The following is a 55,776-nucleotide window of genomic DNA, read 5'->3' on the forward strand; positions in this document are numbered from 1 at the left end:
CGCGATAAGCAATTCATTGACTTATCGTACAATACATAAAAATGAACTCGATAACTTTTCTGACCTCGATAAATTGCCATTTACATGAGGATGTGACTAGCAGTTTGAAAGGATGTACTTGAATTATTATTATCATGATGTCAGTGGTCTAAAATGGTCAAACAACGGCGCCGACAATATTATTGTTTATCGCAATCATTTCCGGGAAAATGTATCCAACAAAATTAATTATCGTGTGAGGCTTATACATGAAACACACAGACACAAACTAATCTACAGACTTACTCCAAACTGCCAAATATATTAATTAACGCGCTCTCACTCTCATATACTCTTTGACCCTATTTTGGCTAGAGTCTGAGTACCAAGGACCTCATATTATGTCAGTCATTAATGTTACCCATTATAACAGTTTTCTTTCCTTTTTTCTCTTCTAACTGTAAAGTCCTTTTCCAGCACCATTTTAAGGCTTCAAAACAGGCATTTTTACTACATGTGTACAGAGTAGCATAAACTGGAAATACTTTGAGAATAAATGTTCTCAAAGCCCATAGGTGTCTTTACCCCTTTGTCTGCACTGATGAGTTGTTGACAACATTTCCTCTCTATACGTGGCCAACAATGGTTACAAAATAGCTTATCCAACAGGTTTAATCAACATAAAACTGGTTTACTCTCAGCAGTGTAAAATGTGTTGTTTTTCAATGTTATGTGATTTATACACGCCTATAGGCCTATGGTTCCACCAATAAAAAAACACTCGCGGACCAGCTAACTCCACAAATATAAAAAAACACATCGTTTTTCTAGAACAGATTACAAATCGCCTGAACATTTTACAAACAAGTGGCAGCATGTGTGATGAAGGTGTTGCGCTGGGCTATATCATGCAATCGAAAGTGAAACTTAACCTCGCTCCATTGCGGAGATATTCCCGCGAGAGTGTGGAAAACTGAAATGTATTTATTTATTTCAAATGTGAAATGTTACCAATATACTCACGGACCACTAGGGGGAATTCCTCTGTGGAGCTGAAAGTCCTGCTACACTTTAGAACAGTGCTTCTCAAAGTGTGGTCCGCGGACCACTGGTGCTCCGTGAGGGCCCCCTAGTGGTGTGTGAGTATATTGGTAAAAATTCACATTTGAAATAAATAAATACATTTAAGTTTTCCGCACTCTCGCGGGAATATCTCCGCAATGGGGCAAGCAGAAGTTTCATTTCGATTGCATGATATAGCCCAGCGCAACACCTTCGTCACACATGTTGCCACCTGTTTGTACCATTTTCAGGCGATTTGTAATATGTTCTAGAAAAACGATGTGTTTTGGGATATTTGTGGAGTTAGGTGGTCCGCGAGTGTTTTATTGGATAAGTGGTCCTTGGTATGAAAAAGTTTGAGAAACACTGCTTTAGAAGCTTCATTAAGACTGTACAACTGAATGATACTCTGAGCTACTTCAGGGTTAAAATGTCCCGTACTGCAGAGATGAAATGAGGTTAAACCAGTTTACGGAGGGCTGATGAGGAGTTGCTGGTGTTTGTGGTGAACAGAGAGACTAACCAGGAAACGCTTTCTTTTTCTCCCTCACTGCAGAGAGACAGACGGACTGAGAATAAGACGATCAGACGGACTGTACTTCCTGTCTGCTGTGTTTCAGCTTCAGTCAGAGACAACATGGCTTCCAGGTTAGAGGAAGATCTCTGCTGTCCGATCTGTCGGGAAGTCTTTAGAGATCCTGTTTGTCTGTCCTGTAGCCACAGCTTCTGTAAAGCCTGTCTGCAGACCTGGTGGACGGGGAAAGAAGTAAAGGCGTGTCCAGTTTGTAAGACAAGGTCATTGATGGATCCTCCCCCCTGCAACCTGGCATTGAAGAACCTGTGTGAGACCTTCTTACTGGAGAGAGATCAAAGTCCTCCAGAGGCTCTCTGCAGTCTGCACTCTGAGAAACTCAGACTCTTCTGTCTGGACCATCAGCAGCCAGTGTGTCTCGTCTGCAGAGATTCAAGAACACACACCAACCACAGCTTCAGACCCACGGATGAAGCTGCTCAGGATCTCAAGAAGGAGCTCCAGAAAGCTCTGCAGCGCTTTCAGGAGAAACGGGAGCTCTCTGAAGAAGTTAAAGTGAAGTTTGATCAAACAGCAGGACACCTGAAGGTCCAGGCTCAACGCACAGAGACGCAGATTAAGGAGCAGTTTAAGAAGCTTCACCATTTTCTAGAAGAGGAAGAGGAGGCCAGGGTGGCTGCACTGAGGGAGGAAGAGGAGGGTGATGATGGAGGAGAAGATGGAGGCTGTGAGCAGAGAGATAGCACACACAGTCAGAGCCACAGAGGAGGAGCTGAGAGCTGAAGACGTCTCCTTCCTGCACAACTACAAGGCTGCAGTGGAGAGGCTGCAGCGCCCCCTGCTGGAGGATACACAGCTGCCCTCAGGAGCTCTGATAGACCAGGCCAAACACCTGGGCAACCTCAGCTTCAACATCTGGAGCAAGATGAAGGACATGGTGACCTACTCTCCTCTCATCCTGGACCCAAACACTGCTGATCAAAGACTCATCCTGTCTGAAGGTCTGACCAGTGTGAGAGGAGAGGAGGAGGAAGGAGAGAAGCTTCCTGATAACCCAGAGAGGTTTGATTATGAATGGACTGTCCTGAGCTCTGAGGGCTTTAACTCCGGGACTCACAGCTGGGATGTCCAGGTCACAGGCAGTGCATTCTGGTATCTGGGCGTGTTAGCAGAGTCTGTCCGGAGGAAGGGAAGCATAGGCTCTGGGTTATGGGGAATAAGTCTCTTTGACGGTAAATACTCTGCAGAGCCTTCATTACATCCAGACACTCCTCTCAGCCTGAAGAAGAAGCTCCAGAGGGTCAGAGTGGATCTGGACTGGAACAGAGGAAAGTTGTCGTTCTCTGATCCTGACACTAACACACACATACACACCTTCACACACACTTTCACTGAGAGGGTGTTTCCGTACTTTAACACTGAGGGGGAAGTGAAGATATTACCACTGAAGGTGTGTGTGACAGTGGTTCAGAGCACGTAGAGATAGAGAGGAACCATAACTCCATATTTCTTATCTCTTAAAGGGGAAATGAATTGCATGTAACCTCTGCAGCTGCACCTCCTGCTGTCTCATTATAACCAGTGTTGTGCTAGTTACTGAAACCAGTAACTCGTTACCATTACTAGTTGCATGCCCACAGCCCGTCTCCGCATGTGACACAGGAAGTATCTAAGTACATTTACTCATCTCTGTTCGCCTGGCTGTTGACTATATAAAAAAACTAACGCAGTAACGCACCATGTAGTAACGGTAACTGAGTTACTGAATTTAAAAAGTAATGCGTTAGAGCAGTGTTGTAGTCAAGTCACCAATTCACGAGTCTAAGTCACCCTTGAGTCACCACTCTTCGAGTCCGAGTCCAAGTCCGAATCACCAAGGGAGAGTCATAGTCGAGTCCGAGTCCAAGTCCGAGTCACCCAAGGAGTGTCCAAGTCGAGTCCGAGTCATCATTACCTGTGTTCGAGTCCGAGTCCAATTCCGAGTCACTTAAGAAGAGTCCAAGTCAAGTCCGAGTCACAAGTCTTCATGTATTAATCTTCGTGGATATATGTTTTGAAATGTAGCTGCTCCTCTACATTGCTGTTATCCTGTCTATTGAACTGCTGTGAAGCGAGTTTGGCTACAATTCTTGTAATAGGTGCTATACAAATATAAAGCTTATTTCTAATATTCATATTATTATTATATATAAATAAACTATATTTAAAATGAGTTACCTTTTAGAGAAGTGATTATATTTGTATGCCAATATTTTCCTATGGTAAAGTTTTCGTTTTGCACTTTTATTTTGATAGTAATAAGATTGGGACTCTTATTTTGAAGGAACCTTTACGGGTTAAATCAGTTTACTGATAAAGATTTAGCCCCAGAAAGCACATGGCTACTTAGCATGCAAAATGATGTCATTATGCATGTTAAGTAGCCATGTGCTTTCGTGTTATCGGCTGAATCTTTATTTATTGATTAGATCACGTTACTCTGATGATCGTGTTCAAGACAGCCTATATGTCTGAACTCGATCCTTAGAGTAATGTGTTACGGAGCCTTCTCTTCTATATTGTTTCCACATAACGAGCATTTTGCGCTGCTCTTTTCCAATGTGGAAGCAGAATGTGTGAAAGCATACAGCACGATGCGGGGTGTGTCTCTAGACATCTCTAGACTGGAACAGCGGGGCCCAGTACGTGAACTCGCCATACAGGATAGAGGACATCAGACTCCAGAGAAAATGTGCTCGAGTCCAAGTCGGAGCGTCAATGTACGAGTCGAGTCCGAGTCATCGTGGGGGGGGAATTCACGAGTCCGAGTCCGAGTCCAAGTCATCCTGTCCGAGTCGCGTCAATCAGTGCGCGAGTCCGAGTCAAGTCACGAGTCCCGAAAATCGGCACTCAAGTCCGACTCGAGTCCGAGTCCAGGACTCGAGTACTCCATCTCTGCGTTAGAGTACTAGTTAGTCCCAACACTGATTATAACAAACACGTGTTTATTTTTGGTGCACTGGTTATTTTAATATCATGTTTTCCGATAGTGCAAATAAACTTTTCTGAAGCTTTTTTGTTAGTTTAACTTTTATTGGTTCTTCCTACAAATGATATGCTTTGAAAAGGTGATCCAGACAGAATCAGAACTTTCCATCAAGCCACTTTTAGTGACATCTCTAACTCATTATCTTCTCATTGACTTGTTGTGATGACTTGTTTGGCTTCTGTTGATGTTGTGAGACTTGTGTTTAACCAATATAAAATGAAAAGCTTTCTACATGTTGTGGTGGACATTCTTGAAATAAACTAGTCAAAGAGTTGTCCTGAGTCTTTAATCATGTTTTTCAAAAGAGGCGCACAGCATACAGAGAGAAATGTCTCCACAGCCGAGTACAACTACTCAGACTGAAGAGAGGGCTTTCATGCCGTTACAAGGAATACGCTTATTCATGAGATACCTGACCCCTGACCCTATCAACGTGCAATAGAGCCATGATCACTGGTCACCCCCTGTGTGGTCACATGTTACGACCCGCCTCCCTACTCAATAGTAGTGGCTCGTGAGGCAGTCCGCAACATAAAACAAAAGTACACAACACGTAGGCACTAAACCAGGGGTATTCAACTCAAATTCAACGAGGTCCAGTTAGAGACAATCTCCCCATGCATAGGTCCGGAACATCAAAATGTCTAAGTTGCTTTATGAATTAGTGTGATATATATTGAAGTAGCTGCAGCTTTATCAACGTATGCATGTAAACAACAACTGACTGCCAATCAAATAACGAAAGTACAATTCATAAACAACTATTTATTGTCATTAACATTGAACTACACAGAAATACAGTAAATACTGTGGATATGTGTAATGTTCCTCTCGGGCTGCATTTAAAAATAAAATAGAGAAAATAAATGAAATAGCTTTTGAAAATATGTGCATCTTAAAAGTGCTTAATCTGAGATAAATAAAATAAAGTGCAGCAGCAGCTTGAGTTTCCCTTTTTCTTTGTTAACCGTTTCACATCATGACTTAACAGTTCCAGACGATTATAGAACAATATCAATCTTTACATCATAACAACTGAACAGTTTTAAAGTTTCTCTTTCTTTCCCTCTTATATTGCAGTCCCTCACTCACTTTTTTAAAATGCAGAGCGAGAATTGAGCTGGAGCTTATTGTCCTGCCAGGAGTTTAAATCTGGGCTGAAATGGTGTCAGGGCCATTCTCACACACACGCAGGTGCTCATTGGTTACAGTGATGCAAACACAGGTATGGTGAAAAAAAGAGAACTATTCGAAGCAGAAAAAAAACAGCGTAATATACCATCTGACAAAGGCCTGTGCTATAATGCTTCAATTAACTGGCTATTCTTTATAATATACTCAGATCAATAGGAGACAGAGATGTTAAGTTAAAAATCAAGGGTTTTTATTATTATTTACAACAGGGGGGGGAACCTTTTTCCTTTCAATTTTTACAACATCCTCAGAGGGTCGTACAAATGATTGAACTCAACCTCTGCTTAAAAAAACTAAAATCACAGCCCATTCATTTGGCCTTTCTTTCATTCTGTGCAAAAAAAAAGCAACCTCTTAATCCAGATATCTCACCATGACTCACGTATGCATGCACGTGCACGGTGTGGCGTGACAACCAAAACAGAAAGATATGGACACAAGATGTGTGCAAATGTATTTAGTATCCTATCCATGTGAACATGATTTAACTGGGGGGGGGGACCTATCCTCCTATAGGGGGGTCCGGGGGCATGTTCCCCCGGGAAGATTTTTTTTAAATATTGATGTTAAAAGCATCAATCTGGTGCACTTTGAGAGCAACATGAAGAGATCTATGCATACATTTCAACACCCATATGAAACAGAACTGTAAACAGATTTTTATTTTTGGATATTTTACAAATCACTCTCCTTTTAAACTCTATTCTTGTTGTTTTTAACAACTTTTTTGTTACTGTCATATAGTATTTTATACCTGTTTTTCATTTAGTCTCATTAATAACTATGGAAAAAGACCAGAGAACCAGCGTCAGGCCCAAACTCACTGAAAAATAAACATGAATCTGTCAGTGATTCAAGCCTAAGTATTGAAAATAAACCATTCAGCTGCTCAGTCTGTAAGAAAGCTTTTTCACAGAGTAGGAATGTAAAGGCACACATAAGAATCCACACAGGAGAGAAACCATTGAGCTGCTCAGTTTGTGAGAAAGCTTTTTCACAGAGTAGGAATGAAAAGGCACACATAAGAATCCACACAGGAGAGAAACCATTCAGCTGCTCAGTCTGTAAGAAAGCTTTTTCACAGAGTAGGAATGTAAAGGCACACATAAGAATCCACACAGGAGAGAAACCACACAGCTGCTCAGTCTGTAAGAAAGCTTTTTCACAGAATACAGATTTAAAGAGACACATGAGAGTCCACACAGGAGAGAAAATATACAGCTGCAATGTTTGTAACAAAAGATTTAAATGGCCTAATGATTTCAAAAGACACAAGTGTGTTGGTCGTCAGTCCTCCAGCCTTTTCATCTTGCTTCTTAGGTACCAAAGTTGCTGAGGGGTTGAGCAAGAGGCTACAGATGTGCTTGCAGGTTGTACGAACATTTCAAGGTTAACTTTGGTTGTGTCTATTGTGTTTGGTGGTTGTGTTTTTGTGCCTCAGGTTGGAGGATCCTAGTGGGTCCTCCATTTTAAGGGAGGGGGTTTGACGATCCCTCCCCCCTTCTGCCTGGCTGTGCTCCCTGCCTTGCTGTCCTCTGGCAGGTACTGGGAGTGTCGTCCTGTTTGTGCCCGCCCATCTAGAGGCGGAGCCACAAGAAGGTATAAAGGTTGCCCAGCTGCAAGGATCACTCTCTGATTCAGATCCTGGCATGCTGCAGCAACCTCAGCCTACAGCCTGTGCTAGGTTTGATGCACCCTCCAACATGCTACAACACCCTTCCACACACTCACACACTGCTCACACTACTGACAGTCTAATTCTTACATACATTATTCATCAGAGGTGTTCTTCTATAACCTGTTAAATAAACATATATTTGGCATTTAACTCTGTGTGGCCTCCCTGTTTGTTCCAGCCTTTGGAAGGTTGTAACAGCGGAGCTATCAGAATAAGTGTGTGGCGTTGCTCTCTCACTCTGGCCAGAGTTGGGGGTAACAGAGCCAGGGGTGGGAACGCGTACAGAAGGCCCAGGGGCCAATCGTGCGCGAGTGCATCCACGCCTAACGGTGCATTTAGATCGCGCATCGAAAAGAACAGCTGACACTGAGCGTTGTCTTTCGATGCGAACAGATCCACCGCGGCTCTGCCGTAACGCACCCACAGCTGGCTCACAATCCTAGGATGTAGAGTCCAGTCTGCATAAAGTGGTGAACCTCTGGACAGTAGATCTGCCCCGAGGTTCATCACTCCCGGTACGTACGTCGCTCTCAGAGAGAGGAGACGTCTACCGCTCCATAGGAACAGTTTGCGCGCCAGTGTGTGTAACTGGAGAGAGCGCAGACCCCCTTGGCGGTTAATATACGATATTGTGGTCGTATTGTCTGTCCTCACGAGGACGTGATGTCCCCTGAGGAAAGGCAGAAAGCGTTTTAGGGTGAGAAACACCGCTAAAAGCTCCAGGTAATTTATGTGCGCCCGCTGGAGGTCTCTGCTCCAGAGACCCCTCACCGGGCGACCTTCATAAATACCTCCCCAACCTGTCAGACATGCGTCCGTGGTGACCACCTTCCGTGAAAGGACAGCACCCATGGGCACACCTCGTACTAGAAAAGTCGGGTGCAGCCAGTGGCGCAGTGCCATTACGCATTTCACAGTAACCATCACTCTCATGTGTAAGCGTCCCAGTCGTACGACCAGGATGGCTGACGCCATGAGCCCCAGTAACCGCAGGCATGATCTGAAGAGAACATGCAGAGCAAGACAAGCTCTGAAAGCTTTCACTCTTTCCGCTGACAAGCGGGCTGTAAAGGGCACCGAGTTCAGGCGTAAACCCAGGAAGAGTACAGTCTGCGCGGGGCACAACATGCTCTTCTCTGTGTTTATTATGAAACCCAGGTTGAGCAGGTGCTTTACGAGGACATTTGTCTGCGTAACAGCCTCCTGCTCCGACTGTGCGAGAAGCAGCCAGTTGGTAGGTCGCCAGGCGAATAACATGTTGTCTTAACGGGGCTATCGTGGCTTCCGTACAAACAGCCTTGGACTGAGAGACAGACCGAAGGGGAGTACTCTGTATTCATAACAGATCCCCTGAAATGCGAATCTCAGATATTTCCTGTGTGGGTAATATACTGGGATGTGAAAATACGCATCTTTCAGGTCGACTAATGTAAACCAGTCGTTTTGTCTCACGAGCCGCAGCAGAGATGTGAGTGAGCATTCTGAACTTATATCTTTTTAGATATTTGTTCAGAGCCCTCAAATCAAGTATTGGCCGAATTCCGTTCCCTCCCCGTTTGGGAACGAGGAAGTACTTGGAATAGAAGCCGCCCTGACTCTGCTCGGCGGGTACAATAGATATAGTCCTCTTTTCTAGGAGTGAGAGAATATCTCTCTCCAGAATGTGGGCTGACTCTCCTCGGGCCTGCGAATGCAGAATGCCCGAGAAGCGAGGGGGGGTGACAGCGAATTGGAGTCTGTAGCCCTGTGTTACTGTCTTGAAAACCCAAGCAGATGATGTGAGCATCTTCCACTGCATGCTCCTCAGAGCCAGTGGAGATGTCACATCTCTTCCCCTCTGAGTCTCTATTTGTTGTGTTATGGGGCCCTCTAGTGTCTGAACACAGTGGTGCCCCTTTTCGACAATCCCCAGCCGGCACTGCGCATGTGCGTGACTAGTGCTGCGTACCGGTACGCCGAACCGGTACTGGACTTGTAAAAAGTTTCGGTTCAAGTCCGGTTAAAACCGGAACGTCAGGAACCGGTACTTGGACTCGCAAAAAAACTAGCACTTACGTATATTCTGGTGTCTGTGGTTATTTAAACATTCCCTGATAAACGTTATTCAGCGTCAATAAATGAGTGCTAATCCCAGTGTGCTCAGTGTACAACATCACATGTCATTTCACCTTCGATTCGCCGTTTGAAAACGTAGCATTTCGCCACATGCTAATGCTAACCGGAAGTGAAGAATTTTCAGAATAAAAGTATTAAGTAAATAGTGTGAACTTCCGTTTTTTTCAGAATAAAACTGATTTAAATTAAATAGTGTATTTAATTCAAAATTACGCCATATCAACATTAATTTTAATTTCTAACAGTATGTATGTACATCACTATGTATGTAGTATGTACTGTATAATGTACACATGTAGAGTTGTAGAAAATACATGGTGTACAGACAGTACAGTACACTCTGACTGTACAGTCACTACAGTTTAGCCTATACTGTATAGTAGGTGTGTAACAGTGTAATGCGTATAGTCTACTCTACACTCTACCTTTCAGCAACGCTTTAGGGATTTAGGCTCAGTCAGCTCAGGGACCGTTTGGTTACTTTAGTTTGGTAAATGAAATACATGTTTGAACTTTGTAGTAGTTCACTGTAGTTGCTCTCATAAGTCATTTGTAGACTAAGTGGCAAAAAATGTTTTTTTTTTACATTTGTACTTTGTAGAGAAATGTAGACACAAGTTGGAAGGGAGCGCAATAAACCTGACGAGTTTGAATTTGAGTTGATTATGAGTTAATTTTCAATGAATAATTAGCTCACAATAAGTTCACTTTAGTCACACAACTTGACACAAGCCATGGGTTCAGGTCCGGACTTATAAGTCCGGACCTGAACCTGAACCTCTGGACTTGAGTCCGGACCTGAACCTGAATGTGAGTCCAGGTACGCAGCACTACGCGTGGCGGTGGTGCCTTCACAGACTCGTCTGTAATCCGCCTTTTGAGAGATGCCGTAGCTGCTCTCAGAAGGGGAACAGTTGACGGGCTGTTTATTGGTTCTATTGTTTTTCTTTTAATTTTTTTTACCCTTCGAGGGAAGCAGAGGTGGAGGGCCTCGTCCTTTTTTTTCTCGACTCACACCTCCTTTGCATGGAGGCGAGAGCGGAGCCGAAAATTCCCCCGGGAACGATGGGCATATCCAGCACATCCTCCTTTTCCCGGTCTGGGAGGTTGGTGAGGTTGAGCCATCTCGCTCTTTCCTGCACCACCATGATCCCCATTGCCTTGCCCGTGGCCTGGACGGCGCAGCGTTGGACACGGAGACAAATGTCCGTGACCGCTGCCATCTCGTCCAGAGTGGCTGCCCCGGGTTACCCGACAGGTCCTCGCAGAGCTCCGCTTGTTAAGCGGTTAGCAGCGAGGACACATTCAGGGCCCTGGCGGACAACGCTGCAGCTTTGTAGGACCGTTCAGTCATTGTCGACTGAAAACGGTCCGACTTTGCTGGCAGCGTGGGGTTCCTGCTTGGTGACGGGCCCATCCTCGGTAGGAGGTGGGCCGCTACCAGCGGTTCCATGGGCGGTATGCGGAGCAGGCCGAGCTTCTCCATTCCGTCACAGTCTAGGGAGGAGGCACCCTGGATTGGGACCTTGTTGCTGAAGGGACGGTCTCTCCACGAGACCGACACCTCATCCAACATCTCCGGGAAGACCGGAAGGAGTTGCCTCTTCGTCCGCGCTGCTTGGGGAAAATGTTTCCCTTCGTAGCGGGACCTGGAGGTCTCCTTGGCCATTTCAGGCCACGGGATGTCGAGTCTGGCCGCAGCGCGTTTACACACGGCCTGCAGGTCCATGCTCAGACAGGGCGAAGCTGGTGTGCTATCGCCCGGGAGAGCAGCCCTCGCTCCAGGCTTTGCAGCCTGAGCCGATGACATGAAGGTGTCCTCTTCCTGTTCATCCGACTCGGACAGGAGGAACGCCAAGGCGTCCTCTTCGTCCTTATCGTAGTCCAGCTCGAGGACGTCCTCCGCGGGTGAGACCATGGTGAGGTCTAACCGGGAGCCCCAGCTCGGTAAAGCGTGGGGTTCCGTTCCCGCGTGTCTTGCCGTCACCGAGTCCCGGCCTGCCAGGGCGCGGGATTCCGGTTTTGTGGCCATTGCAGATAATGAGCCCTAGATCGACACGGAGAGGGGTTCACTCTCTGCGGCGGACGCCCCGTGTCTTGACTGCCGGCCGGCGGGTCAGTGGACATGGGGGGGTCCTGTTCCGACAGGCTAGCTTGGCGTGCTAGCCGTCGGCGGTGGCTCTTCATGGTAAAGCGGACACAATGTCCGCACGAGCCGGGGTTGTCGATAGCGCCTCGGGCGTGTTCCAGCCCGAGGCAGGACGAGCAGACCTGGTGTGTCTGCGCCCGAGATCTTCAACCCGCAGCCGCAGAGTCGAGCCACCGAGTCCCTGACTCCTCTGGTGTGAGGGAGAGGGGCGTCCATCTTGTTCGCCTCGTGGCGTGGAGAGGACCCGCTCTCAACAGGTAAGATGGGAGAAAAAATATGTTACCACCCTGTCCTTAATCCGGAGAAAAGGACGGTGTGGGTCTTTTATTCCCGGAGAATACTGACTGGTGTGACAGTATGCTCCTATAATCCTTTCTTGCTCCGTGGAGAAGAGAAAAGAAAAAACTTCATCGCTACCGTGATGTCGATAGCAACAGGTGTGTTGCTAGCTTAAAAAAAAAATCAGACCTACCTTACTTTCCGGGGAAGAGAAGGGCGAGGTCGATTTTAATACTAACTGGTGTTAGTATTACCGTCTTCCTGCAAAGCAGAAGGAGTAGCCGGCGAGCGCCCGTCGACCGAAATGGATATTTGGGTTCAGTCTGTGGACCGTTAAGCTTGTCCGGCTACTATAGAGATGTGCTCTGAAGCGAGAAGAGGTGTTTGAATGGCGCATGCATCGTGGCGCAAGCTACTTATAGGGGGTGAATTCCCTGGCGCTGACGTCAAGATCACCAGCCAATCAGGATTGGCGTAATGAGATTGATGCTTCTGTTTGCTCCGCGATGAGGCGCATCCCATAGTGAGACATCGAACGGAGTGTTATGAATGAGAACAGGAAATACGAGAAGCGTTTTATTTTGAAAGTCAAAGAAACGTTCCTCTCATAGGCGGCGCGTGAGGCTCAGGTTTGGGAAGGCTAAATCACTTTTTTTTTACCTGACGCTGCCCGCCTCCGGCGTCTATAGAAAAGAGATCAACTCAGTGAAAGCACCGCCTGCTGAAAAATCAGAGCTCAGTGTGCGGAGTTTAAATCTCTCAAGTCATATTACAGGATAAAGGAAATACAGTTTAAACTGCTGTATGCAGAGAAGACGCCGACGTGTCGCACTTATCATTCATATCACATTCAATCAGATCATCGATCATATAATATCATAGCCTATATTATCTCCTTATCTGAGTCAGCTGAGCCGTATCGTGCAACACTCACAGTGTCACATACTCAGTGGCGACTGGTCATTAGGGGCACAGCCCCACCTAGTGTCAGCAGAAAGTATTAAAAATAATGATTACAAAATAATGCAAAAAATGTATTAAAAAATATATTAAATATATGTTAAGATCATGTTTAATCATCTGATTCGTCTGTACATTGCTGTTTTAGTCTGTGTTGTTCTAATTAGTGTCTACAGTGTGTGCCTGTTGAGCTGTTTAGAGCCATGTGGGACAAAACCCGATCATGCCCCTCCCTCTTACTGTCTAAGTCAATGGTGACTGTAAAAACTACACTGCGCATGCTCAGAATATTTTCCTATTTAATGTGTGTGGCAAAAAAATAATGACCCTAGCGGCAAAGTGCTGCCATCCCCACCATACGTCATCTCACATCATTCAGAGCTGATTGGCTGTAAGTACGTGTGCCGCGAAAAGTGTGGTGTGTGAAGAGGAGACGAGAGAGCTGCAGTGACGCGTCCTAAAACCAGGAAGTAAGCTGCGCATGGCTTCCCTCGACAAAAAAGCAATGAGATTTCTCCATAGGATTTTAGAAAATAGCTCCAAATAAGATCTGTGGGAAACAAACCTGTTAGATAAATGAACGTTTTGTTCAACCGGATAATATCCACATGTCTACCCTACTTTTATAATTTTCGAATCATAAATCTATTGATTAGATTAGATTTATGATATACTTTTGAAACTACAAGAACATAAGGAGGACTTTTACAAAAAAGTAATAGAGATTTTTGTCCAGAAGGATAGGCAAATGGACCTAATCTTCAAGTCAAGGTAAGACCGCAATTTGATTGAAAATGGGATCTTACTAAGAGAAAACAATTCAATATTTAAATGATAAAATCACATTTTTTGGGTATCCTTTTGTTGAACTGTCTGTTTAAAATTAATTGAAGCATCAGACAAAAAAAGCTTTTGAAAATAATATTATATTTTGATTTAGGTCAAAATATAATATTTGTAAACCTGAAGAGTCAGTGCCAGTGCGTCACTGCAGAAGCTTATATATAGACATCTACGTGTTTTGTGCCCCACCACTTTTGTACATATAGAAACGCCACTGCAGATACTGTATGCAGAAGTATTATTTTAAGCAACACATTAGGTTGACGAAACACTCAACTCAAATGTAATTAAAGTCAGATCCACTCGTGTCTTAGTGATATCATAAAACTGTTACGCTTTCAAACACTGTTTATTTATTTTGTAACCAGTTCTGTATTCACCTTGCAGGTGGCTTGTATCCTGGATTATTATGTTTAAGTCATGGATGACTATTAGACAAATATGAACTTTAAAGTTCATATTTGTCTAATATTAGTTTACTTTTCATTAATGAAGTATGACGCTGCGCTGTCAGGACACTTGTCCCTGTTTGTGATTGGTCAAATGTTGCTAACCCCACCCCTTTCACGTGAACACGCTCTCAGCTGGTGAGAGAAGCCCTGGCTTGATTTACCGAGTTGATATTAACCAGCGTCGAGATCTCGTTTGTTAGGGTTAGTTTAGATAACTCAAACATATCCAGGGTTTGAACTGGCTTCGTAGTACAGGGCACAGGTGGCTGCATAGCAGTGCTAATGTCAAAGACACAAACATTATACATTATATTTTTATTTTACCAGGATGCAGTGACACAAATATTTGGGAAGGCTTAGCCTTCGCTAGCCTACAGCACCCGCCGCCCCTGGTTCCTCTGTTTCCTTCGGGTCTACTGGTCTGAATTGTGAGCATTATTTATTTAAAGCTAAATGTGAAACCTCCTGTTAAAAACTGCGGTCAAGCCAGCCTCCACTTGGGAAAACACAGTCAAGCCAGCCCGCACGTGATATTGGGGTGCGCGAATATTAGAAGCATTACGGTAAAATCCCAGCGCTTACTCGGTCAATAACAAAAGCACCTATAAAATCAAACCAAACATATTAAATTAAGAAATATGTACTATATAATGTGATCAATAATTATTTAAAACAAACTACGTATAACTACCACGAGTAAATGTAAAATGTAAGGAGTTTCAAAATAAAAGTCCTTTGAAATCTCATATTGAAATCTCATATATGAGCTATCAGCCCTGTGTTTAGATAAGAATAAAACGAAATCTCTCCCTGATGCAAGACTCATCTCACTGCAGGGTGATAGAAGGACAGCCCATCTACTCACCCAGAAAAAATCAGGACATTCTGATGTGGAGTTTCAAAATAAAAGACCTTTGAAATCCCATATATGAGCTATCAGCCCTGTGTTTAGATAAGAATAAAACGAAATCTCTCCCTGATCCAAGACTCATCTCACTGCAGGGTGATAGAAGGACACCCCATCTACTCACCCAGAAAAAATCAGGACATTCTGATGTGGATTTTCAAAATAAAAGACCTTTGAAATCCCATATATGAGCTATCAGCCCTGTGTTTAGATAAGAATAAAACGAAATCTCTCCCTGATGCAAGACTCATCTCACTGCAGGGTGATAGAAGGACAGCCCATCTACTCACCCAGAAAAAATCAGGACATTCTGATGTGGAGTTTCAAAATAAAAGACCTTTGAAATCCCATATATGAGCTATCAGCCCTGTGTTTAGATAAGAATAAAACGAAATCTCTCCCTGATCCAAGACTCATCTCACTGCAGGGTGATAGAAGGACACCCCATCTACTCACCCAGAAAAAATCAGGACATTCTGATGTGGATTTTCAAAATAAAAGACCTTGAAATCCCATATATGAGCTATCAGCCCTGTGTTTAGATAAGAATAAAACGAAATATCTCCCTGATGCAAGACTCATCTCACTGCAGGGTGATAGAAGGAAACCCCATCTACTCACCCAGAAAAAATCAGGACATTCTGATGTGGAGTTTCAAAATAAAAGACCTTTGAAATCCCATATATGAGCTATCAGCCCTGTGTTTAGATAAGAATAAAACGAAATCTCTCCCTGATGCAAGACTCATCTCACTGCAGGGTGATAGAAGGACAGCCCATCTACTCACCCAGAAAAAATCAGGACATTCTGATATATAGTTTCAAAATAAAAGACCTTTGAAATCCCATATATGAGCTATCAGCCCTAATAGAATGTCCTGATTTTTTCTGGGTGAGTAGATGGGCTGTCCTTCTATCACCCTGCAGTGAGATGAGTCTTGCATCCGGGAGAGATTTCGTTTTATTCTTATCTAAACACAGGGCTGATAGCTCATATATGGGATTTCAAAGGTCTTTTATTTTGAAACTCCACATCAGAATGTCCTGATTTTTTCTGGGTGAGGAGATGGGGTGTCCTTCTATCACCCTGCAGTGAGATGAGTCTTGGATCAGGGAGAGATTTGTTTTATTCTTATCTAAATAAAGGGCTGATAGCTCATATATGGGATTTCAAAGGTCTTTTATTTTGAAACTCCACATCAGAATGTCCTGATTTTTTCTGGGTGAGTAGATGGGGTGTCCTTCTATCATATTTCTTAATTTAATATGTTTGTTTTGTTTTTATAGGTGCTTTTGTTATTGACCGAGTAAGCGGTGGGATTTTACCGTAATGCTTCTAATATTCGCGCGCCCCAATATCACGTGCGGGCTGGCTTGACTGTGTTTTCCCAAGTGGAGGCTGGCTTGACCGCGGCGCAGTTGTTAAAATAATGACAGTAATTGTGCATTGTGTGCATGTGTAGTACATTTGAAATGAAGGCACGTGTGCACACCGAAAAAGACACAGCTACATTCAACCAAAACGAGGTAAACATTTAACTTTATATAATATGTATAACAATGCATCAAATACTGAGGTGGTACTCAGATCTTGTACTTGAGTAAAAGTAGAAGTACTCAGATCTCGTACTTGAGTAAAAGTACTCAGATCTTGTACTAGAGTAAAAGTAGAAGTACCAGAGTGTAGGAATACTCTGTTACAGTAAAAGTAGAAAAGTATTATCATCAACATATCGTTAAAGTAGCGACAGTAAAAGTAGTGATTGTGCAGACTGGTCCATTTCAGAATAATATATATGATATGTTTTATAATGATTGATCATTAAAGTGTTCTCAAAGCTGGTAAAGGGGCAGCTAGTTTGAATGGCTTTGTATACTGCAGGGTAGCATGTGAATTTACGCCAGGTGGAACTAAAGTCTGATTTAAGACTTGATGATATTTCACATCATTCATCCAGATCTGCAAAGTAACTAAAGGTATTAATACATGTAGTGGAGTAAAAGTACACCATTTACCTCTGAACTGTAGAGGAGTAAAATTACAGAGTAGCTTAAACTGGAAATACTCAAGTGAAGTACAAGTACCTACGAATTGTACTTAGGTAGAGTACCCGAGTACATTCAATTTCACCTAAATCAGGTTTCACTTGAAACCAATCACAGCCCTGATTTGATCTACATATGCAAATAACAATATACATATAAAAGAGTCTTCACACGCTTCTTTAAAGGTGCCATGTTCTCAAAGCCCATGAGTGTCTTTACCCCTTTGTCTGCACTGATGAGTTGTTGACAACATTTCCTCTCTATACGTGGACAACAATGGTTACAAAATAGCTTATCCGACAGGTTTAATCAACATAAAACTGGTTTACTCTCAGCAGTGTAAAATGTGTTGTTTTTCAATGTTATGTGATTTATACACGCCTATATGGTTCCAGAATTGGCCGTTCTGACGAATGGGTTTTGTACTTCTATACTATTTCTACTGTGGTGGAATTTAACCAATAGAAACTAACAAATACCAATAAAATGGTGAGGAACGGGGACCGTATTGTTATGTTTGGAAGTTATAACGGGAATTTTTTACCATTTGAGGAACTTGTCAGTAAATACGATATCCCTCGTAAACATTTTTTAAAATATCTGCAACTCAGGAGCTTTGTTGGAGCGAACCAGGATCGACTCATGCTGTCCCCTGCCCTGTCTATATTGGAGAACGTTTTAATGAAAAACCCCTTTGGGAAGGGCATCATATCTGAATTCTATGATCTCCTGCTGGCGAGAGACGGCTGAGCTGACCGCAGTGCAGAATCGCTGTATAGTTGAAATCTCCTAACAATGTTGTCCATTTCAGACATAGGTCTATTATATTCACAGCCCTTAATAACATTCATTTTCTGTGCTCAATATGTGTCGTCCATTTTCGTTGTGAAAACAAATGGACCGTCCTCATCTGCGCTCTTAATTTGTAAGGTAACTTCCGGTAGCAGAATATGATTTTTTTTGTTTCTGTTTTCTAGTGATTTTATTTTTTGTTTTGAGAAGTAGAAAATTAAAATCATCCCGTTTTTTAACTTGAGTAAATCCCTTTTTGACCATGATAAAGAAAAACGCCAAATATCCAGTCGTTTTTTGATTTTGAATATCCATTTGTGAAAAGAAAATCCAAAAACCAAAACATACACTGACCAAGGAGCTTTAATGGCATCACCATATCAAACAACTTCTTCAGAATCAAGATGAAATAAGAGTTTGAAGAAGAATGAATTTATGAATAAATAAACAACAAGAAAATAAATACCAGTGTTCCTGAATTCAGCACACAGAACGAGATTTGATCACGTGAACACACCGTTTCCACGAGATTTGAAGGAGGAGATTTGAAGGAGGAGGAGCACAGGTATATATACTTCCCACACACAGCCGGAGCAGGAGCACAGAAGGCGGAGTGGAGGAGGACAGCAAGACCCCGGAGAAGCAGCATCAGCAGCCTCGGACTCTCAGGTGAGTGTAAAACCCATGTGTTCAACGCTTCATCCGGGGACAAAGACCTTTAAAACTAAACTAAAAACACGAGGAGAGGAAACAGGAAATACGAGAAGCATTTTATTTTGAAAGTCAAGGAAACGTTCCTCTGTTTCCTTCGGGTCTACTGGTCTGAATTGTGAGCATTATTTATTTAAAGTTAAATGTGAAACCTTCTTTAAAAATAATGACAGTAATTGTGCACGTGTAGTACATTTGAAATGAAGGCACGTGTGCACACCGAAAAAGACACAGCTACATTCAACCAAAACGAGGTAAACATTTAACTTTATATAATATTTATAACAATGCATCAAATACTGAGGTGGTACTCAGATCTTGTACTTGAGTAAAAGTAGAAGTACTCAGATATTGTACTTGAGTAAAAGTAGAAGTACTCAGATATTGTACTTGAGTAAAAGTAGAAGTACTCAGATCTTGTACTTGAGTAAAAGTAGAAGTACCAGAGTGTAGGAATACTCTGTTACAGTAAAAGTGTGAAATGTTACCAATATACTCACGGACCACTAGGGGGAATTCCTCTGTGGAGCTGAAAGTCCTGCTACACTTTAGAACAGTGCTTCTCAAAGTGTGGTCCGCGGACCACTGGTGGTCCGTGAGGGCCCCCTAGTGGTTTGTGAGTATATTGGTAAAAATTCACATTTTAAATAAATAAATACATTTAAGTTTTCGGCACTCTCGCAGGAATATCTCCGCAATGGAGCAAGCAGAGGTTTCATTTCGATTGCATGATATAGCCCAGCACAACACCTTCGTCACACATGTTGCCACCTGTTTGTACCATTTTCAGGCGATTTGTAATATGTTCTAGAAAAACGATGTGTTTTGGGATATTTGTGGAGTTAGGTGGTCCGCGAGTGTTTTTTTATTGGGTAAGTGGTCCTTGGTATGAAAAAGTTTGAGAAACACTGCTTTAGAAGCTTCATTAAGACTGTACAGCTGAATGATACTCTGAGCTACTTCAGGGTTAACATGTCCCGTACTGCAGAGATGAAATGAGGTTAAACCAGTTTACGGAGGGCTGATGAGGAGTTGCTGGTGTTTGTGGTGAACAGAGAGACTAACCAGGAAACACTTTCTTTTTCTCCCTCACTGCAGAGAGACAGACGGACTGAGAATAAGACGATCAGACGGACTGTACTTCCTGTCTGCTGTGTTTCAGCTTCACTCAGAGACAACATGGCTTCCAGGTTAGAGGAAGATCTCTGCTGTCCGATCTGTCGGGAAGTCTTTAGAGATCCTGTTTGTCTGTCCTGTAGCCACAGCTTCTGTAAAGCCTGTCTGCAGACCTGGTGGACGGGGAAAGAAGTAAAGGAGTGTCCAGTTTGTAAGACAAGGTCATTGATGGATCCTCCCCCCTGCAACCTGGCATTGAAGAACCTGTGTGAGACCTTCTTACTGGAGAGAGATCAAAGTCCTCCAGAGGCTCTCTGCAGTCTGCACTCTGAGAAACTCAGACTCTTCTGTCTGGACCATCAGCAGCCAGTGTGTCTCGTCTGCAGAGATTCAAGAACACACACCAACCACAGCTTCAGACCCACGGATGAAGCTGCTCAGGATCTCAAGAAGGAGCTCCAGAAAGCTCTGCAGCGCTTTCAGGAGAAACGGGAGCTCTCTGAAGAAGTTAAAGTGAAGTTTGATCAAACAGCAGGACACCTGAAGGTCCAGGCTCAACGCACAGAGACGCAGATTAAGGAGCAGTTTAAGAAGCTTCACCATTTTCTAGAAGAGGAAGAGGAGGCCAGGGTGGCTGCACTGAGGGAGGAAGAGGAGCAGAAGAGGAGGGTGATGATGGAGGAGAAGATGGAGGCTGTGAGCAGAGAGATAGCACACACAGTCAGAGCCACAGAGGAGGAGCTGAGAGCTGAAGACGTCTCCTTCCTGCACAACTACAAGGCTGCAGTGGAGAGGCTGCAGCGCCCCCTGCTGGAGGATACACAGCTGCCCTCAGGAGCTCTGATAGACCAGGCCAAACACCTGGGCAACCTCAGCTTCAACATCTGGAGCAAGATGAAGGACATGGTGACCTACTCTCCTCTCATCCTGGACCCAAACACTGCTGATCAAAGACTCATCCTGTCTGAAGGTCTGACCAGTGTGAGAGGAGAGGAGGAGGAAGGAGAGAAGCTTCCTGATAACCCAGAGAGGTTTGATTATGAATGGACTGTCCTGAGCTCTGAGGGCTTTAACTCCGGAACTCACAGCTGGGATGTCCAGGTCACAGGCAGTGCATTCTGGTATCTGGGCGTGTTAGCAGAGTCTGTCCGGAGGAAGGGAAGCATAGGCTCTGGATTATGGGGAATAAGTCTCTTTGACGGTAAATACTCTGCAGAGCCTTCATTACATCCAGACACTCCTCTCAGCCTGAAGAAGAAGCTCCAGAGGGTCAGAGTGGATCTGGACTGGAACAGAGGAAAGTTGTCGTTCTCTGATCCTGACACTAACACACACATACACACCTTCACACACACTTTCACTGAGAGGGTGTTTCCGTACTTTAACACTGAGGGGGAAGTGAAGATATTACCACTGAAGGTGTGTGTGACAGTGGTTCAGAGCACGTAGAGATGGAGAGGATCATTAACTCCATATTTCTTATCTCTTAAAGGGGAAATGAATTGCATGTAACCTCTGCAGCTGCACCTCCTGCTGTCTCATTAGAACCAGTGTTGTGCTAGTTACTGAAAACCAGTAACTAGTTACCATTACTAGTTACTTCATTTCAAAAGTAACTCAGTTACTTTACTGATTACTTACACCAAAAAGTAATGCGTTACTGTGAAAGTAACGTTTTAGTTACTTAAAAAAGGGCTCCCATTATATTAATGCCCTTATAGCCTTCATTTCAGTGCTGTTATTGCATTGGAGAATAATACAATCTGTTGATCAACTTGACATGCATTATATGCAATCTGGATAGCATCGATATTAGCTGGCTTTACATTTTTGTATATTCTTTCTCCAGGTAGTTGGAAAAAGTGTTCCGTCCCATATGCCGTGTGCCGCCCGGACATGCTATCATGCTAACTAGCTCCCTGAAAGCGGGTGACTCCACTGTAGCAATAGCCTGCATGTGTTCTACAACATACCGTTCAATGGCTTTATCGACTTTTCCCTGGCTAGCAGTCCCTTGGTTAAAATCCAGCCGGTGTTGCTGAGGTGCAGGTGGAGGTGGAGTGGCGTCGGCTGAGTCTCTGTGGTCTTAGCTACTAGCGTCGTCCCAGCATGTTGTTTCTGCAGATGTTTTAAGAGATGTGAATGACTGGTTTGGGCAGTAGATAGGCTCTTTGACCCGCCAGGACACAACTTACATTTAACTAAAACGTTCTTTTCTTTGTGCTCGACAAAAGTGAAATAGTGAGAATATCTCCAGGTGGAGAAACTAGACTTGAGCTCCGCCGCCGCCATGATAGTCTTGTTAGTAAACAACACAAACACGCCCACAGCCCGTCTCCGCATGTGACACAGGAAGTATCTAAGTACATTTACTCAAGTACTTAAGTACAGTTCTCATCTCTGTTCGCCTGGCTGTTGACTATATAAAAATACTAACGCAGTAACGCACCATGTAGTAACGGTAACTGAGTTACTGAATTTAAAAAGTAATGCGTTAGAGTACTAGTTAGTCCCAACACTGATTATAACAAACATGTGTTTATTTTTGGTGCACTGGTTATTTTAATATCATGTTTTCCGATAGTGCAAATAAACTTTTCTGAAGCTTTTTTGTTAGTTTAACTTTTATTGGTTCTTCCTACAAATGATATGCTTTGAAAAGGTGATCCAGACAGAATCAGAACTTTCCATCAAGCCACTTTTAGTGACATCTCTAACTCATTATCTTCTCATTGACTTGTTGTGATGACTTGTTTGGCTTCTGTTGATGTTGTGAGACTCGTGTTTAACCAATATAAAATGAAAAGCTTTCTACATGTTGTGGTGGAAATTCTTGAAATAAACTAGTCAAAGAGTTGTCCTGAGTCTTTAATCATGTTTTTCAAAAGAGGCGCACAGAGAGCAATGTCTCCACAGCCGAGTACAACTACTCTATTATTTATGTTATTACATTACATTACATTTAGCTGACGCTTTTATCCAAAGCGACTTACAATAAGTGCATTCGACCAGGAAGACACAACCTTGAAGAAAACAGAATCATATAAGAACATCAGGTTTCAAAGAGCCAATCGTTTCAAGTGCTACTCAACTGGCTTTAGATAAGCCAGTCCTTTATTAGTATATAAGTGCTCTGTTAGCAGTTCTTTGTTAGTCATTCTATCGCTTGAAGTGGATTTGAAAGAGATGAGTTTTCAATCTGCGCCGGAAGGTGTGTAAGCTTTCTGCGGTCCTGATTTCAATGGGGAGCTCATTCCACCATTTTGGAGCCAGGATAGCAAACCCACGTGTTTTTGCTGATGGGAACTTGGGTCCCCCTCGCAGCGAGGGTGCAGCGAGCCGTTTGGCTGATGCAGAGCGTAGAGCACGTGCTGGGGTGTACAGTTTAACCATGTCCTGGATGTAGGAAGGGCCAGATGCCTGGCGCATGCATGGATGTATAATAGAGTGGCGAAGTCCCGCCCATCTACTTCCGCCCCATGGGACCTTATTTCTGAAAGATTATGCATTGAAGTCAATGGGGAGAGAAAGATTATCTTTCCATCCTGTTTGAATTGTGCCACGAATTACACACATGATGTTTGTCAATCTTAACAAATAATTTCCATGTTGAGACTTTTCAACTTTAATTACCGCTGTTGCGCCGCCAGTCATTTTGTTCTGGAACCGGGCCTGCTTAGCCTGACCCTGGTGGTGGTGAATGGATAGTTGGGTCCATCGATATATATAAACAGTGTTTATATATATATATTAGGGCTGTCAGTCGATTAAAATATTTAATCGTGATTAATCGCATGATTGTCCATAGTTAATCGCAAATTAATCGCACATTTTGTATCTGTTCTAAATGTACCTTAGAGGAATATTTTTATTTTTCAAGTTTTTAATACTCTTATCAACATATGACTGGACAAATATGCTTTATGCTATTGTTTATTATCATTTGAACAATGAGAAATATTCTCATGAATATTAAGCACAACAACCTCTGAACATTACAAATATTCGCCTCAATTCAACCTGGAACCTCTCTCATACAATACAAATGGTGTGTGTGTGTGTGTGTGTGTGTGTGTGGGATCGTTGGAGCTATGTGCAACTCAAGGCATATGCTCGAACGGGAGCTGCCTGGACGCTGCAATCATGAGTGACTTCTACAATGTCCCGCTGTCTGCTTCCTGCATCAAGTCAAGTGCTCGGCACAGTTGTGTGGATAGATCGCTCCTCTGTTTTCATTTAAACAGCTCCTTATATCCGTTAGCGGAGCTAGCTAGCACCCGATGCTAACAACAACAATGCACGTAAGGTCTCTCTCTCGCTCGCTCGGACCACACACACACACACCCTCCCGGTCCTCCCAATAGCCAGTCGGTGCCTGCCGGTGAGCGTGGAAGTGTGGTCTGCCACAAGCAGGCGGTAGGAGCGGGGCTGTCAGCATCAGTTTGTAGATGGTATTTTAAACTCGATGCGCTCTGAAAACTACGGGGCGACCGAGGAAAAAAAAATACACATGCGTTTAATCCTGTTAAAATAATTAGTGGCGTTAATTTTTTTTTTGCGTTAACGCGTTATTAACGCGTTAACTTGACAGCCCTAATATATATATATTATATAATATATATATTAGGGCCGACCCAACCATAGATATATATATATAATATATATATCTATGGTTGGGTCGGTCTGAAGAGGAGGGGCTTAGCTTGACCCTGGATTCAGAGGGACAGGAGGTGAACAAGGGGTCGAGGAGGGTTGCGTTGAGTCACCTGAAATGACAGCTGTCAGAGGGGAGAGCAGGGCTGAAGTCGAATAGGCCATTTAGCTTAGGAACCTTCCTAACGGAGTGAAATGACCCGGAAGTCCCTCAGTGGCAGCCATGATAAGTGCAGCTTTTCCCAAACTCAGGGACCCGTTTTGATTGGGTCGCCATGTTACACACACACAGCTTGCAAATACAATTTTTTTATAATTTTTGTATTTGATTTTTTATTTTGAAAATGAAATTATGCAAATATAGCATTGTATATTGAATGATTTAATTTTCTAAATACAAATAAACTAAAAATAAAAGATTGTATTTGTATCAACTCTGACGTGTCCCCCGCGAAAGTTTTCGCGCCGTCTGTTTATTGTTTATTGTCTGTTGATTAATCCCGATCGTACATGATGGCAAAAAGACGAGTCTCGAACAGTGCTTCTCAAAGTGTGGTCCGTGAGTGCCCCCTAGTGGTCCGTGAGTATATTGGTAACATTTCACATTTGAAATAAATAAATACATTTAAGTTTTCTGCACTCTCGCGGGAATATCTCCGCAATGGAGCGAGCTTAAGTTTCACTTTTGATTGCATGATATAGCCCAGATAAACACCTTCATCACACATGCTGCCACTTGTTTGTACCATTTTCAGGCGATTTGTAAAAAACGATGTGTTTTTGGAAATGTGTGGAGTTAGGTGGTCCGCGAGTGTTTTTTTATTGGTTAAGTGGTCTTTGGTGTGAAAAAGTTTGAGAAACACTGCTCTAGAATGATGAGAATGATAGGAAAGGAGGTTTCAACCTTCCTTTTTAACCTCCTTTAGCTTAGGAACCACTGGACCTCCCTAACCGACAGGAGAAGCGAAAATGCTGCCCCACAATGCCTTGCAGCCGCAGCATTTGCCGTCACTCAACAGTCGGCCGTTCACGGAAACAACCGATTATGACCGAGAAATGATATCATGAAAGTTACGGTGCTTATTAAGCATTTTAAAACGTAGGTGGTAAGTTGCCAAAGTGCTTTGTTTTGAACGTTCATCAGTATTATAATCAAAAAGAGAAATATGAACGTTAGTTTTTACTGAAATTATCAAATAAAGTCAACATCTCACAGTCTTTACTGAGCTGTGTGGAGTTTGTTCAACTTTTAAAAGATGTTTGAATGGTGATATACACAGTGATAGATGTTAAGGACTAACGTTTATAATAAATACATTTGTATTGATTTTAAGATCTTTAGTTCAATCATACGTATTGGGATCATTGGTATTAATGTGGACCGGAGGGAGAGGGTGACGAGCATAAGTTTCACTTTTCCATCCATGTTGTAGTCCGCTGTATAGAAAACTGTGGTTTCCATAGTTCCCCCACAGCAGCAGACGCACATTCATGACGTCCGCTGGCGCATCATAAACACGTCGGAAAGTGAAAGTGCAGTCGGATTCTCTAAAGTACCGCAGTCTCTTCTCCTAAGTCCTTTTGAATCCTCCTATCCACTATCCCTTAACCCCGTGACCTTTGACTCAGAGGTCAAGGAATAGACGATAGGGTTAGAACTTAGGAGCTGATCTTTGGACTATTCGACTGCAGCCCAGATTTAAAAGGGTTAGCAGAGCGCTATGATAGGCTTGTGAGAATAGAGCGAAGTGATTGGTTAAGATGGGCAGTGACGCCCCCGATCACTTATTGAGGAGAGAGAGTAGTAACATGGAAATAGTGAATGAATGAGTAAAGACGGTCTTCCTGGTTGAACTTGCGCTGAGCTTCATTTAGTCTCAGATCACTTCCACATGTTCTCCATCAGCTTCGTACGGCACCTCGGACACAAGAACAACATCCTGTTTTGTTTTTGAATGACAAACCTTTATTAATGATCTCAACATTTAATTTGATCACACATCCCATCAGTAAAGTGTGTTCAATGATTTCATGATCAGTTTCTCTTTCTCCACCATACATGTGTTTCATCTCAGCTGTTTCAAACAGAGTCAGACATGATTTCCTTATTGATTATTATCATAAGTTATGTTCTATAAAACATCAGAGTACCCACTTTCTATTTGGACAACAACAACAACAACAACAACACCAATTAGTCTGCAAAACAATAACATTTTATTTCCCGAGCAAAGACTCGAAGCTATTTACAGGAGAATAATAAATGTTGTACTTATTGATTATGATCATGACAGGAAGTAATATCATTTTAAATAAACATGTGATGATGAAATAAGTGTGATAGCCATCTGGGAACTCATGTGTAGTTAATTTGGGCAACAATAACATTTAATCCGTCAAAAAGAATACATGTCTCTATTGTTTTAGAAAGTGGAATAAAATAAAACAACAAGAATCAAAAGAAATATCCAGCACATATTTAGAGCAAAGTTTACATATCAGTTCAGGTGAACAAGGATCCTCCTGAGCAGCGGCAGCCTCCATGGCTAACCAGACACAGGAAGGAGCCGGAAGAAAGTCCAACATCTACAGAACAACTCGTGAGAAGATGTTGAAGCCCCGCCCATCATGTTTGATTGACAGCTGATCTCTGCAGTGAAGACATGGACAATCAGCTCTGAAGGACACACGGTGAGTTTAAGAAGTAGAAGAGTTCCTCCAAGGACTTCAGGCTATTTGAGTTTACAAAACTCAGCAGTGTTTCCAGAAGTCTTATAAAGCAAAACTCCAGCATGCAGCGGCTGAGTGAACGTGGTCTGCACTCTGTGGAGGAGAGTCGTGGTTTCAGAGACGCTGTAGAAGGACAGAACACTTGCTCTGTGATCCAGGTACACTCCTACTCTGGAGGACGGTGGACCTGAGACGGGAGTGCCGATTCTGTTGTAACAAAATGAATAACTGTTTTTGCGACACACTAAGGACCAAGAGTTGTCATTGAATCCAAATCTACTTCCCAAATCTGCTCTGCTGATATTCTTGTATGCGACTGCTACAGAAACTCCTCCCCCTCTCCACTCCACCTCCCAGTAACAACGTCCAGTCAGACTCTCTCTACTCAGGACCTGAGAACATAAAGTGAACCTGTCTGGGTGATGAGAATAAGACTGACGTTGTCCCGTGAGTGTTGCTTTTCTGCTCCCCTCAGATAATAACAGCTGTGTGTGTGCTGTGTTTGGATCCAGAGTGATCTCCTGTGAGTATGTTAAGAACCCAGCTCTGGTGGCGGGCTCTGCTGCTGACCGTAACACCTCCACTTCAGTCGGTGAGACGTGTGTCCATTCCTCTCTCAGGACGTCCTGTAGTTTGTCTCTGACTGCTGACAGGGCCGCCGTCACGTCCTCAAAGTAGCTCAGAGGCCGGGTGTTGGTGCTGGAGGAGTGTGTAGCTCCACTGAGGGGGGCTGGCAGTGAGGAGGGGTAGCTGAGCAGGAACTGGTTGTGGTCCTCTGAGTGAGACAGCAGCTGCAGCTCAGCGTCTCTCCTCTTCAGCTCAGAGATCTCCTGCTCCAGCTTCTCCTGGAGCTCTCTGACTCCACTCACTTCTCTCTCCTGCTGGGATCTGAGCTGCTGCTTCACGTCAGAGATTCTCTTCTCCATGAGACGGATCAGCTCAGTGAACGTCTTCTCACTGTCCTCCACTGCTTTGTCAGCAGAGCCATTGACGGCCTGCACCTCCTGCTGAAGCAGCTTCACCTCCTTCTCTCCGTCCTGGATCCTCTGCTGGATGTCGAGTCGACTCCCCTCCAGCTCTCTCTGCCTCTCAGTCCTCTCTGCTGCAGCTGACACCGTGTCGTGGCCTTTGTGTTCGTCCACAGAGCAGAGAGAACAGATACTCTGCTGATCAGTGCGGCAGAACAGCTTCTTCACCTCGTCGTGACAAGAGCAGATGTTCTCCTGGAGCTCCTTGGAGGGCTCCACCAGCTTGTGCTTCTTAAAGACAGGCAATTCATAATGACCCTGGAGGTGTTTGTCACAGTAAGAGGCCACACACACGAGGCAGGACTTACAGGCTCTCAGCTTCCTCCCAGTGCAGACATCACAGGCCACATCTCGCAGCTCCAGCATAGCAGTGATCAGCAGGAGCAGCTGGGAGTCCAGTCTTCTTCAGCTCCTCCACTAAAGCTGCTAACATGGTGCTTTTCAGCAGGACAGGCCTCGGTGTGAAGCTCTGCCTGCACTGAGGGCAGCTGTGGATTAGCTCTCCATCCCAGTGCTGTGTAATACACTTCATGCAGTAGCTGTGTCCACAGGGAATAGTCACCGGATCCTTCAGTAGATCCAGACAGATGGGACAAGAGAAGGTTTCCCGCTCCAGCTGAACTCCTTTCTGCGCCATTTCACCTCTCAGTAGCAGCGAGTGTGTGAGCTTCACTTCCTGAGAGCTGAAACTAGTCTGACAGGTTATCTGAACAGCAGGTGTGTGGGCGGTGAATGTGGCCTATCAGCTCTTGTTCTTTACCCACATGTTGGTTACGCCCCTCCTCCTCAGTGTGGATCTGAAGGGGAGGAACCAGGAAGTACAGAGTGGAGCTGCTGGCTGTGTCTGAGAGCAGGAAGAAGAGGGAGGGCTCATCAAACTGACTCATTCCAGGAGGAGCAGCAGCGCTCAGACTCTGACCGACACAGAGCCTCGGTTACAACCTGCTCTTCATTTGAAGAGAGCTTTTAGTTGTAAAATAAGTTGGTGAACTTACAACATCTGAAGGGGGTTAAATACTTGTTTCCTCCTCTGTAAATGTATAGCCTCAATGTCCTGAAATAGCTGATTGATTTAATAGTTGAATGTGTGTGTGTGTGTGTGTGTGTGTGTGTGTGTGTGTGTGTGTGTGTGTGTGTGTGTGTGTGTGTGTGTGTGTGTGTGTGTGTGCCTCAGATTCCTTAGAGTCCATCAAGGTGAGTACCTCCGAGGTGTCCCCTTCCCAGGACCCCCCCCCCCCCCCCCTCACAGGACCCCATCACAGAGACACCCCTTCCTAACGTGATCCAGGCGACTGAACCTCCTTCCTCACTCCCTTCCTCACCTCCTCATCTCCTTCCTTCCTCTCCTCTCACAGGACCCTCAGACCTCCACAGACCCCCTCCCTCTCCCCCCTGAAGACCCAGCAAACATAGCTTTGTTTGTGGACGTTTCTCCGAGCGCTGACCTCCTGAACGTCCTTCCACATGTAGACTCCTCTACCTCCCCCCTCCAGAGTTTCCTCACCCTTTCTCCACGGCAGCCCCCACCCTAAAGATCCCTCTAAGCACCGCTCTGACCGGGGTCCCTGTTTGCGTCACGTTCGGTTCCAGTTCTACACCCCAGAACCAGAACCCAGAGGAGACAGCAAGTGATCCAAAGAGACTAAGTGTAGTGTTTTGGCCGTGCTGCTTTCTGACAGAGGATCTGAGGGTCTGAACATGTCTCTGATTTTAAATAAAATACATCATTGGTTATTTTGTACTTTATAATTCTATCATTATTATTTTCCATTTCATTGTATTTTTGAATGATTTTATGAATTTTATTTTCACATTTGTATCAATTGCTTGTCAAACCCTTTGAAGTGTATTAGAGGAGCTCTAAAAGTATGGAGCTATTTCAGGCTCATAACTTTTGATCATTCAAAAAAATACAATTTATTTGAAAGTTCAAGTTTTTAGGCAAGGCAAGGCAAGTTTATTTATATAGCACTTTTCAACGCAAGGTAATTCAAAGTGCTTTACAAAAAAAAAATTAAAGGCATTAAAAAAGAAAAGCTAATAAAATAAACATTACATGGATAAAAGTTACAGTGCAGTTTAAGATATGAATAGTTCAATTAAAAGCAGCAACAAAAAGAAAAGTCTTCAGCCTGGATTTAAAAGTAGTAAGAGTTGCAGCAGACCTGCAGGTTTCTGGGAGTTTGTTCCAGATATTTGGAGCATAATAACTGAACGCTGCTTCTCCATGTTTAGTTCTGACTCTGGGGACAGAAAGCTGACCAGTCCCTGAAGACCTGAGAGATCTGTATGGTTCATAGTTTAGCAGGTCAGTAATGTATTTTGGGCCTAAACCATTCAGTGCTTTATAAACCAGCAGCAGTATTTTGAAATATATTCTTTGACACACAGGAAGCCAGTGTAAAGACTTCAGAACAGGAGTGATGTGATCCACTTTCTTAGTGTCAGTGAGGACTCGAGCAGCAGCGTTCTGAATCAGCTGCAGCTTTCTAATAGATTTTTTAGTGAGACCTGTGAAGACACCATTGCAGTAGTCGAGTCTACTGAAGATAAAAGCATGGACAAGTCTCTCCAAATCCTGCTGTGACATTAGTCTTTTAATCCTAGATATATTCTTTAGGTGATAGTAGGCTGATTTAGTAACTGTTTTAATGTGACTGTTGAAACGCAGGTCAGAGTCCATGACTACACCTAGATTTCTGGCTTTATCTGTTGGTTTGAACATTGCAGACTGAAGCTCAGCGCTAACTTTTAAACGTTCTGCCTTGGCTCCAAAAACCATTACCTCAGTTTTATCTTTGTTTAATTGGAGAAAGTTCTGACACATCCAGTCATTGATTTGTTCAATGCACTTACTCAGTGTTTGAATTGGAGCATAGTCTCCTGGTGAAATTGTTACGTAAATGTGTGTGTCATCTGCATAGCTATGGTAACTTATTTTGTTGTTCTTCATTATCTGAGCCAGTGGTAGCATGTAGATGTTAAAGAGAAGAGGCCCCAAGATGGAGCCTTGAGGAACTCCACATGTCATATTTGTCAACTCAGATGTGTATTTACCTATAGAAACAAAGTTGTTTCTATCCTTTAAGTAGGATTTAAACCAATTTAGAACTGTTTCCGAAAGTCCCACCCAGTTTTCCAGTCGGTTTTATCCTGAACTTTGAAAAATACAATGATGTATTCAAAATAAAAATAAGTATTTGAAATAATTTTTCAGGTTGAATATTATTTTGATTCAGTTCAGCAAGTTTTTGGAATAAAATATTTATTTTCAGATTTCACTTTTATAGGCTACATATTTTGATATTTGAATCCTTATTTTTTCAGTTGCAGATTTTTCGTTTTCAGATTCCAAAAAATTATTTTTTCAGTTTCAAATCTTGTTTTTTCAGGTTTCACATTGCTTTTCACCTTCGGATCGCATTTCACCTTCAGATCGTTTTTCACTTTCAGATCGTTTTTTTTCGCTTTCAGACTTTTGGCCCTGATGTTGCTTGAGGGGGCGGGGCTTAGCAAAGAGTAGTTTGGCTTCCTGAGTGACAGGCCTCCCTCTGTCATGTTGCCTTCATGGATGTTAGGTAGCGCGATAAATATAACTCAATACTTTCTATACACAATACTCCCGTGATTGGTGGTAAACAAAACTGATGCCAGCGTCAAAGTTCCGTTAAGCGAGCTGTTGAGCATCGTAGTTAATAATAATAATAATAACTGGGATTTCTATAGCGCCTTTCAAGGGACCCAAGGTCGCTTTACAGGAATAGGGCAAGCACAAACAAAACAAAACAAAACAAAGGTCAGACAGACAAAACAACAGATAGATTTAAGGGCCGAAAGCCTTGATGAACAGATGGGACTTGAGGGCCCTTTTGAAGGCGTCCAGTGTGGGGATGTTGCGAATCTCTGTGTGGGGGCTGCCACACTGAAGGCTCTGTCCCCGAAGGTTCTCAGTTTGGTGCGGGGGGTGGTGAGCAGGCCAGAGTCTGAAGACCGCAGGTTCCGGGGTGGGGCATGCGGGTGAAGGATGTCCGATAGGTACTGGGGGGCAAGGGCATGGAGGGACTTGTAGGTCAGGAGGAGGACTTTGTAAGTTATGCGGAACTTGACCGGCAACCAGTGGAGGTGGATGAGGGTGGGAGTGATGTGCTGCCAGGGCTTTGTGTGTGTGAGGACCCGAGCTGCACAGTTTTGGACATACTGGAGCCTGTCCAGGGTTTTGTTGGGAACCCCGAACAGGACACCATTGCAGTAGTCCAAGCGGGTGGTGACAAACGCATGCACCAGGGTCTCGGCAACCGACTCCGAGAGTGACGGTCGGAGTCTGGAAATGTTCCTTAGGTGGTAAAAGGCCGATTTGGTCACAGACTTGACGTGGGAATGGAAGGAAAGGGTGGAGTCGAGGATCACACCCAGGTTGCGGGCTTCAGGAGATGGGGAGATGGAGCAGCCGTCGACCTCAAGGACGAAGTCACCAACCTTCTGGAGCAGTGCCTTGGGTGCCACAACCATGAGCTCTGTTTTACCGCTGTTCAGCTTCAGATAGTTTGATGACATCCATGTCTTGATGTCAAGCAGGCAGTTGATGAGAGACTGAGGGGGGAGCTGGGAGAATGGAGTGGTGCTGAGATACAGTTGGGTATCATCAGCGTAGCAGTGGAAGTTGAGTCCATGATGTCGGATGATCTGGCCGAGGGGGAGCATGTAAATGGTGAACAGGAGGGGGCCAAGTACAGAGCCCTGGGGTACACCGTGGTGGACTGGGGCCGGGGGTGAGTTTGAGCCACTGATGGAGACAAACTGTTTCCTGTTGTGGAGGTAGGATGTAAACCAGGACAGCGCTGTGCCAGTGACACCCAGGAGGTCTGAGAGGCGGGTGAGGAGGATGTTGTGAGAGATGGTGTCAAACGCTGCAGAGAGGTCCAGGAGGATGAGGATGCTGAGGCGGCCAGAGTCAGCAGCAATGAGGAGGTCGTTGGTGATCTTGATGAGGGCGGTCTCAGTGCTGTGTTGCTGTCTGAAGCCGGATTGGAAGGGCTCATAGAGCTCATGGTTGGACATGTACAGATGGAGTTGTACGGCGACCACTCTTTCCAGAGTTTTGCTGACGAAGGGAAGGTTGGAGATCGGCCGGTGGTTCTGGAGGACGTCGGGGTCCAGGCCAGGTTTTTTAAGTATGGGGGTGACTGAGGCCATTTTGAAGCTGGTGGGGACTATACCAGAAGCCAGAGAAGCGTTGATGATGACCACCATGTAGGGACAGAGGGTGGGTAGGCAGTCCTTAACCAGGGCTGTGGGCATGGGGTCCAGGGAGCAGGTGGAGGTCTTGGCCGAGCTGACCAGTTTGGCCACTTGGAGAGCATCCACAGGGGAGAAGGAGGAGAGGTTGGGGTGGGAGAGGCGTGGCGCTTGAGGTGCGTTACCAGGTGCCTGAGGTGCAGGTGGAGGGGAAGGGCCAGTCACCAGGAGCTGCCGATGGATGTCCTCGACTTTCGCCTGGAAGAAGTCGAGGAATTTGGAGCACAGATCGGGAGCCCCTGAGGGCTGGGGGGCGTCAGGGGGCCGTAGTAGGCGGTTGATGGTGGAGAACAGTCTTCTGGGGTTGCTTTGCTGAACACCAATGAGACGGGAGTAGTAGTGAGTCTTGGCGTGGGAGAGAGCTTCCTTATATGTTTTGATATGCTCACGAAAGGCCAGGAGGTGGACTGTGAGGCCAGTTTTTTTGGAGAGCCTCTCCAGCTGGCGTCCAGAGGCCTTCAAACAGCGGAGTTCAGTGGTGAACCAGGGGGCAGGACGGGTGAAGGAAACAGTCCGTGTTTTAATGGGGGCGAGAGCGTTGAGACTGAGGGATAGGGCAGTGTTGTAGTGGGCTACCAGGCCATCCACAGTGGAGTCGGAGGGACCCGAGGCCATGTGGGTAGCTATCAGGTCGGATAGGGCCGGTGCACTCACAGTCTTGATGTTCCTAAACGTAATTGTGCGTTTGGGATGCTGCCTGGGCAGAGAGACCGGAACAGTGAAGAGGATGGCGTGATGGTCAGATACAGCCAGGTCGAGGCGCTGTAGGTCCGGGGGCGGAGAGCCGGTGGAGCACACCAGATCCAGCGTGTGGCCTTTGATGTGGGTGGGGCCCTGGACATGTTGATTGATGCTAAAGCAGTCCAGAAGTGAGAGGAATTCAGCGGCGAATGTGCAGTTACTGGAGTCCACATGGATGTTAAAATCACCGAGCAGGAGAGTTGATGGAGACATAGAGCAGAGAGAGGTGAGTAGCTCAGACAGCTCAGACAGGAAGGTAGTGGAAGCTTTAGGTGGGCGGTAAATGAGGGCAACCTGGAGTGGGGCAGACCCGGCCAGTTTGAAGACAACACACTCAAATGAGGTGGTAGTAGGTACTGGGAGTTCTTTAACCAGGATGCCGGCTCGGTGGATAACAGCCAATCCACCGCCACGACCCAGGGAGCGGGGCTTCTGGATGTACAAATAGCCTGGGGGTGTAGCTTGATTGAGTGTCACAAAGTCCTGCTGACTTTGCCATGTCTCTGTTAAGCATAGGATGTCAATGCTTCTGTCAGTGATAATGTCGTGGATGAGTAGCGCTTTGTTGTTGAGGGAGCGGGTATTCTGCAACATGAATGTCACGTAGTTGTTCATAGCTGCTGGGGGGAACAGGGAGGGAGAAACCAGCACACTGTCAGCACAGGCCAGGGACCTCAGGTAGATAGAGTGAACGGGAGGTTTGGTCGGATGACGTTGTTTGTTGTGATGACGAAATCGCCGTGCGACAGACCGTCTGTCAGAAACAACGGCAGGGATAGGAGTTTCGGAGTAGGAAAACTTGCATCTGGATGCCCGGTGTATGTAGCGGGGACGACGCAGAAGTCCAAGGGATTTGATAACGGCGAGGCAGTCGGGGATAGTGTGGTAGAAAAAGTTACGAAGTTCCAGCGTGGAGTAATGGAGCAGCATCACGAGAAGAGCGGCGAGCCAGCTAGCAGCTAGCACCATTAGCCCTGCAGAAACCGGACCTCGAACCTCGGCAGCGGTGATGAAAAACAGCCCAGTTGGAATGGCCGGACTTGAGGGAGAGTTCGTGGATAGTCCTGGGCAACACATCCTCACTCCCAGGTCGGCCTATGTTGACGTTATGTCAAGTCCCCTGCCGGCTTTTTCCAACGCAAGGGGGGGGGCCTTAGCGTCCATTTTCAACGCAAGGGGGGGGGCCTTAGCGTCCATTTTCAACGCAAGGGGGGGGCCCTTAGCGTCCATTTTCAGCTTTCCGGGATGTCCATGTGCTTCTATGGACGCTCATGGAAGCACGGCATTCGTTTGTGTCAACTGCCCTTAAAGGCAATGAAGACACTACACTACCCAGAATCCCCAGCTATCGTTTGGACTACACCATGTGCTCTGTTTGACAAACCCCGTGATAGTCCTCAAGCTCTGTGATTGGAGAGTGTGCTCCGAGGGTTACCGAGCCTCGAACAGCACTTGACATGGGATGGAACCACGGCAGACTGTTCAAAACTGGATTTGAACGGGTCCACCGCGTCCCCCCCTCCCCCACCCCGTCCCCAGAACTACACATGCTGGCTATTCTGTTTCGCAACATGTTCTCTATGGCACGTCTCTACTGGGAGTTGTAGTTTTAAAAGACGTTTTCGTATTTCCCATAATAAGAAGTTGCCAGTATTAAACTGTGTACATCCCTGGAGGTTTAGGGGACAGGAAACACTCACATTTAAAACATATAATTAATAAATGGGTGAAAATTGCTGGTGCCCATAATGGGCAGTATTAATATATATACCCACACGCCAGCTAAGGTCAGAAGAGCTTTATTTAACAGCTGGTCTTATGTGTGTGACCCCTGTGATAACATTACATTACATTAATTGATAAGCCTGAAACATGCACTCGTCAAGGTTCAGAGGCACATTTTGCAAATATGGCAGTAGCCATCGATCAGCTTAAGATAAGATATACTTTATTGATCCCAAGTTGGAACATTTGCGTTACATCAGCATGTGTAACAGTTAAATATGCAGTTGTGTTTATTTGAAAATCATTTAGTATAATCACACAAATTCTGTGTTTTATATTTAACAATTCTGTGTTCTTTATTTATTGATTGTTCAATACCTGACAAGGCCGGAGATGAAATATCTGCATACATCATAAGAGTATAATACATTATGTATAATATCAGTTAAAATAAGTGCTTCAACATAGTTAACATTGCTGGAGGTATGCACACATATTGATAGATGTCTTGTAATGCACTGTTGAGGAACCTGCGACCCAAGTTTTTCATTCAGTGCAGAACTACACCATAGTTGTGTAGGCCTATATGATATGTCAATAAACCTTAGAACATCTTGAAATCTTGAACGGGATGTGCAAAATAGTCATTATATACAGTCTTTAATTAACTATTAGTAGAGAATAACGAGTAATGAATATACTTTATAGGGATCCTATTAATATCTAATAATAAAAATAATGAAATTCAATAACATGCTTTAACCACCAGGTGTCCCTTTATATCAGCTGTGCACCTTTATGGTGTAAATACAGCCTATCTACCAATTGGATCAAATATAAAAGTGAGCCGAATTAGTGTTGATACGGCAAGGAGACGTATTGTGTGAAAAGAAATGTAAGATGTTGTTTAATGGCTGATATATTTATGATCCACGTCACGTTTTCAGTTCCTCATGTTTGTCTTCTCATCAGGGCTCTATAAATACAGAACTACGGCAGATATGTAATATTTAATGCAGCCGAACCGTGTATTACAATGCCGTTATGTGATGACTTTCAAAGAGAAAAGCAAGCACACTCGGAATAAGGTATTATTTGATTGTTTTTAAATGTTTTCGGTCTGTTTCCGGTATTTGTTAATGACGATGTGCTGTGAGATGTGAGACTGGAATTGCACAGGGGGAAATAACGTAGGCTATCTTTAGATGCGGATTTTGTTAAACTAATATGTTTGCGCTGTGGACCAACACTATACATTGACGGGGAAGGGGGTAGCAATAAAGATAACACCATTAAACAGTTACACAACATAACAGAAATAATATCGATAGCAGCGTCCCTAGCAACCACCTTGGTAACAATGAAAACGTTGGACGCAATTTCCTGAAGTAATCTTCGTAATAACTAGCAAACTAAAGATCATGTACATCCACTGCACACATAATCTGAAATAACAACTCATATTTCTCGCATCAAATGACATCAAAACGCATTTTAATGGCCAAACTAACTTTAAAATAGGCATTTTACACCCAGAATAAAACGAAGTTCGGCCATGTTTTCTTTTTCTGCAGGGAGAAATGATAGCTGGGGATTCTGGGTAGTGTAGTGTCTTCTGCCATCCTTTACTCCGAAAAAAGATTTGTTTCTCCGAATCGAAGGGGAAAAATACAAAAGCATTGCACACAATTTAAACCAATCAATGTTGTGTAATTAACAAGGATAATCTGGTGTTTTTTAGTCGATGAGTAGTGCAGATATCACTGTAAAATCAATCGTCAGTAAGGGGAATATTTACTTCCGGGTGTACAATTCTCCGCTATCCAATGAGAATGGACGCTCACATTGCCTTTCAGGGCAGTCGACACAAACGAATGCCGTGCTTCCATGAGCGTCCATAGAAGCACATGGACATCCCGGAAAGCTGAAAATGGACGCTAAGGCCCCCCCCCTTGCGTTGAAAATGGACGCTAAGGCCCCCCCCCTTGCGTTGGAAAAAGCCGGCAGGGGACTTGACATAACGTCAACATAGGCCGACCTGGGAGTGAGGATGTGTTGGTAAGAACATCCATCATGCTGTGAGCAACCCGGTATCACGCCGAGACGTGAACATGTGACACTTTACCATTGCTGGGAGACGTGAAGATGTCACGGTTGGTTTCGTCTTTTCAAAGCGTGACAGCTACACGGTATTATTAACAGTGGAGAAATAACCGCAAACCCCGACCTAATGATTTATTTTGAAATAGCCACACTCGATTACGCAGATTTTCTTGTTTCCCCAGCTGGTCGACACCTCTTTTAGCAGAAACAAAGGCTACATTAATGTATTAAATCGATGTTAATCCATGGTGGAGATGTAGAACAAATGGACGTGAGGTCGTGAATAGACGTCGATGATTGGATGTTTATCCGCAATGCATGCTGGGATTTAGTGTTTATGTGATGTGAAATCTGAAAACGTTTTTTAAAAATACAATAATACTTTATTCCGAGTGTACTTGCTTTTCTCTTTGAAAGACTTCATATAACGACATTGTAATACACGGTTCGGCTGCATTACATATTACATATCTGCCGTAATTCTCTATTTATAGAGCCCTGCTGATACGTGCTCCTGTTTGTCTCTTGACAAACAGGAGAACTGCCGCCAGAGCTGAATATGTGACGTGGATCATAAATATATAAGCAATTAAACATTATCTTACATTTCTTTTCACACAATACGTCTCCTTGCAGTATCAACAATAATTCGGCTAATTTTGATATTTGATCCAATTGGTAGATAGGCTGTATTTACACCATAAACGTGCACAGCTCTGATATAAAGGGACACCCAGTGGTTAAAGCATGTTATTGAATTTCATTATTTTTATTATTAGATATTAATAGGATCCCTATAAAGTATATTCATTACTCGTTATTCTCTACTAATAGTTAATTAGAGACTGTATATAATGACTAGTTTGCACATCCCTTTCAAGTAGAATGAAAAACTTGGGTCGCAGCAGGTTCCTCAAGTGCATTACAAGACATCTATCAATATGTGTGTATTACACCATTAAACTGTCATTCGAAACCCACCGTGACATCTTCACGTCTCCCAGCAATGGTAAAGCGTCACATGTTCACGTCTCGGCGTGATACCGGGTTGGCTGTGAGAGCTCCGCAGAGCCGCTGGCGAATGTTCTGTTGAATTGTTTGCGTGTATGCACGTGTCTTGTTAGAGCGCGAGCGGCGCTGCGCAGCATTGTTTGTGGTTTAAATGTGCTGTGTTAATGGTGAGGCACAGAGAGAGTTTAGACACACTGTTTGTTTAGCTTAGAAGGAAGCTTTCTTGTTTAGAAGTAGTAAATGTCTTGTAAAGAATCCATTTCATTTAGAAGCGTAAATAGTAAAGTCTTATTTTATTCATTGAATACCTCTGTGAAAGAAGGGGAAATAATAGTTTCTAGTTTAAAAATAATAATTAACTTGATTTGTCAACATTTCCAGAAAAGTCAAGTTAAAAGAATCCGCTTTATTTACATGGTTACAAATTCTAAAATGTTCTTTTTTGTTTCGAAGGTTTTTCACCTGCACAAAGTGACTGCACAGAGTGACTGCATACAAATCTGCATAAAGTGAACTTCTACATCAAAATAAAAAATATTGAAAAGAAGCTTTGTCACTGGAGTGAAATCCTGTTCCCAAAGTCCGGTAGACGCCTCATCCCTTTTCAAGTGGGGATCACACCCAGAAAACCCAGGACACTTGACAGTTGTAGGACATGACCCACCATCATTTTGAGACTACAGGCTTGAGTTTAGCCACGCTGGTGTTTACATGTGTCACTGATCCACTGTGATGTCCAGATGTGGAGCCCGATAATATAAAACTACACCCTTAAGTGGGACTAATATACTGATCTGAACAATACAGCAATGTTTTCTCAGTGTGTCCTACTAAAGTTAGTTATCCTTGAAGAGACAGTTTAGTCGTTATGCGTGTGTTAACTTGGAATCTGTCTAAACTAATTTCTTTTAATATCCTGCTTTTGAATAAATGAGGGGTATACATTGTGAAAAGTGTATTAATTAAAACTCATATTGCAGTGACTCTTCCATAACTAATGAATTTCATTAGTCCTGTCAACAAGTGAAGGATAGAGGAGCCTAATATGGAAAGTCCTTTAAAGCAGAAAATAGTTATTATAAAATCTGTCACCTGAACCCCCGTCAAACACCTTGGAAAGAAGAAAACCAACTATAAGCCTTAGTGTTTCAACACTGGAGAGGGACTACCACTTGTACAAGTACCTCAAATGTATACTTAAGTACAGTACTTTAGTAAATGTACTTATATTATTATCATAGTTCCAAGCAAACGAGTGCTTTTGTTTTGAAATCACATCCGTGAGTTTCGCCCCGCACCTCGCACCAATGACAGCAGCGGGACCTTAGCATATATAGGATATATACAAATACACAATATTAGACACAAACTATAAAGGGCACAAAGTTCCATTCACTAATGAAAGTCAAACACATGATTGTTTCCACTGTTGTATTGTGTGCATAGGTCTGTCGCGATAAGCAATTCATTGACTTATCGTACGATACATTAAAATGAACTCGATAACTTTTCTGACCTCGATAAATTGCCATTTACATGAGGATGTGACTATAGCAGTTTGAAAGGATGTACTTGAATTATTATTATATATTATCATTATGTCAGTCTAAAATGGTCAAACAACGGTGCCGACAATATTATTGTTTATCGCAATCATTTCCGAGAAAATGTATCCAACAAAATTAATTATCGTGTGAGGCCTATACATGAAACACACAGACACAAACTAATCTACAGACTTACTCCAAACTGCCAAATATATTCATTAACGCACTCTCACTCTCATATACTCTTTGACCCTATGTTGGCTAGAGTCTGAGTACCAAGGACCTCATATTATGTCAGTCATTAATGTTACCCATTATAACAGTTTTCTTTCCTTTGTTCTCTTCTCTTAACTGTAAAGTCCTTTTCCTGCACCATTTTAAGGCTTCAAAATAGGCATTTTTACTATATGTAGCATAAACTGGAAATACTCAAGTGAAGTACCTAAGAATTGTACTTGGGTAGAGTACCTGAGTACATTCAATTTCATCTAAATCACGTTTAACTTTAAACCAATCACAGCCCTGATTTGATCTACATATGCAAATAACAATATACATATAAAAGAGACATCACACGCTTCTTTAAAGGTGCCTTGTTCTCAAAGCCCATGAGTGTCTTTACCCCTTTGTCTGCACTGATGAGTTGTTGACAACATTTCCTCTCTATACGTGGACAACAATGGTTACAAAATAGCTTATCCAACAGGTTTCATCAACATAAAACTGGTTTCCTCTCAGCAGTGTAAAATGTGTTGTTGTTCAATGTTATGTGATTTATACACGCCTATATGGTTCCAGAATGTTCCGTTCTGACGAATGGGTTTTGTACTTCTATACTATTTCTACTGTGGTGGAATTTAACCAATAGAAACTAACAAATACTAATAAAATGGTGAGGAACGGGGACCGTATTGTTATGTTTGGAAGTTATAACGGGATTTTTTTTACCATTTGAGGAACTTGTCAGTAAATACGATATCCCTTGTAAACATTTTTTAAATATCTGCAACTCAGGAGCTTTGTTGGAGCGAACCAGGATCGACTCATGCTGTCCCCTGCCCTGTCTATATTGGAGAAAGTTTTAATGAAAAACCCCTTTGGGAAGGGCTTCATATCTGAATCCTATGATCTCCTGCTGGCGAGAGACGGCTGAGCTGACCGCAGTGCAGAATCGCTGTATAGTTGAAATCTCCTAACAATGTTGTCCATTTCAGACATAGGTCTATTATATTCACAGCCCTTAATAACATTCATTTTCTGGGCTCAATATGTGTCGTCCATTTTCGTTGTGAAAACAAATGGACCGTCCTCATCTGCGCTCTTAATTTGTAAGGTAACTTCCGGTAGCAGAATATGATTTTTTTGTTTCTGTTTTCTAGTGATTTTATTTTTTGTTTTGAGAAGTAGAAAATTAAAATCATCCCGTTTTTTAACTTTAGTAAATCCCTTTTTGACCATGATAAAGAAAAACGCCAAATATCCAGTCGTTTTTTGCTTTTGAATATCCATTTGTGAAAAGAAAATCCAAAGACCAAAACATACACTGACCAAGGAGCTTTAATGGCATCACCATATCAAACAACTTCTTCAGAATCAAGATGAAATAAGAGTTTGAAGAAGAATGAATTTATGAATAAATAAACAACAAGAAAATAAATACCAGTGTTCCTGAATTCAGCACACAGAACGAGATTTGATCACGTGAACACACCGTTTCCACGAGATTTGAAGGAGATTTAAAGGAGCACAGGGTATAACTTCCCACACACAGCCGGAGCAGGAGCACTGAAGGCGGAGTGGAGGAGGACAGCAAGACCCCGGAGAACCAGCAGCAGCAGCAGCAGCAGCAGCAGCCTCGGACTCTCAGGTGAGTGTAAAACCCATGTGTTCAACGCTTCATCCGGGGACAAAGACCTTTAAAACTAAACTAAAAACACGAGGAGAGGAAACAGGAAATACGAGAAGCGTTTTATTTTGAAAGTCAAAGAAACGTTCCTCCGTTTCCTTCGGGTCTACTGGTCTGAATTGTGAGCATTATTTATTTAAAGTTAAATGTGAAACCTTCTTTTAAAATAATGACGGTAATTGTGCACGTGTAGTACATTTGAAATGAAGGCACGTGTGCACACCGAAAAAGACACAGCTACATTCAACCAAAACGAGGTAAACATTTAACTTTATATAATATGTATAACAATGCATCAAATACTGAGGTGGTACTCAGATCTTGTACTTGAGTAAAAGGAGAAGTACTCAGATCTCGTACTTGAGTAAAAGTAGAATTACTCAGATCTTGTACTTGAGTAAAAGTAGAAGTACCAGAGTGTAGGAATACTCTGTTACAGTACAAGTCCAGCATTCAAAATATTCCTCGAGTAAAAGTAGAAAAGTATTATCGTCAAAATATCGTTAAAGTAGGGACAGTAAAAGTAGTGATTGTGCAGACCTGAGTACATTCAGTTTCACCTAAATCAGGTTTAACTTGAAACCAACCACAGCCCTGATTTGATCTACATATGCAAATAACAATACACATATAAAAGAGACATCACACGCTTCTTTAAAGGTGCCATGTTCTCAAAGCCCATGAGTGTCTTTACCCCTTTGTCTGCACTGATGAGTTGTTGACAACATTTCCTCTCTATACGTGGACAACAATGGTTACAAAATAGCTTATCCAACAGGTTTAATCAACATAAAACTGGTTTACTCTCAGCAGTGTAAAATGTGTTGTTTTTCAATGTTATGTGATTTATACACGCCTATATGGTTCCAGAAAGACCACTTAACCAATAAAGAAACACTCGCGGACCACCTAACTCCACAAATATCAAAAAACACATCGTTTTTCTAGAACAGATTACAAATCGCCTGAACATTTTACAAACAAGTGGCAGCATGTGTGATGAAGGTGTTGCGCTGGGCTATATCATGCAATCGAAAGTGAAACTTAACCTCGCTCCATTGCGGAGATATTCCCGCGAGAGTGTGGAAAACTGAAATGTATTTATTTATTTCAAATGTGAAATGTTACCAATATACTCACGGACCACTAGGGGGAATTCCTCTGTGGAGCTGAAAGTCCTGCTACACTTTAGAACAGTGCTTCTCAAAGTGTGGTCCGCGGACCACTGGTGGTCCGTGAGGGCCCCCTAGTGGTGTGTGAGTATATTGGTAAAAATTCACATTTGAAATAAATAAATACATTTAAGTTTTCCGCACTCTCGCGGGAATTTCTCCGCAATGGGGCAAGCAGAAGTTTCATTTCGATTGCATGATATAGCCCAGCGCAACACCTTCGTCACACATGTTGCCACCTCTTTGTACCATTTTCAGGCGATTTGTAATATGTTCTAGAAAAACGATGTGTTTTGGGATATTTGTGGAGTTAGGTGGTCCGCGAGTGTTTTTTTATTGGGTAAGTGGTCCTTGGTATGAAAAAGTTTGAGAAACACTGCTTTAGAAGCTTCATTAAGACTGTACAACTGAATGATACTCTGAGCTACTTCAGGGTTAACATGTCCCGTACTGCAGAGATGAAATGAGGTTAAACCAGTTTACGGAGGGCTGATGAGGAGTTGCTGGTGTTTGTGGTGAACAGAGAGACTAACCAGGAAACACTTTCTTTTTCTCCCTCACTGCAGAGAGACAGACGGACTGAGAATAAGACGATCAGACGGACTGTACTTCCTGTCTGCTGTGTTTCAGCTTCACTCAGAGACAACATGGCTTCCAGGTTAGAGGAAGATCTCTGCTGTCCGATCTGTCGGGAAGTCTTTAGAGATCCTGTTTGTCTGTCCTGTAGCCACAGCTTCTGTAAAGCCTGTCTGCAGACCTGGTGGACGGGGAAAGAAGTAAAGGAGTGTCCAGTTTGTAAGACAAGGTCATTGATGGATCCTCCCCCCTGCAACCTGGCATTGAAGAACCTGTGTGAGACCTTCTTACTGGAGAGAGATCAAAGTCCTCCAGAGGCTCTCTGCAGTCTGCACTCTGAGAAACTCAGACTCTTCTGTCTGGACCATCAGCAGCCAGTGTGTCTCGTCTGCAGAGATTCAAGAACACACACCAACCACAGCTTCAGACCCACGGATGAAGCTGCTCAGGATCTCAAGAAGGAGCTCCAGAAAGCTCTGCAGCGCTTTCAGGAGAAACGGGAGCTCTCTGAAGAAGTTAAAGTGAAGTTTGATCAAACAGCAGGACACCTGAAGGTCCAGGCTCAACGCACAGAGACGCAGATTAAGGAGCAGTTTAAGAAGCTTCACCATTTTCTAGAAGAGGAAGAGGAGGCCAGGGTGGCTGCACTGAGGGCGGAAGAGGAGCAGAAGAGGAGGGTGATGATGGAGGAGAAGATGGAGGCTGTGAGCAGAGAGATAGCACACACAGTCAGAGCCACAGAGGAGGAGCTGAGAGCTGAAGACGTCTCCTTCCTGCACAACTACAAGGCTGCAGTGGAGAGGCTGCAGCGCCCCCTGCTGGAGGATACACAGCTGCCCTCAGGAGCTCTGATAGACCAGGCCAAACACCTGGGCAACCTCAGCTTCAACATCTGGAGCAAGATGAAGGACATGGTGACCTACTCTCCTCTCATCCTGGACCCAAACACTGCTGATCAAAGACTCATCCTGTCTGAAGGTCTGACCAGTGTGAGAGGAGAGGAGGAGGAAGGAGAGAAGCTTCCTGATAACCCAGAGAGGTTTGATTATGAATGGACTGTCCTGAGCTCTGAGGGCTTTAACTCCGGGACTCACAGCTGGGATGTCCAGGTCACAGACAGTGCATTCTGGTATCTGGGCGTGTTAGCAGAGTCTGTCCGGAGGAAGGGAAGCATAGGCTCTGGATTATGGGGAATAAGTCTCTTTGACGGTAAATACTCTGCAGAGCCTTCATTACATCCAGACACTCCTCTCAGCCTGAAGAAGAAGCTCCAGAGGGTCAGAGTGGATCTGGACTGGAACAGAGGAAAGTTGTCGTTCTCTGATCCTGACACTAACACACACATACACACCTTCACACACACTTTCACTGAGAGGGTGTTTCCGTACTTTAACACTGAGGGGGAAGTGAAGATATTACCACTGAAGGTGTGTGTGACAGTGGTTCAGAGCACGTAGAGATAGAGAGGATCATTAACTCCATATTTCTTATCTCTTAAAGGGGAAATGAATTGCATGTAACCTCTGCAGCTGCACCTCCTGCTGTCTCATTATAACCAGTGTTGTGCTAGTTACTGAAACCAGTAACTAGTTACCATTACTAGTTACTTCATTTCAAAAGTAACTCAGTTACTTTACTGATTACTTTCACCAAAAAGTAATGCGTTACTGTGAAAAGTAACGTTTTAGTTACTTAAAAAAGGGCTCCCATTATATTAATGCCCTTATAGCCTTCATTTCAGTTCTGTTATTGCATTGGAGAATAATACAATCTGTTGATCAACTTGACATGCATTATATGCAATCTGGATAGCATCGATATTAGCTGGCTTTACATTTTTGTATATTCTTTCTCCAGGTAGTTGGAAAAGGTGTTCCGTCCCATATGCCGTGTGCCGCCCGGACATGCTATCATGCTAACTAGCTCCCTGAAAGCGGTGACTCCACTGTAGCAATAGCCTGCATGTGTTCTACAACATACCGTGCAATGGCTTTATGGACTTTCCCCTGGCTAGCAGTCCCTTGGTTAAAATCCAGCCGCTGTTGCTGAGGTGCAGGTGGAGGTGGAGTGGCGTCGGCTGAGTCTCTGTGGTCTTAGCTACTAGCTTCGTCCCAGCATGTTGTTTCTGCAGATGTTTTAAGAGATTTGAATGACTGGGTTGGGCAGTAGATAGGCTCTTTGACCCGCCAGGACACAACTTACATTTAACTAAAACGTTCTTTTCTTTGTGCTCGACAAAAGTGAAATAGTGAGAATATCTCCAGGTGGAGAAACTAGACTTACTTTGTAACACGTTAGTCCCAACACTGATTATAACAAACACGTGTTTATTTTTGGTGCACTGGTTATTTTAATATCATGTTTTCCGATAGTGCAAATAAACTTTTCTGAAGCTTTTTTGTTAGTTTAACTTTTATTGGTTCTTCCTACAAATGATATGCTTTGAAAAGGTGATCCAGACAGAATCAGAACTTTCCATCAAGCCACTTTTAGTGACATCTCTAACTCATTATCTTCTCATTGACTTGTTGTGATGACTTGTTTGGCTTCTGTTGATGTTGTGAGACTTGTGTTGAACCAATATAAAATGAAAAGCTTTCTACATGTTGTGGTGGAAATTCTCTAAATAAACGAGTCAAAGAGTTGTCCTGAGTCTTTCATCATGTTTTTCAAAAGAGGCGCACAGCATACAGAGAGCAATGTCTCCACAGCCGAGTACAACTACTCAGACTGAAGAGAGGGCTTTCATGCCGTTACAAGGAATACGCTTATTCATGAGATACCTGACCCCTGACCCTATCAAAGTGCAATAGAGCCATGATCACTGGTCACCCCCTGTGTGGTCACATGTTACGACCCGCCTCCCTACTCAATAGCAGTGGCTCGTGAGGCAGTCCGCAACATAAAACAAAAGTACACAACACGTAGGCACTAAACTGTGATCATACATCTATTGCCACAATACTAAATCATTCCACTGGAGGACAGGTCAAACAAACAAACAGACGGAGGGGACTTGGGCCAACCACACCACGGGCCGTAGGATCCAGAGCCTTCCTCCGCTACCCAAAATCCAACAGAACCTAACGGGAGAAATAAAGCCGTGAAAACCTAATACTAACACGTCCTCCAGGAAACACAACAAAAAGGCAAAAGAGCTCCGACACAGCAGAGACATCCGGGCCCTTTCTCATTTCTCTAACTCCCCTCCTCAACTCCCCTCCTCGACTCCTATCCTCGATACTTAGTCCGGCCCACAGGAGATGCGAGCGGAGGAGCCGAGGAGGGGAACCGAGGAGAGAGGAGGGGAAGGAGCAGGCTGTTAGAGAAATGAGAACTCCTCTCCCCTGAGCGGTCATTTTAAAGAGACGTCCATTAATGATGACAGGAGGCAGCAGCAGCCCTCTGTCTGAGGGACAGATGTGTTCATGACCGACTTATATATTTACTTTGATTCATTCACAGTGCCGTATAATGAGACAATAATGGCTACAGATGCGGACACACACACACGTATATATATTTATATAAATATATACAATTTCAGAATCAAGCAGAGCACTCTCATAATAACGTAACACTATCAGAGACTGGATATAACCCCCCCCCTCTCTGGTCGCTACAATGTGGAAAATAAATTACGGGCCAAAAGTTGTATTTACAAGTATTAAAAGTAAGCAGAGGACACCAAACCAACTGACACCTGTCTGTCCGCTGCATCTATGCACACACTGTACCACACACACCTACACTACACACACGCATATAAAACAGGCTACAGCCGTGGTGTATTTTATTGTGAAGCACTAAATGGTTTTAGAAAAATATCGACTCTTTGTTTGTAGATATCTACTAAACTAAAGCAAAAAGAGTAGGCCTGTTCTACTGAGTGATATATATTATACACACTGCTCTGCTTTCTGCACGGACCTCACAGCTGTTCTCACTGTAAACATCGTGTGGCGATGAAAGCAGTTAATAAAATAATATCCAGGGGATGCATGCAGAGCTGTCATTGGCTGAGATAAGTCCGGCCGTGCGTCACGATTCTTTGAAACATCTCTGTTGCCGGAAATGCATCCACGAAGCAGCCGTGGAGGACCGTGGAGGACCCATCAGTGTATCCTCGGTTATAGCTCCTCCAGAGAGCCTCCTCGACGCTCGATTCTCGGTCCTCCAAGTGCATTTAGAGAAATGAGATGTCCTTCAACATGGCTTGCTGAAATTCATTTCCGGGTCACTACCGGAGGACCGAGGAGTCGAGGAGGGGGATTTGATGAAATGAGAAAGGGCCCCGGAGTAGTGATCGGCCCCCCTCCTTCTTCTTCTCTTTAATGGCGAATCGCTTCCACTTGGAGCATATATCGCCACCTACTGTTGAGTTATTAAATGTTCATATTAAATCCTTGTCCTCAGACCAGTGTTTTTGAAGAATTTGAAGATCAGCTTGTTTGCTTCATTTCTTGATTTACTTTCATATATTGACTTGAAATCCATGTCCTTGATGTTGAGTTGTTCCAGTGCAGTTTTCAGAATGCGTCTTTGCCTTGTATATTCCGGGCAGCTAAAAAGTACATGATGTATTGTCTCTGGTTGTTGGCAACCATCACAATTGCCATTTGGATGTTTTCCAATCAGATGCAGTGATGAGTTTAATCCAGAGTGTCCCAATTGTATCCTGCTGTTAATGCTCTGTTCTCTTCTACTACTCCCCCAAGGGCTTCCTGTTCCTACTTCCCTTTGTATCTGGTATAAATGTCTTCCTTTGATGTTACTGTCCCATAGTTTTTGCCATTGTTGCTTGATAACCACTTTTGTAACAGATTTGACTTCTGATCGACTGATGGGTACCATAATATCAATCTGGTTTGCTTTCAAACCACATTTTGCCAGTTGATCCACTACCTCATTCCCTCTAATACCCACATGCGCTGGAACCCACACAAATTGAACAATTCCCAAATGAACTAACCTAAACATGATGTGTAAAATTTCATGCAAAATATCCTGACGACATTCTGAAGAGAAGTTGTTTAAACTCTCCAGAGCTGCGCTGGAGTCAGAGCAAATGACCACTCGCATTGGCTGTATTTCCTCTACCCACTGAAGTGCTAGTGAGATAGCCATCATCTCTACTGTATATACTGCAATGTGATCACTCGTACACTTTCCCACTTTTACTTTTAATTCAGGAACATAAAATGCACAACTAGTTAGACCATTTTCTGGATTTTTGGATCCATCAGTAAATATTTGTATAAAGTGCCCATATTGTTCATGTAGAACAGTATTCACATAAGCCTGCACATTGATTTTGTTTTTCATTGAATGTAACCGTTTCAATAAGGATACATCTACTACTAGGTTGAGGTAGCAACCATGGTGGAACAGCTGATAACAACACCGTCGGACTAATATTCCATTCTTTAACTTTGAATTCCTTTCATATTTCCGAAACACAAAAACTTTCTTTTTTTATTTTGTTACTTTCCCAACTTGTTTGTACAGTTTGTTTGGTAGGGTGAGTATCTTCATGGCCCTGAAGATTTGCCCAGTAATGAACAATTAACTGTTTTCTCCTCAAAGAAATTGGTATTTCTCCGACCTCTACCTGAAGTGCCGGCACTGGTGTAGATCTGACTGCCCCACAGCATATCCTTAGTGCTTGCGCCTGGACTCGATCTAATTTTTGAAGAGAAGAATATGCAGCTGAACCATACACTATTAGTCCGTATTCTATGGCTGATCTAATTAAGGCTGTGTATCCATTCCTCAAAGCAGCTTTATCAGCCCCCCACTGAGTGCCTGCCAAGCACCTCATAACATTTAAAACCCTTTTACATTTATCCACTACTTTATCAATGTGCGTACTCCATGTGACTCTCTCGTCCAACCATATTCCCAGAAATGTAAATGTCTTCACTTTCTTTAGATCTTGTCCATAAAGTTTTAACCTAACCTCCTCACCTATCCTTTTCCTCGTAAAAAATAAAGTTTCAGTTTTTTCCACCGACAATCTAAACCCCCATGTCAGAGACCAGCTTTCAATTTCCGTAAGGGCTTCCTGAATCTTAGCTACAATATATTTTACATTTCTGCCCCTTTTCCAAATAACTCCATCATCTGCAAAAAGTGACTTACCAATATCAGATCCTACTTGTGTGTATATATCATTTATCATGATAGAAAACAAAAGAGGACCAATTACACTCCCCTGCGGGGTTCCATTTTCAACTTCATGGTTCGAGAATATGAATTGCCAACTCGGACTCTGATGGCACGGCCAAACAAATAATCCATAATCCAATTATATACATTACCTCCCAGACCCATAATCTCCAGTTGTATTAATAATCCTTCCTTCCACATCATATCGTAAGCTTTTTCCACATCAAAGAATACAGCTACAACACACTCCTTATTGGCTTGTGTTTCCCTGACTTCAGACTCCAGGCACAGCAGAGCCTCTAAAGTACTCCGCCCTCTTCTAAACCCACTCTGATAAGGAGTCATTAGTTCATTTTTCTCAATGTAGTATGTCAGCCTTTCTGTTATCATTCTTTCCATAACTTTACACATGTGCGATGTCAGAGCTATCGGTCTATAACTGCCTTCATTCAGGGTCTTCATTTTCAGTAACTTTTCCTGTTGTTTGCATTCATCAATTCAATCAACATCCGTCCTTTGCTCAGAAATCGTGCTTGCTTTATCGATCCAATTTCTTTGTGAATTGCTCCATTAAAGAGGCTGTTGTTAAATTACAGGCTGTTTTTAACACTATTCAGACTCAGCTCTCTGAATTAAAGCTTCTTTTAAATGTGGATAAAACCAAGGTAATGCTCTTTTCAAAAGCTAAAAAGACACCAGAGCCTGTTTTAGATATTGTAACTTGAAGTTGTTGCCTGTTACAAATACCTTGGTATCTGGCTTGATGATTGTCTCTCTTTTAAACTTCATGTCAATAACCTGCTTAAAAAACTGAGGGTTAGGCTAGAGTTCTTTTTCAGAAACAAGTCCTGTTTCTCGCTTGAGGCCAGGAAAAGGCTAGTCACTGTGACCTTTTTACCTGTGCTGGACTATGGGGATTTGTTGTATATGAATGCACCTGCCCATTGCCTGAGCAAGTTAGATGCTGCGTATCACAGTGCTCTGAGATTTGTCACAAATTGTAAAGCGCTGACTCATCACTGTACACTGTATACCAAGGCAGGTTTACCATCACTCTCTGTACGGAGGCTCAGTCACTGGTACACGTTTATTTATAAAGCTATGTTGGGCAAACTCCCGTATTACATCTGTTCTCTGGTAAAGCAGAAAGTTGCGGGCAGCTATTGTCTGAGATCGCAGGATGTAGTCTTGTTAGATGTGCCAAGAGTGAGGACTGTCTTAGGTAAGACGGCTTTTATGTGCGCAGCTCCACTTGCTTGGAACAGCCTACAGTCCAAATTGAAATTGAGCAATTTTATTTCTCTGAATGTTTTTAAGGCACGTCTGCACGAGATGCTTTCTGACACTATGGGTGTTTGTAAGTGTTGGTGAATATGTAATTATGATGTCCTCTATTGTTTGTTTTTATGTTGTTTTTAAGTTTCATGTGGAACTAAATTGATGCAGGTCTCCCTTGTAAAAGAGATCTATGATCTCAAGGGACCTATCTGTCTAAATAAAGGTTTGAAATGAAATGAAATTTAGTCAGGGCCACTGGATGTAGCTCAGCTGCGGATTGCTCACCAAACTCCACAATCACTTTCCACTCTTCATTCTCAATCTTTTTTTTTACTCTCTTCAACTCATTCTGTGAATCAGATTCACTAAGACTGTCACTTGACATGTCTATCTTCTTTCTTGAATTCTTTTTCCTTACTTCCTTCCATCCTCCTTCTCCTTCAGATGCACTTTCCATACTCTCCTCTCCAGGACTCAAAGACGCCATTCCACCAGCTGCTCTCAATCTCGCTCTCACGTCCAAGCACTGCTCTTCCCAGGTGAAGTTTCCCTGGTCTGGACCCTGGTCGGCCCCCTCCTTCTCCTTCAGTCTCCTCTTTTATGCTCGGCTGATTGGCAACTGGGAACACCTGCGCCAAGCTCGGCTGAGTGACAACTGGGAACACCTGGGGAAGGCGGAGCCAGGTGTACCTGCACAGCAGAGAGAACAAAGAGGACAACAAAAGGGGGGGGAGTACGTAACATCACATGACTGATCATTTACCTGAGTGATGAGACACACAATATTATTATTTATGTTATATATAACGTCATAGCATTCAATTCTCTGATAATCATAATTTCCATTACAATATAAAATAGGCCTTGATAACAGTCCAAACTTATTTATTTCTTTAGCGTTGCATTATGTTAGGAATTCTTAAACCCCGAGACCAGGATAAACTGAAAAGAGTCCAAGGAGGAAGCTTATAGAAGATAACAGCATTTAATTAAACAAAAATTATGCGATGATATTTATACGAATGAGTTGTTGCGGGTGGAGGCTCTCTCCCCATCAGCTGTTGCCTGGCGCATGCATGGATGTATAATAGAGAGGCGAAGTCCCGCCCATCTACTTCCGCCCCATGGAACCTTATTTCTGAAAGATTATGCATTGAAGTCAATGGGGAGAGAAAGATTATCTTTCCATCCCGTTTGAATTGTGCCACGAATTACACACATGATGTTTGTCAATCTTAACAAATAATCTCCATGTTGAGACTTTTCAACTTTAATTACCGCTGTTGCGCCCCCCCCCACCCCCCTTTGTGTGTGTGTGTGTGGGGGGGGGGGGAACTTCCAACAGGAGTCATTTGGGGGGCTCTTGGAGAAAAGGTTGGGAACCCTGCCCTAGAGGGTGTTGGGTCCACTTATACAAATAGCACTTTACCCCTGCACCCTCTCTAATCTCAGATCCACCCCGAGTCATTTTGTTCTGGAACCGGGCCTGCTTAGCCTGACCATGGTGGTGGTGAATGGATAGTTGGGTCCATAGATATATATATATATAAACAGTGTTTATATATATATTATATATATATATATATATATATATCTATGGTTGGGTCGGTCTGAAGAGGAGGGGCTTAGCTTGACCGTGGATTCAGAGGGACAGGATGTGAAAAAGGGGTCGAGGAGGGTTGCGTTGAGTCACCTGAAATGACAGCTGTCAGAGGGGAGAGCAGATTTAAAAGGGTTAGCAGAGCGCTATGATAGGCTTGTGAGAATAGAGCGAAGTGATTGGTTAAGATGGGGAGTGACGCCCCCGATCACTTATTGAGGAGAGAGAGTAGTAACATGGAAATAGTGAATGAATGAGTAAAGACGGTCTTCCTGGTTGAACTTGCGCTGAGCTTCATTTAGTCTCAGATCACTTCCACATGTTCTCCATCAGCTTCGTACGGCACCTCGGACACAAGAACAACATCCTGTTTTGTTTTTGAAAGACAAACCTTTATTAATGATCTAAACATTTGATTTGATCACACATCCCATCAGTAAAGTGTGTTCAATGATTTCATGATCAGTTTCTCTTTCTCCACCATACATGTGTTTCATCTCAGCTGTTTCAAACAGAGTCAGACATGATTTCCTTATTGATTATTATCATAAGTTATGTTCTATAAAACATCAGAGTACCCACTTTCTATTTGGACAACAACAACAACAACAACAACAACAACAACAACAACAACAACAACAATTAGTCTGCAAAACAATAACATTGTATTTCCCGAGCAAAGACTCGAAGCTATTTACAGGAGAATAATAAATGATGTACTTATTGATTATGATCATGACAGGAGGTAATATCATTTTAAATAAACATGTGATGATGAAATAAGTGTGATAGCCATCTGGGAACTCATGTGTAGTTAATTTGGGCAACAATAACATTTAATCCGTCAAAAAGAATACATGTGATTATAAATGTCTCTATTGTTTTAGAAAGTGGAATAAAATAAAACAACAAGAATCAAAAGAAATATTTAGAGCAACGTTTACATATCAATTCAGGTGAACAAGGATCCTCCTGAGCAGTGACGGCCTCCATGGCTAACCAGACACAGGAAGGAGCCGGAAGAAAGTCCAACATCTACAGAACAACTCATGAGAAGATGTTGAAGCCCCGCCCATCATGTTTGATAGACAGCTGATCTCTGCAGTGCAGACATGGACAATCTGCTCTGAAGGACACACGGTGAGTTTAAGAAGTAGAAGAGTTCCTCCAAGGACTTCAGGCTATTTGAGTTTACAAAACTCAGCAGTGTTTCCAGAAGTCTTACAAAGCCAAACTCCAGCATGCAGCGGCTGAGTGAACGTGGTCTGCACTCTGTGGAGGAGAGTCATGGTTTCAGAGACGCTGTAGAAGGACAGAACACCTGCTCTGTGATCCAGTACACTCCTACTCTGGAGGACGGAGGACCTGAGACGGGAGTGAGGATTCTGTTGTAAAGAAATGAATAACTGTTTTTGCCACACGCTAAGGACCAAGAGTTGTCATTGAGTCCAAATCCACTTCCCAAATCTGCTCTGCTGATATTCTTGTATGCGACTGCTACATAAACTCCTCCCCCTCTCCGCTCCACCTCCCAGTAACAACGTCCAGTCAGACTCTCTCTACTCAGGACCTGAGAACATGCAGTGAATCTGTCTGGGTGACGAGAATAAGACTGTTGTTGTTTCATGCGTGTTGCTTTTCTGCTCCCCTCAGATAATAACAGATGTGTGTATGCTGTGTTTGGATCCAGAGTGATCTCCTGTGAGTATGTGAAGAACCCAGCTCTGGAGGCGGGCTCTGCTGCTGACGGTAAAACCTCCACTTCAGTCGGTGAGACGTGTGTCCATTAGGGATGTGCATCTCCATCACTGAGGCCGATGCGATGCGCATCTCGATACGTTGCCACGATACGATACATTAACGATACATTTGAAACACCAGGCGATGCGATACGATACGATTGACCCCTGTTGCGATACAGTTCGATACGATTTGATTCAACATTATGCGATTCGGTGCGATACGATGCGATTCAACACTATGCAAAAATAATGATACTTCAACATGGTACGACAGAGGATTTTTGTTTTATTCCTTATATGCAGCAAATCATACATTAACAAAAAAGTGCTTTACATATTTGGTACTGCACATCCCATCATGCCGTTTATTTTGTTACCTTTAAAAGCTCTCCAGAGTACAGTACCATGTTATAACACCTCACAGTTAAACAATGTAAGGATGCATTGCTCATGATTAACAATGTGCAAATAACAGCTACCATGGTGCAATGCCCATACAGCTGCTGACTGATGTGCTTAACACTCATAGGCTGACTCACCAGAGAGCAGAAAGCAGTGGGTTCTATAACAATAAAGAATATAAATAACCTTTCACAAACAGGTATTTCATAACTGCTTACAGTGAGGAAGACATTTAAATTATTATTGGCCGTCACAGG

At 43.4% G+C, this 55,776-nt stretch overlaps 2 protein-coding genes and 1 pseudogene across 3 annotated transcripts; 2 read left to right on the forward strand and 1 right to left on the reverse strand.

Annotated features, from left to right (window-relative positions):
• The first annotated feature begins 1,678 nt into the window (after window positions 1–1,678).
• Window positions 1,679–21,444, forward strand: LOC117444825 (uncharacterized). Its single transcript, XM_034080199.2, is given in 5 exon segments — window positions 1,679–2,271; window positions 2,273–3,049; window positions 18,553–18,684; window positions 18,905–18,980; window positions 19,825–21,444. Coding segments are annotated over 5 exon segments (3,045 nt in total). The 3' UTR covers window positions 21,292–21,444.
• Window positions 21,445–26,496: 5,052 nt separating this feature from the next.
• LOC117444823 (E3 ubiquitin/ISG15 ligase TRIM25-like) lies at window positions 26,497–29,105 on the reverse strand (annotated as a pseudogene).
• A 13,342-nt stretch (window positions 29,106–42,447) lies between these two features.
• Window positions 42,448–46,955, forward strand: LOC117444824 (E3 ubiquitin-protein ligase TRIM39-like). 2 transcript variants are annotated; one of them, XM_034080198.2, is made up of 2 exons: window positions 42,448–42,542; window positions 44,320–46,955. In XM_034080198.2, the coding sequence occupies exon 2, from the start codon at window positions 44,401–44,403 to the stop codon at window positions 45,784–45,786; it is 1,386 nt and encodes a 461-aa protein (XP_033936089.1). In that variant the 5' UTR covers window positions 42,448–42,542; window positions 44,320–44,400; the 3' UTR covers window positions 45,787–46,955. The 2 variants fall into 2 exon arrangements, with proteins under 2 accessions (XP_033936089.1, XP_033936088.1); XM_034080197.2 differs by lacking the exon at window positions 42,448–42,542 and adding an exon at window positions 42,717–42,838.
• Window positions 46,956–55,776: the final 8,821 nt, after the last annotated feature.

This window comes from Pseudochaenichthys georgianus, unplaced genomic scaffold, assembly GCF_902827115.2.
Source record: "Pseudochaenichthys georgianus unplaced genomic scaffold, fPseGeo1.2 scaffold_938_arrow_ctg1, whole genome shotgun sequence".
Lineage (NCBI taxonomy): Eukaryota > Metazoa > Chordata > Actinopteri > Perciformes > Channichthyidae > Pseudochaenichthys > Pseudochaenichthys georgianus.

Bases quoted from the DNA above. Each gene is read 5' to 3' on its own strand.
- LOC117444824 (XM_034080197.2), top strand. From the start codon at position 42,785: ATGAAGGCACGTGTGCACACCGAAAAAGACACAGCTACATTCAACCAA. The intron at 42,839-44,319 runs GTAAACATTTAA...CCCTCACTGCAG, and splicing joins CTACATTCAACCAAAACGAG to AGAGACAGACGGACTGAGAA.